The sequence below is a fragment of the Aegilops tauschii genome, chromosome 3, assembly GCF_002575655.3.
Source record: "Aegilops tauschii subsp. strangulata cultivar AL8/78 chromosome 3, Aet v6.0, whole genome shotgun sequence".
NCBI classification, from domain to species: domain Eukaryota; kingdom Viridiplantae; phylum Streptophyta; class Magnoliopsida; order Poales; family Poaceae; genus Aegilops; species Aegilops tauschii.
In genome coordinates this window covers 507,722,107-507,793,737 of record NC_053037.3, presented here as the reverse complement: position 1 = coordinate 507,793,737, position 71,631 = coordinate 507,722,107, and the positions used below count along the sequence as shown (strand labels likewise).

General features: G+C 45.1%; 3 protein-coding genes and 2 non-coding genes across 8 annotated transcripts; 3 read left to right on the top strand and 2 right to left on the bottom strand.

The window, feature by feature from the left end:
* The first annotated feature begins 41,185 nt into the window (after positions 1-41,185).
* LOC109764897 (uncharacterized) lies at positions 41,186-45,124 on the top strand. 2 transcript variants are annotated; one of them, XM_020323683.4, is made up of 4 exons: positions 41,186-41,924; positions 42,880-43,011; positions 43,115-43,318; positions 44,670-45,124. In XM_020323683.4, the coding sequence occupies exons 1-3, from the start codon at positions 41,411-41,413 to the stop codon at positions 43,315-43,317; spliced, it is 849 nt and encodes a 282-aa protein (XP_020179272.1). In that variant the 5' UTR covers positions 41,186-41,410; the 3' UTR covers position 43,318; positions 44,670-45,124. The 2 variants fall into 2 exon arrangements, with proteins under 2 accessions (XP_020179272.1, XP_020179273.1); XM_020323684.4 differs by having other exon boundaries at positions 41,211-41,924; positions 43,743-45,124.
* An 852-nt stretch (positions 45,125-45,976) lies between these two features.
* On the bottom strand, positions 45,977-48,674 carry LOC109764898 (F-box/FBD/LRR-repeat protein At4g26340). 3 transcript variants are annotated; one of them, XM_020323685.4, is made up of 5 exons: positions 48,330-48,674; positions 48,093-48,223; positions 47,043-47,939; positions 46,801-46,956; positions 45,977-46,551 (listed from the first exon to the last, which is right to left on the bottom strand). In XM_020323685.4, exons 2-5 carry the CDS (start codon positions 48,162-48,164, stop codon positions 46,234-46,236), a joined length of 1,443 nt encoding a protein of 480 aa, XP_020179274.1. In that variant the 5' UTR covers positions 48,165-48,223; positions 48,330-48,674; the 3' UTR covers positions 45,977-46,233. The 3 variants fall into 3 exon arrangements, with proteins under 3 accessions (XP_020179274.1, XP_040260438.1, XP_040260439.1); XM_040404504.3 differs by having other exon boundaries at positions 48,093-48,228; positions 48,330-48,635; XM_040404505.3 differs by having other exon boundaries at positions 48,093-48,189; positions 48,330-48,635.
* A 2,303-nt stretch (positions 48,675-50,977) lies between these two features.
* TRNAS-GCU (transfer RNA serine (anticodon GCU)) lies at positions 50,978-51,059 on the bottom strand. Its single transcript has one exon. It is a non-coding gene; the product is annotated as a tRNA-Ser (tRNA).
* A 111-nt stretch (positions 51,060-51,170) lies between these two features.
* LOC109764894 (transcription initiation factor TFIID subunit 9-like) lies at positions 51,171-67,489 on the top strand. Its single transcript, XM_020323677.2, has 2 exons — positions 51,171-51,469; positions 67,141-67,489. Exons 1-2 carry the CDS (start codon positions 51,269-51,271, stop codon positions 67,486-67,488), a joined length of 549 nt encoding a protein of 182 aa, XP_020179266.2. The 5' UTR covers positions 51,171-51,268; the 3' UTR covers position 67,489.
* Positions 67,490-67,999: 510 nt separating this feature from the next.
* Positions 68,000-68,072, top strand: TRNAK-CUU (transfer RNA lysine (anticodon CUU)). The gene has a single exon. It is a non-coding gene; the product is annotated as a tRNA-Lys (tRNA).
* Positions 68,073-71,631: the final 3,559 nt, after the last annotated feature.

Here is a 71,631-nt window from a genome sequence, read left to right as displayed (position 1 = left end):
GAAAGCTTGCTTATGATTTTTCTTCGGACGAAATACTTCATATAGCAGAAGATGGGAACCGGAGGGCCACCAGGGGGCCACGAGGTAGGGGGCGCGCCCAGGGGGGTAGGGCGCGCCCCCCACCGTCGTGCCCAGGGTGTGGGTCCCCTCTGGTATTTTCTTCGCTCAGTATTTTTTATTATTCCCAAAAGTAACTTCCGTGGAGTTTTAGGACTTTTGGAATTGTGCAGAATAGGTCTCTAATATTTGCTCCTTTTCCAGCCTAGAATTCCAGCTGCCGGCATTCTCCCTCTTCATGTAAACCTTGTAAAATAAGAGAGAATAGGCATAAGTATTGTGACATAATGTGTAATAACAGCCCATAATGCAATAAATATCGATATAAAAGCATGATGCAAAATGGACAAGCTCCCACTAAATTTCTTGTAAATACAGGCTTCTCCAAAAGTCTGTATAAAACCATATGCTTTGATCACACTATCAAAACGTTTATTCCAACTCCGAGAGGCTTGCACCAGTCCATAAATGGATCGCTGGAGCTTGCACACTTTGGTAGCTCCCTTTGGATCAACAAAACCTTCCGGTTGCATCATATACAACTCTTCTTCTAGAAATCCATTCAGGAATGCAGTTTTGACATCCATTTGCCAAATTTCATAATCATAAGATGCGGCAATTGCTAACATGATTCGGACAGACTTAAGCATCGCTACGGGTGAGAAAGTCTCATTGTAGTCAACTCCTTGAACTTGTCGAAAACCTTTCGCAACAAGTCGAGCTTTGTAGACAGTAACATTACCGTTAGTGTCAGTCTTCTTCTTGAAGATCCATTTATTCTCTATGGCTTGCCGATCATCGGGCAATTCAACCAAAGTCCACCCTTTGTTCTCATACATGGATCCCATCTCAGATTTCATGGACTCAAGCCATTTTGCGGAATCTGGGCTCACCATCGCTTCTTCATAGTTTGTAGGTTCGCCTTGGTCAAGTAACATGACCTCCAGAATAGGATTACCATACCACTCTGGTGCGGATTTTACTCTGATTGACCTACAAGGTTCGGTAGTACTTGATCTGAAGTTTCATGATCAATATCATTAGCTTCTTCACTGATTGGTGTAGGTGTCACAAAAACCGGTTTCTGTGATGAACTACTTTCCAATAAGGGAGCAGGTACAGTTACCTCATCAAGTTCTACTTTCCTCGCACTCACTTCTTTTGAGAGAAACTCCTTCTCTAGAAAGGATCCATTCTTAGCAACAAATGCCTTGCCTTCGGATCTGTGATAGAAGGTGTACCCAACAGTTTCCTTTGGGTATCCTATGAAGACACATTTCTCGATTTGGGTTCGAGCTTATCAGGTTGAAGCTTTTTCACATAAGCATCACAACCCCAAACTTTAAGAAACGACAACTTGGGTTTCTTGCCAAACCACAGTTCATAAGGCGTCGTCTCAACGGATTTTGATGGTGCCCTATTTAACGTGAATGCAACCATCTCTAAAGCATAACCCCAAAACGATAACGGTAAATCAGTAAGAGACATCATAGATCGCACCATATCTAGTAAAGTACGATTACGACGTTCGGACACACCATTTCGCTGTGGTGTTCCGGGTGGCGTGAGTTGTGACACTATTCCGCATTGTTTCAAATGTAGACCAAACTCGTAACTCAAATATTCTCCTCCACGATCAGATCATAGAAACTTTATTTTCTTGTTACGATGATTTTCCACTTCAATTTGAAATTCTTTGAACTTTTCAAATGTTTCAGACTTATGTTTCATTAAGTAGATATACCCATATCTGCTCAAATCATCTGTGAAGGTGAGAAAATAACGATACCTGACGCGAGCCTCAATATTCATTGGACCACATACATCAGTATGTATGATCTCCAACAAATTGTTGCTCGCTCCATTGTTCCGGAGAACGACGTTTTACCAAGTGATTCATAATCAAGTGATTCCAAAAGTCCATCAGTACGAGTTTCTTCATGCGCTTTACACCAATATGACCTAAATGGCAGTGCCACAAATAAGTTGCACTATCATTATCAACTCTGCATCTTTTGGCTTCAATATTATGAATATGTGTATCACTACTATCGAGATTTAATAAAAATAGACCACTCTTCAAGGGTGCATGACCATAAAAGATATTACTCATATAAATAGAACAACCATTATTCTCTGATTTAAATGAATAACCGTCTCGCATCAAACAAGATCCAGATATAATGTTCATGCTTAACGCTGGCACCAAATAACAATTATTCAGGTCTAAAACTAATCCCGAAGGTAGATGTAGAGGTAGCGTGCCGACCGCGATCACATCGACTTTGGAACTAGTTCCCACGTGCATCGTCACCTCGTCCTTAGCCAATCTTCGCTTAATCCGTAGTCCCTGTTTCGAGTTGCAAATATTAGCAACAGAACCAGTATCAAATACCCAAGTGCTAGTGCGAGCATTAGTAAGGTACACATCAATAACATGTATATCACATATACCTTTGTTCACCTTGCCATCCTTCTTACCCACCAAATACTTGAAGCAGTTCCGCTTCCAGTGACCAGTCTGTTTGCAGTAGAAGCACTCAGTCTTAGGCTTAGGTCCAGACTTGGGTTTCTTCTCCTGAGCAGCAACTTGTTTGCTGTTCTTCCTGAAGTTGCCCTTCTTCTTCCCTTTACCCTTTTTCTTGAAACTGGTGGTCTTGTTGACCATCAACACTTGATGCTCCTTCTTGATTTCTACCTCCGCAGCCTTTAGCATTGCGAATAGCTCAGGAATTGTCTTATCCATCCCTTGCATATTATAGTTCATCACAAAGCTCTTGTAGCTTGGTGGCAGTGATTGAAGAATTCTGTCAATGACACTATCATCTGGAAGATTAACTCCCATTTGAATCAAGTGATTATTATACCCAGACATTTTGAGTATATGTTCACTAACAGAATTATTCTCCTCCATCTTGCAGCTGTAGAACTTATTGGAGACTTCATATCTCTCAATCCGGGAATTTGCTTGAAATATTAACTTCAACTCCTGGAACATCTCATATGCTCCATGATGTTCAAAACGTTGTTGAATTCCCGGTTCTAAGCCGTAAAGCATGGCACACTGAACTATCGAGTAGTCATCAGCTTTGCTCTGCCAGGCGTTCTTAACATCGTCAGTTGCATCCGCAGCAGGCCTGGCACCCAGCGGTGCTTCCAGGACATAATTCTTCTGTGCAGCAATGAGGATAATCCTCAAGTTACGGACCCAGTCCGTGTAATTGCTACCATCATCTTTCAACCATGCTTTCTCAAGGAACGCATTAAAATTCAACGGAACAACAGCACGGGCCATCTATCTACAACAACATAGACAAGCAAAATACTATCATGTACTAAGTTCATGATAAATTAAAGTTCAATTAATCATATTACTTAAGAACTCCCACTTAGATAGACATCCCTTGAATCATCTACGTGGTCACGTGATCCATCTCAACTAAACCATGTCCGATCATCACGTGAGATGGAGTAGTTTTCAATGGTGAACATCACTATGTTGATCATATCTATTATATGATTCACGCTCGACCTTTCGGTCTCAGTGTTCCGAGGCCATATCTGCATATGCTAGGCTCATCAAGTTTTAACCCGAGTATTCTGCGTGTGTAAAACTGGCTTACACCCATTGTATTTGAACGTAGAGCTTATCACACCCGATCATCACGTGGTGTCTCGGCACGACGAACTTTCGCAACGGTGCATACTCAGGGAGAACACTTATACCTTGAAATTTAGTGAGAGATCATCTTATAATGCTACCGAAAATCAAAGCAGAATAAGATGCATAAAGGATAAACATCACATGCAATCAATATAAGTGATATGATATGGCCATCATCATCTTGTGCCTTTGATCTCCATCTCCAAAGCACCGTCATGATCACAATCATCACCAGCGCGACACCTTGATCTCCATCGTAGCATCGTTGTCATCTCGCCAACTATTGCTTCTATGACTATCGCTACCGCTTAGTGATAAAGTAAAGAAATTACAGCGCGATTGCATTGCATACAATAAAGCGACAACCATATGGCTCCTGCCAGCTGTCGATAACTCCGTTACAAAACATGGTCATCTCATACAATAAAATATAGCATCATGTCTTGACCATATCACATCACAACATGCCCTGCAAAAACAAGTTAGACGTCCTCTACTTTGTTGTTGCAAGTTTTACGTGGCTGCTACGGGTTGAGCAAGAACCGTTCTTACCTACGCATCAAAACCACAACGATAGTTCGTCAAGTTAGTGCTGTTTTAACCTTCTCAAGGACCGGGCATAGCCACACTCGATTCAACTAAAGTTGGAGAAACTGACACCCGCCAGCCACCTGTGTGCAAAGCACGTCGGTAGAACCAGTCTCGCGTAAGCGTAGGTGTAATGTCGGTCCGGGCCGCTTCATCCAACAATACCGCCAAACCAAAGTATGACATGTTGGTAAGCAGTATGACTTGTATCGCCCACAACTCACTTGTGTTCTACTCGTGCATATAACATCTACGCATAAACCTGGCTCGGATGCCACTGTTGGGGAATGTAGTAATTTCAAAAAAATTCCTACGCACACGCAAGATCATGGTGATGCATAGCAACGAGAGGGGAGAGTGTCATCCACGTACCCTTGTAGACCGTTAAGCGGAAGTGTTATAACAATGCAGTTGATGTAGTCGTACGTCTTCACGATCGACCGATCCTAAGTACCGAACGTACGGCACCTCTGCGTTCAGCACACGTTCAGCTCGGTGACGTCCCACGAACTCACGATCCAGTAGAGCTCAAGGGAGAGTTTCGTCAGCACGACGGCGTGGTGACGATAATGATGAAGCTACCGTCGCAGGGCTTCGCCTAAACACCGCTACGATATGACCGAGGTGGATTATGGTGGAGGGGGGACCGCACACGGCTGGGAGAGATCAATGATCAACTTGTGTGTCCTAGGGTGCCCCCCTGCCCCCGTATATAAAGGAGAAAGAGGGGAGGCCGGCCGGCCCCTGTAGGGCGCGCCAGGAGGAGGAGTCCTCCTCCTAGTAGGAGTAGGACTCCCCTCTTTCCTACTCCTACTAGGAGGGGGAAAGGAAGGGGGAGAATGAGAAGGAAAGGGGGCGCCGCCCCCCCCTCCTAGTCCAATTCGGACCAGAGGGGGAGGGAGCGCGCAGCCTTCCCTGGCCGGCCCCTCTCTCTCTCCACTAGGGCCCAACTAGGCCCATTAACCCCCGGGGGGTTCCGGTAACCCCTCCGGCACTCCGGTAAGATCCCGATTTCACCCGGAACTCTTCCAACGTCCAAATATAGGCTTCCAGTATATCAATCTTTATGTATCGACCATTTCAAGACTCCTCATCATGTCCGTAATCATATCTGGGACTCCGAACTATCTTCGGTACATCAAAACATATAAACTCATAATACCGATCGTCACAGAACTTTAAGCGTGCGTACCCTACGGGTTCGAGAACTATGTAGACATGACTGAGACACGTCTCCGGTCAATAACCAATAGCAGAACCTGGATGCTCATATTGGTTCCTACATATTCTACGAAGATCTTTATCGGTCAAACCGCATAACAACATACATTGTTCCCTTTGTCATCGATATGTTACTTGCCTGAGATTCGATCGTCAGTATCTTAATACCTAGCTCAATATCGTTACTGGCAAGTCTCTTTACTCGTTCCGTAATGCATCATCCCGCAACTAGCTCATTAGTCACATTGCTTGCAAGCCTTATAGTGATGTGCATTACCGAGAGGGCCCAGAGATACCTCTCCGACAATCGGAGTGACAAATTCTAATCCCGATCTATGCCAACTCAACAAATACCATCGGAGACACCTGTAGAGCACCTCTATAATCACCCAGTTACGTTGTGACGTTTGGTAGCACACAAAGTGTTCCTCCGGTAATCGGGAGTTGCATAATCTCATAGTCATAGGAACATGTATAAGTCATGAAGAAAGCAATAGCAGTAAACTAAATGATCAAGTGCTAAGCTAACGGAATGGGTCAAGTCAATCACATCATTCTCCTAATGATGTGATCCCGTTAATAAAATGACAACTCATGTCTATGGCTAGGAAACTCAACCATCTTTGATCAACGAGCTAGTCAAGTAGAGGCATACTAGTGACACTATGTTTGTCTATGTATTCACACATGTATTATGTTTCCGGTTAATACAATTCTAGCATGAATAATAAACATTTATCATGATATGAGGAAATAAATAATAACTTTAGTATTGCCTCTAGGGCATATTTCCTTCACTATAGAGATAGATCAAGACGCTTGATAAGTTTTTTCAATGAGTACATACCTTGACAAGTTTTTGAAGTAGTTCAAAATGGAACAGTGAAAGAAAGAGTTCTTGCCTGTGTTGCAGGGTGTGAAATTGAGTAAGACTCAAAGCCCGACCGCGGCAGAAGATAGAAAGAGAATGAAAGTCATTCCCTATGCCTCAGCCATAGCTTCTATAAAGTATGCCATGCTGTGTACCAGATCTATTGTATACCCTACACTGAGTTTGGCCAGGGAGTACAATAGTGATCTAGGAGTAGAGCACTGGACAGCGGTCAAAATTATCCTTAGTGGAACAAGGATATGTTTCTCGATTATGGAGGTGACAAAAGGTTCATCGTAAAGGGTTACATCGATGCAAGTTTTGACACTGATCCAAATGACTATAAGTCTCAATCTGGATACATATTGAAAGTGGGAGTAATTAGCTAGAGTATCTCCGTGCAGAGCATTGTTGACATAGAAATTTGCAAAATACATATGGATCTGAATATGGCAGACCCGTTGACTAAACTTCTCTCACAAGCAAAACATGATCACACCTTAGTACTCTTTGGGTGTTAATCACATGGTGATGTGAACTAAGATTACTGACTCTAGTAAACCTTTTGGGTGTTAGTCACATGGAGATGTGAACTAATCACATAAAGATGTGAACTATTGGTGTTAAATCACATGACGATGTGAACTAGATTATTGACTCTAGTGCAAGTGGGAGACTGAAGGAAATATGCCCTAGAGGCAATAATAAAGTTGTTATTTATATTTCGTTGTATCATGACAAATGTTTATTATTCATGCTAGAATTGTATTAACCGGAAACTTAGTACATGTGCGAATACATAGACAAACAGAGTGTCACTAGTATGCCTCTACTTGACTAGCTCGTTGAACCAAAGATGGTTAAGTTTCCTAGCCATAGACATGAGCTGTCATTTGATTAACGGGATCACATCATTAGAGAATGATGTGATTGACTTGACCCATTCTGTTAGCTTAGCACTTGATAGTTTAGTATGTTGCTATTGCTTTCTTCATGACTTATACGTGTTCCTATGACTATGAGATTATGCAACTCCCGAATACCGGAGGGACACTTTGTGTGCTACCAAACGTCACAACGTAACTGGGTGATTATAAAGGTGCTCTACAGGTGTCTCCGATGGTACTTGTTGAGTTGGCATAGATCGAGATTAGGATTTGTCACTCTGATTATCGGAGAGGTATCTCTGGGCCCTCTCGGTAATGCACATCACTATAAGCCTTGCAAGCAATGTGACTAATGAGTTAGTTGCGGGATGATGCATTACGGAACAAGTAAAGAGACTTGTCAGTAACGAGATTGAACTAGGTATTGAGATACCGACGATCGAATCTCGGGCAAGTAACATACCGATGACAAAGGGAACAATGTATGTTTTTATGCGGTTTGACCGATAAAGATCTTCATAGAATATGTAGGAGCCAATATGAGCATCCAGGTTCCTCTATTGGTTATTGACCAGAGACGTGTCTCGGTCATGTCTACATAGTTCTCGAACCCGTAGGGTCCGCACGCTTAACGTTCGGTGACGATCGGTATTATGAGTTTATGTGTTTTGATGTACCGAAGGTAGTTCGGAGTCCCGGATATGATCACGGACATGACGAGGAGTCTCGAAATGGTCGAGACATAAAGATCGATATATTGGAAGCCTATGTTTGGACATCGGAATGGTTCCGAGTGGTTCGGTCATTTTTCCAGAGTACCGGGAGGTTACCAGAACCCCCCGGGAGAAGTTATGGGCCTTATGGGCCATAAGAAGGAAGCACACCAACCCACAAGGGGCTGGTGCTCCCCTCTTGGGCAGGAGGCCGAATTGGAATAGGTTTGGGGGGGATTTCCTTCTCTCCTACTCCTCCTTCCCTTCCTCTCCTACTCCAACTAGGGAAAAGGGGCGAATCCTACTCCCGGTGGGAGTAGGACTCCCCTAGGGCGCGCCATAGAGAGGGCCGGCCCCTCCCCTCCTCCACTCCTTTATAGACGGGGGAGGGGGCACCCCATAGACACACAAGTTGATCATTGATCTCTTAGCCGTGTGCGGTGCCCCCCTCCACCATAATCCACCTCGGTCATATCGTTGTAGTGCTTAGGCGAAGCCCTGCGCCGGTAGCTTCATCATCACCGTCATCACGCCGTCGTGCTGACGAAGCTCTCCCTCGACACTCAGCTGGATCTCGTGGGACGTCACTGAGCTGAATGTGTGCAGATCGCGGAGGTGCCGTACTTTCGGTACTAGGATCGGTCGGATCGTGAAGACGTACGACTACATCAACCGCGTTGTCATAACGCTTCCGCTTTCGGTCTACGAGGGTACGTGGACAACACTCTCCCCTCTTGTTGCTATGCATCACCATGATCTTGCGTGTGCGTAGGAATTTTTTTGAAATTACTACGTTCCCCAACAGCAACATGGTGCAGATCGAAAGTACTACTAATCCAAACTAAAGTGATCAAGTTTGAATTAGTAGTACTTTGGATCTGCACCATGTTGCTCCACTTGGATCTAATCCATGTCTCTTTCACCCAGTGATATATATAATAACTCATCATGATCATAAAATCATATGATGAGACTACTGTTTATACCTATACAAATACGGCGCCAATACGTTGCAGAAAAAAAATACTGGAAAATTTAGCGGTAGCGTGGGTATGCACATAGAAGCGTGCTTTTAGCAGTAGTGCGCTCCTGGAAGAGGTGCTGCTGCTATTAGCAGTAGCATGCGTTCAAGCATCTCGCTACTGCTCTGTGTGTTAGCAGTAGCGCGTGTAAAACCACGCTACTGGTAAAGTTTAGCTGTAGTGCCTTATCAGTAGCGCGGGGGCCCGTGCTACTGATAAGGCAAAACCCCGCGCTACTACTAGCCTTTTCCTTAGTAGTGTGATTGCAAATGAAGTTGATTTTTTCTACATTCCTCTCTAAGGCGTGGCTAGGAAATTAGTTAGACTCTTGTCCATGAAGTTGTGAATTCTACCCAAAAAATTCGCTTCGAGAAACGTACCCTAGGACATGTCATATGCTTCTATCCTTATGGCAGATATTTTGTATTCAGGTAACATTTTGGAGGCCAAGCATTATCTGGAGATATGCTTTCCTAGGGTCTCGCAGCTTATCGATAACAATCCAGATAGGACCTTTGAAGCTTATGAGTATCTATACACAAGCCTCCAGGAAAAATTTGCTGGTAATTATTCATTAGTATCTTGAATCAGCAGGCCCTTGCAGTGAAGCAGTTTCACACTCCCTAGCAGACAATAATTACATATGACTGGCACCCAGGCCCCCAAAATATGTACAAACAAACGAAAGGTTCTGCTGGAACTCACACTTCCCTATTTGTTGCCATTCACCCCTTCAGGCATACATCACCTGATGCCAAAAACACCCAAGGTCCTTCAGAAGATCTCAGTGCACGCTGGGATAGTCTTCAGGAGAAAAAAAAGGCCAAGGCACAAGCCCTGCCTTTTCTTATATTATGCTCAAATCCCGCCCAATGTCCAAAGACACGATCATATGCCGTCACCCTCGGTTCTATGGACATCCACCTCAGAGCCACTGCGTTTTCAAGGTTAGCACCCTCTAATCCAGGACACCACTTCAAGAAACAGAACCTTTAAGTACCTGAGAGATAGAGTATGGGAGAAAGTGAATGGTTGGATGGAAAAGGCATTATCATATGCGGGGAAGGAAGTTTTCATCAAGACAGTTGCACAGGCAATCCCGGTCTATTCAATGGCTTGCTTCAGGTTTCGAGAGGAGTTTGTGAAAATATAACTACTATCATTTGGCAGTTTTGGTGGGGTAGTAAGAGAGGAAAGAAAAAGTCGTGTTGGTTTGCTTGGGATGTTTGCACAAAACCAAAGTTTTTGGGAGGTTTAGGCTTCTGCGACAATGAGCACCATCCTTGTCATAGTGCTGCATCCCTTATGAAGGGGTTTCACCGCTTCTTCGTTGAGCTTCTTAAAAATGTCCAACCCAGCAGATGCAGCTTATTTATTTCCAGCTGTCCTGCCCATTTCATCCACTAGAGCTCCCAGCATATGAAACGCAGATTGTTGGTACAGTACAACTCAAATCACCCGAATCATCAGATTCATAACCATCATCATTGGAACTATAACTGCTTCCACCGTTGTCCCATGATTTCCCATGATAGATCCACCTCGTATAGGTCCTGGGCATACCAGTGACATTTACATGACATCTGACAACATCAATAGTTTCACGGATCCCATTATGGCAGTTTTTGCAATGGCACAACATATCTTCGGCCCCGTTGTTGTGAGTGAAGGAAATATGCCCTAGAGGCAATAATAAAGTTATTATTTATTTCCTTATATCATGATAAATGTTTATTATTCATGCTAGAATTGTATTAACCGGAAACATAATACTTGTGTGAATACATAGACAAACAGAGTTTCACTAGTATGCCTCTACTTGACTAGCTCGTTGATCAAAGATGGTTATGTTTCCTAGCCATAGACATGAGTTGTCATTTGATTAACGGGATCACATCATTAGGAGAATGATGTGATTGACTTGACCCATTCTATTAGCTTAGCACTTGATCGTTTAGTATGTTGCTATTGCTTTCTTCATGACTTATACATGTTCCTATGACTATGAGATTATGCAACTCCCATTTACCAGAGGAACGCTTTGTGTGCTACCAAACGTCACAACGTAACTGGGTGATTATAAAGGTGCTCTACAGGTGTCTCCGAAGGTACTTGTTGGGTTGGCGTATTTTGAGATTAGGATTTGTCACTCTGATTGTCGGAGAGGTATCTCTGGGCCCACTCGGTAATGCACATCACTTAAGCCTTGCAAGCATTGCAACTAATGAGTTAGTTGCGGGATGATGTATTACGGAACGAGTAAAGAGACTTGTCAGTAACGAGATTGAACTAGGTATTGAGATACCGACGATCGAATCTCGGGCAAGTAACATACCGATGACAAAGGGAACAACGTATGTTGTTATGCGGTCTAACCGATAAAGATCTTCGTAGAATATGTGGGAGCCAATATGAGCATCTAGGTTCCGCTATTGGTTATTAACCGGAGACATGTCTCGGTCATGTCTACATAGTTCTCGAACCCGTAGGGTCCGCATGCTTAACGTTTCGATGACAGTTATATTATGAGTTTATATGTTTTGATGTACCGAAGGTTGTTCGGAGTCCCGGATGTGATCACGGAAATGACGAGGAGTCTCGAAATGGTCGAGAAATGAAGATTGATATATTGGAAGCCTATATTTGGATATCGGAAGTGTTCCGGGTGAAATCGGGATTTTACCGGAGTACCGGAGGGGTTACCGGAACCCCCCGGGGGTTAATGGGCCATAGTGGGCCTTAGTGGAGAAGAGGAGAGGCGGCCAGGACAGGGCCGCGCGCCCCTCCCCCCTAGTCCGAATAGGACAAGGAGAGGGGGCGGCGCCCCCCCCCCCTTTCCTTCTCCTCCTCCACCTCTTTCCCCCCTTCTCCTATTCCAACAAGCAAGAGAGGGAGTCCTACTCCCGGTGGGAGTAGGACTCCTCCTGGCGCGCCTCCTCCCTGGCCGGCCGCACCTCCCCCCTTGCTCCTTTATATACGGGGGAAGGGGGCACCCCAAAGACACAACAATTGATCGTTTGATCTTTTAGCCGTGTGCGGTGCCCCCCTCCACCATAGTCCACCTCAATAATACTTTAGCGGTGCTTAGGCGAAGCCCTGCGTCAGTAGAACATCATCATCGTCACCACGCCGTCGTGCTGACGAAACTCTCCCTCAACACTCGGCTGGATCGGAGTTCGAGGGACGTCATCGGGTTGAACGTGTGCTGAACTCGGAGGTGCCGTGCGTTCGGTACTTGATCGGTCGGATCGTGAAGACGTACGACTACATCAACCGCGTTGTGCTAACGCTTCCGCTTTCGGTCTACGAGGGTACGTAGACAACACTCTCCCCTCTCGTTGCTATGCATCAGCATGATCTTGCGTGTGCGTAGGAATTTTTTTTAAATTACTACGTTCCCCAACAGTGGCATCCGAGCCTGGTTTATGCGTAGATGTCATATGCACGAGTAGAACACAAGTGAGTTGTGGGCGATATAAGTCATACTGCTTACCAGCATGTCATACTTTGGTTCGGCGGTATTGTTGGATGTAGCGGCCCGGACCGACATTACGCGTACGCTTACGCGAGACTGGTACTACCGATGTGCTTTGCACATAGGTGGCTGGCGGGTGTCAGTTTCTCCAACTTTAGTTGAACCGAGTGTGGCTACGCCCGGTCCTTGCGAAGGTTAAAACAGCACCAACTTGACAAACTATCATTGTGGTTTTGATGCGTAGGTAAGAACGGTTCTTCCTGTAGCAGCCACGTAAAATTTGCAACAACAAAGTAGAGGACGTCTAACTTGTTTTTGTTGGGCATGTTGTGATGTGATATGGTCAAGACATGATGCTAAATTTTATTGTATGAGATGATCATGTTTTGTAACCGAGTTATCGGCAACTGGCAAGAGCCATATGGTTGTCGCTTTATTGTATGCAATGCAATCACCCTGTAATGCTTTACTTTATCACTAAGCGGTAGCGATAGTCGTAGAAGCATAAGATTGGCGAGACGACAACGATGCTACGATGAAGATCAAGGTGTCGCGCAGGTGACGATGGTGATCATGACGGTGCTTCGGAGATGGAGATCACAAGCACAAGATGATGATGGCCATATCATATCACTTATATTGATTGCATGTGATGTTTATCTTTTATGCATCTTATCTTGCTTTGATTGACGGTAGCATTATAAGATGATCCCTCACTAAATTATCAAAGTATAAGTATTCTCCCTGAGTATGCACCATTGCGAAAGTTCTTCGTGCTGAGTCACCACGTGATGATCGGGTGGGATAGGCTCTACGTTCAAATACAACGGGTGCAAAACAGTTGCACACGCGGAATACTCAGGTTAAGCTTGACGAGCCTAGCATATAACAGATATGGCCTCGGAACACGGAGACCGAAAGGTCGAGCGTGAATCATATAGTAGATATGATCAACATAGTGATGTTCACCGTTGAAACTACTCCATCTCACGTGATGATCGGACATGGTTTAGTTGATATGGATCACGTGATCACTTAGAGGATTAGAGGGATGTCTATCTAAGTGGGAGTTCTTAAGTAATATGATTAATTGAACTTAAATTTATCATGAACTTAGTACCTGATAGTATCTTGCTTGTCTATGTTGATTGTAGATAGATGGCCCGTGCTGTTGTTCATTGAATTTTAATGCGTTCCATGAGAAAGCAAAGTTGAAAGATGATGGTAGCAATTACACGAACTGGGTCCGTAACTTGAGGATTATCCTCATTGCTGCACAGAAGAATTACGTCCTGGAAGCACCGCTGGGTGCCAGGTCTGCTGCTTATGCAACTGACGACATTAAGAACGTCTGGCAGAGCAAAGCTGATGACTACTCGATAATTCAATGTGCCATGCTTTACGGCTTAGAACCGGGACTTCAACGACATTTTGAACGTCATGGAGCATATGAGATGTTCCAGGAGTTGAAGTTAATATTTCAAGCAAATGCCCGGATTGAGAGATATGAAGTCTCCAATAAGTTCTACAGCTGCAAGATGGAGGAGAATAGTTCTGTCAGTGAGCATATACTCAAGATGTCTGGGTACTGCAATCACTTGATTCAACTGGGAGTTAATCTTCCGGATGATAGCGTCATTGACAGAATTCTCCAATCACTGCCACCAAGCTACAAGAGCTTCGTGATGAACTATAACATGCAAGGGATGGATAAGACGATTCCCGAGCTCTTCGCAATGCTAAAGGCTGCGGAGGTAGAAATCAAAAAGGAGCATCAAGTGTTGATGGTTAATAAGACCACCAGTTTCAAGAAAAGGGGCAAAGGGAAGAAGAAGGGGAACTTCAAGAAGAACAGCAAGCAAGTTGCTGTTCAGGAGAAGAAACCCAAGTCTGGACCTAAGCCTGAGACTGAGTGCTTCTACTGCAAGCAGACTGGTCACTGGAAGCGGAACTGCCCCAAGTATTTGGTGGATAAGAAGGATGGCAAGATGAACAAAGGTATATGTGATATACATGTTATTGATGTGTACCTTACTAATGCTCGCAGTAGCACCTGGGTATTTGATACTGGCTCTGTTGCTAATATTTGCAACTCGAAATAGGGGCTACGGATTAAGCAAAGATTGGCTAAGGACGAGGTGACGATGCGCGTGGGAAATGGTTCCAAAGTCGATGTGATCGCGGTCGGCACGCTACCTCTACATCTACCTTCGGGATTAGTTTTAGACCTAAATAATTGTTATTTGGTGCCAGCGTTAAGCATGAACATTATATCTGGATCTTGTTTGATGCGAGACGGTTATTCATTTAAATCAGAGAATAATGGTTGTTCTATTTATTTGACTAATATCTTTTATGGTCATGCACCCTTGAAGAGTGGTCTAATTTTGTTGAATCTCGATAGTAGTGATACACATATTCATAGTATTGAAGCCAAAAGATGCAGAGTTGATAATGATAGTGCAACTTATTTGTGGCGGTCATATCGGTGTAAAGCGCATGAAGAAACTCCATACTGATGGACTTTTGGAACCACTTGATTATGAATCACTTGGTACTTGCGAACCGTGCCTCATGGGCAAGATGACTAAAACGCTGTTCTCCGGAACTATGGAGAGAGCAACAAATTTGTTGGAAATCATACATACAGATGTATGTGGTCCGATGAATGTTGAGGCTCGTGGCGGATATCGTTATTTTCTCACCTTCACAGATGATTTAAGCAGATATGGGTATATCTACTTAATGAAACATAAGTCTGAAACATTTGAAAAGTTCAAAGAATTTCAGAGTGAAGTTTAAAATCATCGTAACAAGAAAATAAAGTTTCTACGATCTGATCGTGGAGGAGAATATTTGAGTATTGAGTTTGGTCTTCATTTGAAACAATGTGGAATAGTTTCGCAACTCACGCCACCCGGAACACCACAACGTAATGGTGTGTCCGAATGTCGTAATCGTACTCTACTAGATATGGTGCGATCTATGATGTCTCTTACTGATTTACCGCTATCGTTTTGGGGTTATGCTTTAGAGACGGCCGCATTCACGTTAAATAGGGCACCATCAAAATCCGTTGAGACGACACCTTATGAACTGTGGTTTGGCAAGAAACCAAAGTTGTCATTTCTTAAAGTTTGGGGCTGCGATGCTTCAACCTGATAAGCTAGAACCCAAATCGGAGAAATGTATCTTCATAGGATACCCAAAGGAGACTGTTGGGTACACCTTCTATCACAGATCCGAAGGCAAGACTTTTGTTGCAAAATTCGGAATCTTTCTGGAGAAGGAGTTTCTCTCAAAATATATGAGTGGGAGGAAAGTAGAACTTGATGAGGTAACTGTACCTGCTCCCTTATTGGAAAGTAGTTCATCGCAGAAACCGGTTTCTGCGACACCTACACCAATTAGTGAGGAAGTTAATGATGATGATCATGGAACTTCAGATAAAGTTGTTACTGAACCTCGTAGGTCAACCAGAGTAAGATCCGCACCAGAGTGGTACGGTAATCCTGTTCTCGAGGTTATGTTACTAGACCATGACGAACCTACGAACAATGAAGAAGCGATGGTGAGCCCAGATTCCGCAAAATGGCTTGAGGCCATGAAATCTGAGATGGATCCATGTATGAGAACAAAGTGTGGACTTTGGTTGACTTGCCCGATGATCGGCAAGCAAGTGAGAATAAATGGATCTTCAAGAAGAAGACTGACGCTGACGGTAATGTTACTGTCTATAAAGCTCGACTTGTTGCAAAAGGTTTTCGACAAGTTTAAGGGATTGACTACGATGAGACATTCTCACCCGTAGCGATGCTTAAGTCTGTCCGAATCATGTTAGCAATTGCCGCATTTTATGATTATGAAATTTGGCAAATGGATGTCAAAACTGCATTCCTGAATGGATTTCTGGAAGAAGAGTTGTATATGATGAAACCAGAAGGTTTTGTCGATCCAAAGGGAGCTAACAAAGTGTGCAAGCTCCAGCGATCCAATTATGGACTGGTGCAAGCCTCTCAGAGTTGGAATAAACGCTTTGATAGTGTGATCAAAGCATTTGGTTTTGTACAGACGTTTGGAGAAGCCTGTATTTACAAGAAAGTGAGTGGGAGCTCTGTAGCATTTCTAATATTATATGTGGATGACATATTGCTGATTGGAAATGATATAGAATTTCTGAATAGCATAAAGGGATACTTGAATAAGAGTTTTTCAATGAAAGACCTCGGTGAAGCTGTGTATATATTGGGCATCAAGATCTATAGAGATAGATCAAGACGCTTAATTGGACTTTCACAAAGCACATACCTTGACAAAGTTTTGAAGAAGTTCAAAATGGATCAAGCAAAGAAAGGGTTCTTGCCTGTGTTACCAGGTGTGAAGTTGAGTAAGACTCAATGCCCGACCACTACAGAAGATAGAGAGAAGATGAAAGATGTTCCCTATGCTTCAGCCATAGGCTCTATCATGTATGCAATGTTGTGTACCAGACCTGATGTGTGCCTTGCTATAAGTGTAGCAGGGAGGTACCAAAGTAATCCGGGAGTGGATCACTGGACAGCGGTCAAGAACATCCCGAAATACCTGAAAAGGACTAAGGATATGTTTCTCATTTATGGAGGTGACAAAGAGCTCATCGTAAATGGTTACGTTGATGCAAGCTTTGACACTGATCCGGACGATTCTAAATCGCAAACCGGATACGAGTTTACATTGAACGATGGAGCTGTCAGTTGGTGCAGTTCTAAACAAAGCGTCGTGGCGGGATCTACGTGTGAAGCGGAGTACATAGCTGCTTCGGAAGCAGCAAATGAAGGAGTCTGGATGAAGGAGTTCATATCCGATCTAGGTGTCATACCTAGTGCATCGGGTCCAATGAAAATCTTTTGTGACAATACTGGTGCAATTGCCTTGGCGAAGGAATCCAGATTTCACAAGAGAACCAAGCACATCAAGAGACGCTTCAATTCCATCCGGGGTTTAGTCCAGGTGGGAGACATAGAAATTTGCAAGATACATACAGATCTGAATGTTGCAGACCCGTTGACTAAGCCTCTTCCACGAGCAAAACATGATCAGCACCAAGACTCCATGGGTGTTAGAATCATTACTGTGTAATCTAGATTATTGACTCTAGTGCAAGTGGGAGACTGAAGGAAATATGCCCTAGAGGCAATAATAAAGTTATTATTTATTTCCTTATATCATGATAAATGTTTATTATTCATGCTAGAATTGTATTAACTAGAAACATAATACTTGTGTGAATACATAGACAAACAGAGTGTCACTAGTATGCCTCTACTTGACTAGCTCGTTGATCAAAGATGGTTATGTTTCCTAGCCATAGACATGAGTTGTCATTTGATTAACGGGATCACATCAGTAGGAGAATGATGTGATTGACTTTACCCATTCCGTTAGCTTAGCACTCGATCGTTTAGTATGTTGCTATTGCTTTCTTCATGAATTATACATGTTCCTATGACTATGAGATTATGCAACTCCCGTTTATCGGAGGAACACTTTGTGTGCTACCAAACATCACAACGTAACTGGGTGACTATAAAGGTGCTCTACAGGTGTCTCCGAAGGTACTTGTTGGGTTGGCGTATTTCGAGATTAGGATTTGTCACTCCGATTGTCGGAGAGGTATCTCTGGGCTCACTCGGTAATGCACATCACTTAAGCCTTGCAAGCATTGCAACTAATGAGTTAGTTGCGGGATGATGTATTACGGAACGAGTAAAGAGGCTTGCCGGTAACGAGATTGAACTAGGTATTGAGATACCGACGATCGAATCTCGGGCAAGTAACATACCGATGACAAAAGGGAAAAACATATGTTGTTATGCGGTCTGACCGATAAAGATCTTCGTAGAATATGTGGGAGCCAATATGAGCATCCAGGTTCCGCTATTGGTTATTGACCGGAGACGTGTCCCGGTCATGTCTACATAGTTCTCGAACCCGTAGGGTCCGCACGCTTAACGTTTCGATGGCAGTTATATTATGAGTTTATATGTTTTGATGTATCGAAGGTTGTTCGGAGTCCCGGATGTGATCACGGACATGACGAGGAGTCTCGAAATGGTCGAGACATGAAGATTGATATATTGGAAGCCTATATTTGGATATTGGAAGTGTTCCGGGTGAAATCGGGATTTTACCGGAGTACCGGAGGGGTTACCGGAACCCCCCGGGGGTTAATGGGCCATAGTGGTCCTTAGTGGAGAAGAGGAGAGGCGGCCAGGGCAGGGCCGCGCGCCCCTCCCCCTAGTCCGAATAGGACAAGTAGAGGGGGGCGGCGCCCCCCCCCCCCTTCCTTCTCCTCCTCCACCTCTTTCCCCCCTTCTCCTATTCCAACAAGGAAGGGAGGGAGTCCTACTCCCGGTGGGAGTAGGACTCCTCCTGGCGCGCCTCCTCCCTGGCCGGCCGCACCTCCCCTGTGACGCCCGGATAATTAGGCTACAGTAATCCCACGTTAATGATGCCACGTCACCACGGTTACTGTTGTTAATCTCGTGTTATTTCAAAATCGATTCGAAATTCAAACTTAAAATAAAGTCAAACGGTAAAGATTTTCAAATATTAAAACTAAAATGTTGGGGTGTTGCCAAATAATGCATAGGTAATTATTGTGGAGAAACCACACTTTTATAAAATGTTTAAAGGCTCTAAAGTAATTAAAACAGCAGCTATGACAATTAATTAAATGCCTTTTAAAAATAATAATAATGCAAACTATTTTAATTAGGTGTCAAACTTTTTGGGGCAGTAGAATAAATTATAACATTAATTTAGGAGTTGTATTTATATTTTATAAAACAGAAATTAAAAGAATAAAATAGAAAAGAAAATAGATAAAGAAAATAGAAAACAGAAAACAAAGCCAAAAAAGAGAAAGCAAACCCTCCCCCCCCCACTGGGCTTAGGCCCAGCAGGCGACCGGCCCAGCTGGCCTCCCGAACCAGGCCGGCCCAACCCCCCCCCCCCAACTACTAACTCCCCTGGCACTGAAACCCTAGGCCCGATCCCAAGTCTCCCCCCCTCGCTCCTCTTTCTCCCCTGACCCGATCTGGATCGGGGAGCTCGTTCCCCCCCTGACCCGACGGCTGCGCCCAGCCCCGAACCAGCCATCCCGCCCTGCCTCTCCATCGCCGGCGCCTTCGGACCTCGTCGCGCCCCATGGTCGTCGTCCACCCCACCAGCGCAAGGCCACGGTGCCCCCCTCCATCGCCGGATCGTCGCCGCTCCTCCGTGTCGGCCAACGCCATGACGACCGCGTTGACCTGCTGCTCCGACGCCTCCCCGGCCCCCTCGAGCTCGCACACGACCTCCCCTGTGAGCCCCTTGCCCAATCCCCCTCCGCCTCCCGCCGTAGGTCGCCGTCCGCGCTCCGACCCTGCTCCGCCCTAGTAGCGTTGCCCCGTGCTCGTGCGCGGCCTCGCCGTGGTTACCCGCCACCATGTGTGGTTGCGCCCGCGCCGCGCCTGAGCCGCGACCCTGCTCGCTACCGTCGTCGTTCTGCGACAGCCCTGTTGCTTCGGCCTGACCTCACCCCTCCCCCGTTGTTGCCGTACCCCGTCGTAGCTTCCGTCGGAAGTCGCCGTAGCCGCTGCGCCGACCACCCCTAGCACGAGCCAGTGGTGCCGCCCGCAGCCCCACAGCCCCCCCTCCTCCCCAGCGCACGCCCTGGCCGGCCCTGGCCAGGCGCTGTGGCCACCGGCGCCTTGTGCCCGTGCGTGCCCTGCCAGAGAAGTCGGGCTGGCCCTATGACATGTGGGGCCAGCCGGCCAGTTAATTAACTTAGGCCTACCCCACCACTTAATTAACCCTCTATTAAAATAAACTACTAGTTAAAACTACTGTCAATGACATGTGGCCCCCCCACCTAATCTGTTAAAATTAATTAAACTGTTATATTACACTGTCTCTATGACAGTTGGGTCCTACCAGCCAGTTTGACCAGTCAACGTTGACCCAGTTGACTGTTGACTGGACTGTTGACTGAGTCAACTAGGCCCGCTCTCAGCCACATGTGCACCTCTATGGGTACACTCTCTGTGTACCCATAGCATTTTATTCTTTTATCTTGAAATAATATTAAATCCAAAGAATTTAGAAAATGATTTAAAAACTTTAAAAATTTATATAAAATAAACCGTAGCTCGGATGAAAATGTTTTCTACATGAAAGTTGCTTAGAAAATTCCAACGAATCTGAACACGTGCTCCGTTTACCTGTCAGATGCTTCTAACTATCTGAACATGGAACTTTCCCCCTCCTGTCATCTGTCTGACACAGGTCCGGAACCGGGAAAACATCCCCGGTTGACTTCCCCCCTTCACCGGTATCGTGTAGCACCGCGTTAGGACACGTCTAGCTCTGCCTGTTGTCCTATCATGCACTTGCTTGCTATGTATTTACTGTTTCTCCCCCCTCTTCTCTTCGGTAGACCCCGTAACGATGCTGATGCCCCTGTGATCGACTACGTCACCGACGACCCCTCCTTCTCGTCTGAGCAACCAGGCAAGCCCCCCCCCCTTGATCACCAGATATCGCCTATTCTTCTCTATACTGCTTGCATTAGAGTAGTGTAGCATGTTACTGCTTTCCGTTAATCCTATCCTGATGCATAGCCTATCATTGTTGCTACAGTTGTTATCCTTACCTGCTATCGTACTGCTTAGTATAGGATGCTAGTGTTCCATCAGTGGCCCTACACTCTTGTCCGTCTGCCATGCTATACTACTGGGCCGTGATCACTTCGGGAGGTGATCACGGGTATATACTATATACTTTATATACATGTCACATGTGGTGACTAAAGTCGGGTCGGCTCGTTGAGTACCCGCAAGTGATTCTGATGAGGGGGCTGAAAGGACAGGTGGCTCCACCCCGGTAGAGGTGGGCCTGGGTTCCTGACGGCCCCCGACTGTTGCCTTGAGGCGAAGCGACAGGGCAGGTTGAGACCACCTAGGAGAGAGGTGGGCCTGGCCCTGGTCGGCGTTCGCAGATACTTAACACGCTTAACGAGATCTTGGTATTTGATCTGAGTCTGGCCATTTGGTCTATACGCACTAACCATCTACGCGGGAGTAGTTATGGGTATCCCGACGTCGTGGTATCAGCCGAAGCTCTTTTGACGTCAGCGACTGAGTGGCGCGCGCCGCATTGGACCGTAAGCTCGCGCTTGTATTAAGGGGGCTAGGTCTGCTTCCGGCCGCGTACGCAACGTGCAGGTGTGCATAGGGCGATGGGCCCAGACCCCTGCGCGCATAGGGTTAGACCGGCGTGCTGACCTCTCTGTTGAGCCTAGGTGGGGCTGCGACGTGTTGATCTTACGAGGCCGGGCATGACCCAGAAAAGTGTGTCCGGCCAAATGGGATCGAGCGTGTTGGGTTATGTGGTGCACCCCTGCAGGGAAGTTTATCTATTCGAATAGCCGTGTCCCTCGGTAAAAGGACGACCCGGAGTTGTACCTTGACCCTATGACAACTAGAACTGGATACTGAATAAAATACACCCTTCCAAGTGCCAGATACAACCCGGTGATCCCTCTCTAACAGGGCGACGAGGAGGGGATCGCCGGGTAGGATTATGCTATGCGATGCTACTTGGAGGACTTCAATCTACTCTCTTCTACATGCTGCAAGATGGAGATGGCCAGAAGCGTAGTCTTCGACAGGACTAGCTACCCCCCTCTTATTCTGGCATTCTGCAGTTCAGTCCACTGATATGGCCCTTTTCACATATACCCATGCATATGTAGTGTAGCTCCTTGCTTGCGAGTACTTTGGATGAGTACTCACGGTTGCTTTTCTCCCTCTTTCCCCCTTTCTATACCTGATTGTCGCAACCAGATGCTGGAGTCCAGGAGCTAGAGATCCCGAGGATGATGCTACATGGAGTTCGGTTTCGAGGAGTAGTTAAGAGGTCCCAGGCAGGAGGCCTTGCCTTTTCGATCGTTGCTACTTTTGTGCTAGCCTTCTTAAGGCAAACTTGTTTAACTTATGTCTGTACTCAGATATTGCTGCTTCCGCTGACTCGTCTATGATCGAGCACTTGTATTCGAGCCCTCGAGGCCCCTGGCTTGTATTGTAATGCTTGTATGACTTATTTATGTTTTAGAGTTGTGTTGTGATATCTTCCCGTGAGTCCCTGATCTTGATCGTACACATTTGCGTGCATGATTAGTGTACGGTCAAATCGGGGGCGTCACAAGTTGGTATCAGAGCCGACTGCCTGTAGGAATCCCCCTTTCCACACTCCTTGGCCGAAGTCGAGTCTAGACATTACAAAACTTTTACTAACATGGCTGTGTGTCTTACGGGCCCACGTCGTCATTGGGTGGTATTAGGATCTTTTACTCCTTGTCTATACTCTGGGACTCTGATCTCTCTTCTATTCGGGTTAAGTGAATTTTACTAAATCTAATATTAGGATCTCGTTATCACTTTCACCCGGAGAGCCCCTTATTAGTGATGATCGTCTGCTGCACGTGAAGACCCTGAAGATACTCTCCGCTGATAACCCGAGAACTTGTGTTCATCGCTTTTGCAATTCCCTTTCATCGATAAACTCCTATGGGTAACCGCGTATACTCGCCATTCTTACAATGTTTCCCAGTTGATCTTGTTATTACAAGATACCCCGAAGTTATCTCTGTTGTTCCGAGAATCCTTGAGCTTACTGCCTTGCTGTTCTTTGTCACCTGAGTACCCCTACGGATAATTTCTCGCCCTTATCGAGTATCCGCTCATCCCCAGTTGATTCAAGTATTTCACAAAAGTGTTCAAAATACCATTCGATCTACCAAAAATCCTGAGCAGCCTATTGCTCTTGAAATTCTTGCTTGCTTGCATTATGGATAATCCCATAAGTCTCGTAATCTTATAGTCATTCCTTGTCATTATCATTTTGAGTCTGTTGATTCAAAATATTGCGAATGCTCACAATCCTCAATCAGATCCTAGAATTCTTCCTTCTGGCTCAAACGTCGTTTTTAACATGAGCTGGATCTCGACCTATCAAATTGCCATCGATTGTACCCCGAAGCCTACTCACTTATCCTTCCTTGATCAGAGCGTTGCTTCTGACCCCCTGATTTGGAAATCATAATTCTTTTGCATTCGAACTTTGAGTTAGTCAGTTGTTTCTATAATCAGATCTCCTTGCTTTCTTCTTCCTCTGGTTGAGTACCGATGCTCACATAAGATCCCTTGTGGACCATCGGTTCCTTTGTTGGATTTTATCCGACAGTGTCCTTCATATTGAATAACCTTGTGAGCCTTTCCATGGGTATATAATGCATTGGTAAATTGTATCATCTGTTTTTGAACAATGCTCTTCTTTCGAGCTTGTAATATTTACTCCGAAATTTGTGGTATATGCTCCTAAGATGCCTTGATGGGTTGAACCTATGCCTTTCATAATATGTGTGAACTCGAAAGTTTTCATGAGTCATACTCTTCTGGTATTTTGCCAGATAAAAATTTTCAACACTACAACTTCATCAAACGCGAGAAGGGAATGAAAGGTTATGCATTTAAGAAGTGGGAGTCGACCTTGAACTTTGCGTTCATGCCCATGGACACGATGTAGATCTTATCATTAAATCTTTTCTTAAATTAATTATTTCCTTGGTATAAGTTCATCTTATATCTGGGATCTGGCCCTTTGCAATCGTGGTTCCGACCATGTTCTCCTTTGAACACCATTTCTCGTACAAGTTAGGCACTTGTCTTCTGCAGAGCAATACCCTAGTCCAACCTCTACCTTGATCTGTCGTCGAGTATTACCCCCTGGTATCTCGAGATTATCATGGAACCGCATAACTTCTTATGAGTTCTTCATCAAGTGCTACATTCTCACTGATTCCAATTTTCCACGGGCTCTGAGTTATTAGTCACTCGAGAACACCGACAAGTGAATCGATTCCGCACTCCGATTCAATAACTCTAAGTAATTATTGTTGCTTACGAGTTTAATAATCCTTCAAGTCATTCCTAGCCTGCTCGGCCATGTCATTATCGTGCCGAATTTAACTATGCTACCTGGACCTTCCCAGCACACAAATTTCGACAGTGAGCTAATCTTGCGTCGATCTTCCTCGTCATATCACTTCTCCTTGAACTGCAAACTTGATTTCGAGTTTGTGTCCTAACCGTGGTTCCAATAACCTTTCGCTTTCATCATTCCTTTGACTTGATGTCATCGTCGATCAATTACATCTTCTTGAAAACCTCTCGACAAATTTGTCGTGATCATTGTCAACAATTTGATTTCTTCCAAGTTGTGTGTCGAAATTCAGGATGAGAAATACCATCCTTGCCCCTCGATGAATTGTGTTATCATCGACAACATTCTTGCCTCCCCTCAACACAAACTTGTTCATATTTTGTGTTGTATCTTGATTTCCCTGCTATCCAACCTATGTTATGTTCTACCGTGGAGTATTACCATCTTCGATGTCAAGAATGTCGTGAGCATTACTCCACCTCTTAAGAATTCTTGGTACAGTGATACTTCTCACCATCACCATTCTTTCTTGGTCCCCGTGTTGTTTCTAAACGAAATACCGACAAATGGTCTGTGACGTGTAAATTCTAAACTTCTAGCAACCCTATTGCTTTGAAGTTATTGGTCTATAGTTTCATTCTACGTCTATGGCTTAATGAATCACCATTCGAACATTGATTGTGCTACCTAGCCCATATTTCGGGTGCACATTTCAACCAATGTTTAACTGTGTATGTTTTCCTCGAGCATACATCATTAAGTCATTCGATCTAGCTAATGTTATCTCCTTGTTCACATAGTGGTGGAAATCCATCTTTTGGAAATCTCAATGGATTGTCGCTGAGTCAATCAGTCACCTCCTCACCTCTCCTTGATGAAATGATGAACCCTTGTTCGGGACTCGCTTTCATAGTTCATTTCCCGAGAATCTTACAATGTCATCCCATCAATTTGTGTTGCACTTTTCTTCTCAGACATCCTGAGCCTGAGGTATCCTGACACCAATCAGATCTGAATCTCGGTCAGATATGATGGTTGGAACATATTTCCAAGAGTTATAACATTGGCCTATTTATGACCCGGTAAGGTGATGATACCCAGCACACCTGGCGGGAGGACCTATTGTTATAAGTTTTCCCTTTTAGCAAGGTTAGCTGTTCTTCCATGAGGAAATTGTAAGACTTATTCTATAAGTTGTTCCTGATGGATCCTTTTTGTTTCCAAAGTCCGATCTTCACCTGTTGACCATGTCAATGCTATCTCGAAGCATGTCTATGGTACTCCGATTTTCAACAGGAACATTTGAAGCCCAATGCTAAATGTTCCTGCTCAATTATCCAAACACCGTTGTATGGGTAATGTCATGAAATTTCTCTCCCCTACCTAAAGAGTTTTCTACATTATATCCTGTCATGAATATCATGCTCAGATTGTCCTTGGGAAGGATATAACCTTGAAATGTGTGTTTAAACACATTTTCCTTTCCATTCTTCTATTTAATCTGATAATCATATTTTCCTTTCCATTGTTTGGTTTAACCTTTCTGGTGAACTATATGATCTAAGCAGTAATATTCTCCTGCTTATGTAAACACCTCGGTGTACAACTCTGTCAGTAAGACCCTATTATTATTGTTGGTGACATTTCGGTAACCACCGATGGACGAGAACTTTGCCTAATGGTCCGCCTCGTTTCAACGAGCAGGAAAATGTTTCTCTTCGTCCCTCGCCCTTGGTACCGACGATGTTGCTGACATATAACTGACAGGCTACCCTCTGACATGCCTTGCTATCATGATCGAGCAAGATGTCACCGCCCTTCCTACTTTTAACCCACATGGTGGGCCCATAACCCACAGTTCCACAGGATCGAAACCTGACTCTCCTGTGCACCCCCTGTTCCCAAATTTATTCATCGCGCGTGGCCTCGTATGTAATTCACGGACCACCGTCTTACTGATCTATACTGGCATCAGACATAATACTTATTCCCGTTGCTCAGAATCCTTCAGGCATCAAACGATTGCCTGCCCGCTCGAAACTTCCCCACGATACCTCCTTACTTTACTCTCGATATTGTCTTAAATTTCCATTCGAGAGTTACTTTCCGCCACCTTTCCCGATGTTATCAACCAGATAGTCAACCGTTCAGAGGCCTATTATTCCAAAGTTACCCCTTGTCCTTCGTAAGTACGATGGAGTTCCCGAAGGAAGGATGCCAGCTTCATCATGATGACCTGAAGCAGGAAAATGAAGACATCAACGTAATGGATCAACCGCTTCGAGAAGAGCAACCAAGACCATGAAACACTCCGTAGAATTTCGTAACCCGAACCTTCCCCCTTTACTTCTCTCTTAAATCTCGGGACGAGATTTCTTGTAGTGGAGGAGAATTGTGACGCCCGGATAATTAGGCTACAGTAATCCCACGTTAATGATGCCACATCACCACGGTTACTGTTGTTAATCTCGTGTTAGTTCAAAATCGATTCGAAATTCAAACTTAAAATAAAGTCAAACGGTAAAGATTTTCAAATATTAAAACTAAAATGTTGGGGTGTTGCCAAATAATGCATAGGTAATTATTGTGGAGAAACCACACTTTTATAAAATGTTTAAAGGCTCTAAAGTAATTAAAACAGCAGCTATGACAATTAATTAAATGCCTTTTAAAAATAATAATAATGCAAACTATTTTAATTAGGTGTCAAACTTTTTGGGGCAGTAGAATAAATTATAACATTAATTTAGGAGTTGTATTTATATTTTATAAAAAAGAAATTAAAAAGAATAAAATAGATAAAGAAAATAGAAAACAGAAAACAAAGCCAAAAAAAGAGAAAGCAAACCCTCCCCCCCCCACTGGGCTTAGGCCCAGCAGGCGACCGGCCCAGCTGGCCTCCCGAACCAGGCCGGCCCAACCCCCCCCCCCCCCAACTACTAACTCCCCTGGCACTGAAACCCTAGGCCCGATCCCCAGTCTCCCCCCCTCGCTCCTCTTTCTCCCCTGACCCGATCTGGATCGGGGAGCTCGTTCCCCCCCTGACCCGACGGCTGCGCCCAGCCCCGAACCAGCCATCCCGCCCTGCCTCTCCATCGCCGGCGCCTTCGGACCTCGTCGCGCCCCATGGTCGTCGTCCACCCCACCAGCGCAAGGCCACGGTGCCCCCCTCCATCGCCGGATCGTCGCCGCTCCTCCGTGTCGGCCAACGCCATGACGACCGCGTTGACCTGCTGCTCCGACGCCTCCCCGGCCCCCTCGAGCTCGCACACGACCTCCCCTGTGAGCCCCTTGCCCAATCCCCCTCCGCCTCCCGCCGTAGGTCGCCGTCCGCGCTCCGACCCTGCTCCGCCCTAGTAGCGTTGCCCCGTGCTCGTGCGCGGCCTCGCCGTGGTTACCCGCCACCATGTGTGGTTGCGCCCGCGCCGCGCCTGAGCCGCGACCCTGCTCGCTACCGTCGTCGTTCTGCGACAGCCCTGTTGCTTCGGCCTGACCTCACCCCTCCCCCGTTGTTGCCGTACCCCGTCGTAGCTTCCGTCGGAAGTCGCCGTAGCCGCTGCGCCGACCACCCCTAGCACGAGCCAGTGGTGCCGCCCGCAGCCCCACAGCCCCCCCTCCTCCCCAGCGCACGCCCTGGCCGGCCCTGGCCAGGCGCTGTGGCCACCGGCGCCTTGTGCCCGTGCGTGCCCTGCCAGAGAAGTCGGGCTGGCCCTATGACATGTGGGGCCAGCCGGCCAGTTAATTAACTTAGGCCTACCCCACCACTTAATTAACCCTCTATTAAAATAAACTACTAGTTAAAACTACTGTCAATGACATGTGGCCCCCCCACCTAATCTGTTAAAATTAATTAAACTGTTATATTACACTGTCTCTATGACAGTTGGGTCCTACCAGCCAGTTTGACCAGTCAACGTTGACCCAGTTGACTGTTGACTGGACTGTTGACTGAGTCAACTAGGCCCGCTCTCAGCCACATGTGCACCTCTATGGGTACACTCTCTGTGTACCCATAGCATTTTATTCTTTTATCTTGAAATAATATTAAATCCAAAGAATTTAGAAAATGATTTAAAAACTTTAAAAATTTATATAAAATAAACCGTAGCTCGGATGAAAATGTTTTCTACATGAAAGTTGCTTAGAAAATTCCAACGAATCTGAACACGTGCTCCGTTTACCTGTCAGATGCTTCTAACTATCTGAACATGGAACTTTCCCCCTCCTGTCATCTGTCTGACACAGGTCCGGAACCGGGAAAACATCCCCGGTTGACTTCCCCCCTTCACCGGTATCGTGTAGCACCGCGTTAGGACACGTCTAGCTCTGCCTGTTGTCCTATCATGCACTTGCTTGCTATGTATTTACTGTTTCTCCCCCCTCTTCTCTTCGGTAGACCCCGTAACGATGCTGATGCCCCTGTGATCGACTACGTCACCGACGACCCCTCCTTCTCGTCTGAGCAACCAGGCAAGCCCCCCCCCTTGATCACCAGATATCGCCTATTCTTCTCTATACTGCTTGCATTAGAGTAGTGTAGCATGTTACTGCTTTCCGTTAATCCTATCCTGATGCATAGCCTATCATTGTTGCTACAGTTGTTATCCTTACCTGCTATCGTACTGCTTAGTATAGGATGCTAGTGTTCCATCAGTGGCCCTACACTCTTGTCCGTCTGCCATGCTATACTACTGGGCCGTGATCACTTCGGGAGGTGATCACGGGTATATACTATATACTTTATATACATGTCACATGTGGTGACTAAAGTCGGGTCGGCTCGTTGAGTACCCGCAAGTGATTCTGATGAGGGGGCTGAAAGGACAGGTGGCTCCACCCCGGTAGAGGTGGGCCTGGGTTCCTGACGGCCCCCGACTGTTGCCTTGAGGCGAAGCGACAGGGCAGGTTGAGACCACCTAGGAGAGAGGTGGGCCTGGCCCTGGTCGGCGTTCGCAGATACTTAACACGCTTAACGAGATCTTGGTATTTGGTCTGAGTCTGGCCATTTGGTCTATACGCACTAACCATCTACGCGGGAGTAGTTATGGGTATCCCGACGTCGTGGTATCAGCCGAAGCTCTTTTGACGTCAGCGACTGAGTGGCGCGCGCCGCATTGGACCGTAAGCTCGCGCTTGTATTAAGGGGGCTAGGTCTGCTTCCGGCCGCGTACGCAACGTGCAGGTGTGCATAGGGCGATGGGCCCAGACCCCTGCGCGCATAGGGTTAGACCGGCGTGCTGACCTCTCTGTTGAGCCTAGGTGGGGCTGCGACGTGTTGATCTTACGAGGCCGGGCATGACCCAGAAAAGTGTGTCCGGCCAAATGGGATCGAGCGTGTTGGGTTATGTGGTGCACCCCTGCAGGGAAGTTTATCTATTCGAATAGCCGTGTCCCTCGGTAAAAGGACGACCCGGAGTTGTACCTTGACCCTATGACAACTAGAACTGGATACTGAATAAAATACACCCTTCCAAGTGCCAGATACAACCCGGTGATCCCTCTCTAACAGGGCGACGAGGAGGGGATCGCCGGGTAGGATTATGCTATGCGATGCTACTTGGAGGACTTCAATCTACTCTCTTCTACATGCTGCAAGATGGAGATGGCCAGAAGCGTAGTCTTCGACAGGACTAGCTACCCCCCTCTTATTCTGGCATTCTGCAGTTCAGTCCACTGATATGGCCCTTTTCACATATACCCATGCATATGTAGTGTAGCTCCTTGCTTGCGAGTACTTTGGATGAGTACTCACGGTTGCTTTTCTCCCTCTTTCCCCCTTTCTATACCTGATTGTCGCAACCAGATGCTGGAGTCCAGGAGCTAGAGATCCCGAGGATGATGCTACATGGAGTTCGGTTTCGAGGAGTAGTTAAGAGGTCCCAGGCAGGAGGCCTTGCCTTTTCGATCGTTGCTACTTTTGTGCTAGCCTTCTTAAGGCAAACTTGTTTAACTTATGTCTGTACTCAGATATTGCTGCTTCCGCTGACTCGTCTATGATCGAGCACTTGTATTCGAGCCCTCGAGGCCCCTGGCTTGTATTGTAATGCTTGTATGACTTATTTATGTTTTAGAGTTGTGTTGTGATATCTTCCCGTGAGTCCCTGATCTTGATCGTACACATTTGCGTGCATGATTAGTGTACGGTCAAATCGGGGGCGTCACAAGTTGGTATCAGAGCCGACTGCCTGTAGGAATCCCCCTTTCCACACTCCTTGGCCGAAGTCGAGTCTAGACATTACAAAACTTTTACTAACATGGCTGTGTGTCTTACGGGCCCACGTCGTCATTGGGTGGTATTAGGATCTTTTACTCCTTGTCTATACTCTGGGACTCTGATCTCTCTTCTATTCGGGTTAAGTGAATTTTACTAAATCTAATATTAGGATCTCGTTATCACTTTCACCCGGAGAGCCCCTTATTAGTGATGATCGTCTGCTGCACGTGAAGACCCTGAAGATACTCTCCGCTGATAACCCGAGAACTTGTGTTCATCGCTTTTGCAATTCCCTTTCATCGATAAACTCCTATGGGTAACCGCGTATACTCGCCATTCTTACAATGTTTCCCAGTTGATCTTGTTATTACAAGATACCCCGAAGTTATCTCTGTTGTTCCGAGAATCCTTGAGCTTACTGCCTTGCTGTTCTTTGTCACCTGAGTACCCCTACGGATAATTTCTCGCCCTTATCGAGTATCCGCTCATCCCCAGTTGATTCAAGTATTTCACAAAAGTGTTCAAAATACCATTCGATCTACCAAAAATCCTGAGCAGCCTATTGCTCTTGAAATTCTTGCTTGCTTGCATTATGGATAATCCCATAAGTCTCGTAATCTTATAGTCATTCCTTGTCATTATCATTTTGAGTCTGTTGATTCAAAATATTGCGAATGCTCACAATCCTCAATCAGATCCTAGAATTCTTCCTTCTGGCTCAAACGTCGTTTTTAACATGAGCTGGATCTCGACCTATCAAATTGCCATCGATTGTACCCCGAAGCCTACTCACTTATCCTTCCTTGATCAGAGCGTTGCTTCTGACCCCCTGATTTGGAAATCATAATTCTTTTGCATTCGAACTTTGAGTTAGTCAGTTGTTTCTATAATCAGATCTCCTTGCTTTCTTCTTCCTCTGGTTGAGTACCGATGCTCACATAAGATCCCTTGTGGACCATCGGTTCCTTTGTTGGATTTTATCCGACAGTGTCCTTCATATTGAATAACCTTGTGAGCCTTTCCATGGGTATATAATGCATTGGTAAATTGTATCATCTGTTTTTGAACAATGCTCTTCTTTCGAGCTTGTAATATTTACTCCGAAATTTGTGGTATATGCTCCTAAGATGCCTTGATGGGTTGAACCTATGCCTTTCATAATATGTGTGAACTCGAAAGTTTTCATGAGTCATACTCTTCTGGTATTTTGCCAGATAAAAATTTTCAACACTACAACTTCATCAAACGCGAGAAGGGAATGAAAGGTTATGCATTTAAGAAGTGGGAGTCGACCTTGAACTTTGCGTTCATGCCCATGGACACGATGTAGATCTTATCATTAAATCTTTTCTTAAATTAATTATTTCCTTGGTATAAGTTCATCTTATATCTGGGATCTGGCCCTTTGCAATCGTGGTTCCGACCATGTTCTCCTTTGAACACCATTTCTCGTACAAGTTAGGCACTTGTCTTCTGCAGAGCAATACCCTAGTCCAACCTCTACCTTGATCTGTCGTCGAGTATTACCCCCTGGTATCTCGAGATTATCATGGAACCGCATAACTTCTTATGAGTTCTTCATCAAGTGCTACATTCTCACTGATTCCAATTTTCCACGGGCTCTGAGTTATTAGTCACTCGAGAACACCGACAAGTGAATCGATTCCGCACTCCGATTCAATAACTCTAAGTAATTATTGTTGCTTACGAGTTTAATAATCCTTCAAGTCATTCCTAGCCTGCTCGGCCATGTCATTATCGTGCCGAATTTAACTATGCTACCTGGACCTTCCCAGCACACAAATTTCGACAGTGAGCTAATCTTGCGTCGATCTTCCTCGTCATATCACTTCTCCTTGAACTGCAAACTTGATTTCGAGTTTGTGTCCTAACCGTGGTTCCAATAACCTTTCGCTTTCATCATTCCTTTGACTTGATGTCATCGTCGATCAATTACATCTTCTTGAAAACCTCTCGACAAATTTGTCGTGATCATTGTCAACAATTTGATTTCTTCCAAGTTGTGTGTCGAAATTCAGGATGAGAAATACCATCCTTGCCCCTCGATGAATTGTGTTATCATCGACAACATTCTTGCCTCCCCTCAACACAAACTTGTTCATATTTTGTGTTGTATCTTGATTTCCCTGCTATCCAACCTATGTTATGTTCTACCGTGGAGTATTACCATCTTCGATGTCAAGAATGTCGTGAGCATTACTCCACCTCTTAAGAATTCTTGGTACAGTGATACTTCTCACCATCACCATTCTTTCTTGGTCCCCGTGTTGTTTCTAAACGAAATACCGACAAATGGTCTGTGACGTGTAAATTCTAAACTTCTAGCAACCCTATTGCTTTGAAGTTATTGGTCTATAGTTTCATTCTACGTCTATGGCTTAATGAATCACCATTCGAACATTGATTGTGCTACCTAGCCCATATTTCGGGTGCACATTTCAACCAATGTTTAACTGTGTATGTTTTCCTCGAGCATACATCATTAAGTCATTCGATCTAGCTAATGTTATCTCCTTGTTCACATAGTGGTGGAAATCCATCTTTTGGAAATCTCAATGGATTGTCGCTGAGTCAATCAGTCACCTCCTCACCTCTCCTTGATGAAATGATGAACCCTTGTTTGGGACTCGCTTTCATAGTTCATTTCCCGAGAATCTTACAATGTCATCCCATCAATTTGTGTTGCACTTTTCTTCTCAGACATCCTGAGCCTGAGGTATCCTGACACCAATCAGATCTGAATCTCGGTCAGATATGATGGTTGGAACATATTTCCAAGAGTTATAACATTGGCCTATTTATGACCCGGTAAGGTGATGATACCCAGCACACCTGGCGGGAGGACCTATTGTTATAAGTTTTCCCTTTTAGCAAGGTTAGCTGTTCTTCCATGAGGAAATTGTAAGACTTATTCTATAAGTTGTTCCTGATGGATCCTTTTTGTTTCCAAAGTCCGATCTTCACCTGTTGACCATGTCAATGCTATCTCGAAGCATGTCTATGGTACTCCGATTTTCAACAGGAACATTTGAAGCCCAATGCTAAATGTTCCTGCTCAATTATCCAAACACCGTTGTATGGGTAATGTCATGAAATTTCTCTCCCCTACCTAAAGAGTTTTCTACATTATATCCTGTCATGAATATCATGCTCAGATTGTCCTTGGGAAGGATATAACCTTGAAATGTGTGTTTAAACACATTTTCCTTTCCATTCTTCTATTTAATCTGATAATCATATTTTCCTTTCCATTGTTTGGTTTAACCTTTCTGGTGAACTATATGATCTAAGCAGTAATATTCTCCTGCTTATGTAAACACCTCGGTGTACAACTCTGTCAGTAAGACCCTATTATTATTGTTGGTGACATTTCGGTAACCACCGATGGACGAGAACTTTGCCTAATGGTCCGCCTCGTTTCAACGAGCAGGAAAATGTTTCTCTTCGTCCCTCGCCCTTGGTACCGACGATGTTGCTGACATATAACTGACAGGCTACCCTCTGACATGCCTTGCTATCATGATCGAGCAAGATGTCACCGCCCTTCCTACTTTTAACCCACATGGTGGGCCCATAACCCACAGTTCCACAGGATCGAAACCTGACTCTCCTGTGCACCCCCTGTTCCCAAATTTATTCATCGCGCGTGGCCTCGTATGTAATTCACGGACCACCGTCTTACTGATCTATACTGGCATCAGACATAATACTTATTCCCGTTGCTCAGAATCCTTCAGGCATCAAACGATTGCCTGCCCGCTCGAAACTTCCCCACGATACCTCCTTACTTTACTCTCGATATTGTCTTAAATTTCCATTCGAGAGTTACTTTCCGCCACCTTTCCCGATGTTATCAACCAGATAGTCAACCGTTCAGAGGCCTATTATCCAAAGTTACCCCTTGTCCTTCGTAAGTACGATGGAGTTCCCGAAGGAAGGATGCCAGCTTCATCATGATGACCTGAAGCAGGAAAATGAAGACATCAACGTAATGGATCAACCGCTTCGAGAAGAGCAACCAAGACCATGAAACACTCCGTAGAATTTCGTAACCCGAACCTTCCCCCTTTACTTCTCTCTTAAATCTCGGGACGAGATTTCTTGTAGTGGAGGAGAATTGTGACGCCCGGATAATTAGGCTACAGTAATCCCACGTTAATGATGCCACATCACCACGGTTACTGTTGTTAATCTCGTGTTAGTTCAAAATCGATTCGAAATTCAAACTTAAAATAAAGTCAAACGGTAAAGATTTTCAAATATTAAAACTAAAATGTTGGGGTGTTGCCAAATAATGCATAGGTAATTATTGTGGAGAAACCACACTTTTATAAAATGTTTAAAGGCTCTAAAGTAATTAAAACAGCAGCTATGACAATTAATTAAATGCCTTTTAAAAATAATAATAATGCAAACTATTTTAATTAGGTGTCAAACTTTTTGCGGCAGTAGAATAAATTATAACATTAATTTAGGAGTTGTATTTATATTTTATAAAAAAGAAATTAAAAGAATAAAATAGATAAAGAAAATAGAAAACAAAAAACAAAGCCAAAAAAAGAGAAAGCAAACCCTCCCCCCCCCCACTGGGCTTAGGCCCAGCAGGCGACCGGCCCAGCTGGCCTCCCGAACCAGGCCGGCCCAACCCCCCCCCCCCCCAACTACTAACTCCCCTGGCACCGAAACCCTAGGCCCGATCCCCAGTCTCCCCCCCTCGCTCCTCTTTCTCCCCTGACCCGATCTGGATCGGGGAGCTCGTTCCCCCCCTGACCCGACGGCTGCGCCCAGCCCCGAACCAGCCATCCCGCCCTGCCTCTCCATCGCCGGCGCCTTCGGACCTCGTCGCGCCCCATGGTCGTCGTCCACCCCACCAGCGCAAGGCCACGGTGCCCCCCTCCATCGCCGGATCGTCGCCGCTCCTCCGTGTCGGCCAACGCCATGACGACCGCGTTGACCTGCTGCTCCGACGCCTCCCCGGCCCCCTCGAGCTCGCACACGACCTCCCTTGTGAGCCCCTTGCCCAATCCCCCTCCGCCTCCCGCCGTAGGTCGCCGTCCGCGCTCCGACCCTGCTCCGCCCTAGTAGCGTTGCCCCGTGCTCGTGCGCGGCCTCGCCGTGGTTACCCGCCACCATGTGTGGTTGCGCCCGCGCCGCGCCTGAGCCGCGACCCTGCTCGCTATCGTCGTCGTTCTGCGACAGCCCTGTTGCTTCGGCCTGACCTCGCCCCTCCCCCGTTGTTGCCGTACCCCGTCGTAGCTTCCGTCGGAAGTCGCCGTAGCCGCTGCGCCGACCACCCCTAGCACGAGCCAGTGGTGCCGCCCGCAGCCCCACAGCCCCCCTCCTCCCCAGCGCACGCCCTAGCCGGCCCTGGCCAGGCGCTGTGGCCACCGGCGCCTTGTGCCCGTGCGTGCCCTGCCAGAGAAGTCGGGCTGGCCCTATGACATGTGGGGCCAGCCGGCCAGTTAATTAACTTAGGCCTACCCCACCACTTAATTAACCCTCTGTTAAAATAAACTACTAGTTAAAACTACTGTCAATGACATGTGGCCCCCCACCTAATCTGTTAAAATTAATTAAACTGTTATATTACACTGTCTCTATGACAGTTGGGTCCTACCAGCCAGTTTGACCAGTCAACGTTGACCCAGTTGACTGTTGACTGGACTGTTGACTGAGTCAACTGGGCCCGCTGTCAGCCACATGTGCACCTCTATGGGTACACTCTCTGTGTACCCATAGCATTTTATTCTTTTATCTTGAAATAATATTAAATCCAAAGAATTTAGAAAATGATTTAAAAACTTTAAAAATTTATATAAAATAAACCGTAGCTCGGATGAAAATGTTTTCTACATGAAAGTTGCTTAGAAAAATCCAACGAATCTGAACACGTGCTCCGTTTACCTGTCAGATGCTTCTAACTATCTGAACATGGAACTTTCCCCCTCCTGTCATCTGTCTGACACAGGTCCGGAACCGGGAAAACATCCCCGGTTGACTTCCCCCCTTCACCGGTATCGTGTAGCACCGCGTTAGGACACGTCTAGCTCTGCCTGTTGTCCTATCATGCACTTGATTGCTATGTATTTACTATTTCTCCCCCCTCTTCTCTTCGGTAGACCCCGTAACGATGCTGATGCCCCTGTGATCGACTACGTCACCGACGACCCCTCCTTCTCGTCTGAGCAACCAGGCAAGCCCCCCCCTTGATCACCAGATATCGCCTATTCTTCTCTATACTGCTTGCATTAGAGTAGTGTAGCATGTTACTGCTTTCCGTTAATCCTATCCTGATGCATAGCCTATCATTGTTGCTACAGTTGTTATCCTTACCTGCTATCGTACTGCTTAGTATAGGATGCTAGTGTTCCATCAGTGGCCCTACACTCTTGTCCGTCTGCCATGCTATACTACTGGGCCGTGATCACTTCGGGAGGTGATCACGGGGATATACTATATACTTTATATACATGTCACATGTGGTGACTAAAGTCGGGTCGGCTCGTTGAGTACCCGCAAGTGATTCTGATGAGGGGGCTGAAAGGACAGGTGGCTCCACCCCGGTAGAGGTGGGCCTGGGTTCCTGACGGCCCCCGACTGTTGCCTTGAGGCGAAGCGACAGGGCAGGTTGAGACCACCTAGGAGAGAGGTGGGCCTGGCCCTGGTCGGCGTTCGCAGATACTTAACACGCTTAACGAGATCTTGGTATTTGGTCTGAGTCTGGCCATTTGGTCTATACGCACTAACCATCTACGCGGGAGTAGTTATGGGTATCCCAACGTCGTGGTATCAGCCGAAGCTGTTTTGACGTCAGCGACTGAGTGGCGCGCGCCGCATTGGACCGTAAGCTCGCGCTTGTATTAAGGGGGCTAGGTCTGCTTCCGGCCGCGTACGCAACGTGCAGGTGTGCATAGGGCGATGGGCCCAGACCCCTGCGCGCATAGGGTTAGACCGGCGTGCTGACCTCTCTGTTGAGCCTAGGTGGGGCTGCGACGTGTTGATCTTACGAGGCCGGGCATGACCCAGAAAAGTGTGTCCGGCCAAATGGGATCGAGCGTGTTGGGTTATGTGGTGCACCCCTGCAGGGAAGTTTATCTATTCGAATAGCCGTGTCCCTCGGTAAAAGGACGACCCGGAGTTGTACCTTGACCCTATGACAACTAGAACTGGATACTGAATAAAATACACCCTTCCAAGTGCCAGATACAACCCGGTGATCCCTCTCTAACAGGGCGACGAGGAGGGGATCGCCGGGTAGGATTATGCTATGCGATGCTACTTGGAGGACTTCAATCTACTCTCTTCTACATGCTGCAAGATGGAGATGGCCAGAAGCGTAGTCTTCGACAGGACTAGCTACCCCCCTCTTATTCTGGCATTCTGCAGTTCAGTCCACTGATATGGCCCTTTTCACATATACCCATGCATATGTAGTGTAGCTCCTTGCTTGCAAGTACTTTGGATGAGTACTCACGGTTGCTTTTCTCCCTCTTTCCCCCTTTCTATACCTGATTGTCGCAACCAGATGCTGGAGTCCAGGAGCTAGAGATCCCGAGGATGATGCTACATGGAGTTCGGCTTCGAGGAGTAGTTAAGAGGTCCCAGGCAGGAGGCCTTGCCTTTTCGATCGTTGCTACTTTTGTGCTAGCCTTCTTAAGGCAAACTTGTTTAACTTATGTCTGTACTCAGATATTTGCTGCTTCCGTTGACTCGTCTATGATCGAGCACTTGTATTCGAGCCCTCGAGGCCCCTGGCTTGTATTGTAATGCTTGTATGACTTATTTATGTTTTAGAGTTGTGTTGTGATATCTTCCCGTGAGTCCCTGATCTTGATCGTACACATTTGCGTGCATGATTAGTGTACGGTCAAATCGGGGGCGTCACATCCCCCTTGCTCCTTTATATACGGGGGCAGGGGGCACCCCAAAGACACAACAATTGATCGTTTGATCTTTTAGCCGTGTGTGGTGCCCCCCTCCACCATAGTCCACCTCGATAATACTGTAGCGGTGCTTAGGCGAAGCCCTGCGTCGGTAGAACATCATCATCGTCACCACGCCGTCGTGCTGACGAAACTCTCCCTCAACACTCGGCTGGATCGGAGTTCGAGGGACGTCATCGGGCTGAACGTGTGCTGAACTCGGAGGTGTCGTGCGTTCGGTACTTGATCGGTCGGATCGTGAAGACGTACGACTACATCAACCGCGTTGTGCTAACGCTTCCGCTTTCGGTCTACGAGGGTACGTAGACAACACTCTCCCCTCTCATTGCTATGCATCACCATGATCTTGCGTGTGCGTAGGAATTTTTTTGAAATTACTACGTTCCCCAACAGTGAGCAAGCGCGAATTCCATAAACTTATTCACGCCAGCCATGTATGGTGGCATCAACACCGTTACAGCAATCCAACTATGATCCATTATGTGTAAAACATGAGAGGTAAATAGAACACACCTGATATTTGCTATGATGTTTTTTAGTAAACATATCTCACCTAAAATCGCCCCTGTTTCATGCTGCCGCAGTCGCGCATGACTTCGCCCTTCAACTGTGACGCATGGCCTCGACGTACCCTCGCAGCCGCGTTCACCTTGTTGTAGCGTCGTAGTCGTGTTCACCTCACCATGTCGGCCTCTCGAATCGCCGGGGGCGTGGTATGAGCAGAGGGCCCTAAACCGACGATCCCAATTCTAAGTTCCCGCTATTATGTGATGTGTTCCCACTAAATGAGTCAGCTAAAAAACAATTACTTGTTATTTTTATATTTACATTTACAAAAAAATGACCCACCAACATGAACTGTGACACTAAGACTCGTCGCACAAAATAGACATGCCTAATGAGGGCCCAATACATCGCAAAAAATCAGCCCGGAACGTCACCAAAGTTGCCGAGGGGGCTGCCCCCGGGGGGAGGGGGGACACCTCGTGACGGTGGACTGTCATGAAAAATGATTTTTGCGACGTTTCATGTTTTGTCACTAGGATTTTTGTCACCGGATAGAGCAAATTTTGTAGTGGTCTCTTGCTAGCAAGTATTTATTCAGAGCACAAAGAGATTTCTCTCATCTCACATAGGATTTGGGACTAGCATCAGAGAACCGTAAGCTTTGAACACTATACCCTCTTAATAGTACTATGACTCAAGAAAGAGAAAGATGGGCTACAAAACAAATACTACGTCTTCGCTTCGTCTTCAAGTTCCTCGGCTGCGGTCAATTTCTTTGGACAAGCACCGAACCAATTGCTTCACGCCAACAATTTTGGGGGGTCACTTTCGACTAGCATAATTTTCGGTGATAATCTTCACTACCTCGCGAGATATTATCTTTAGAGTTTTTATCAAACTCCATATGACTTCAAGGACTTGTCACTCTGTGTGCACTAGCAAACACATTAGTCCCTCACTGTTTCTGACATCAATCTCCAAAATACAAGGAGGCAAATTATAGCACCAACAGACCGTTATCCTTATCTCTTCCTGTTGTTGCTTTTTTCCTTTTTCTTCATGGGGACATCAGCCTAGGGAGTCGGCCGGCGACGCCGCATGATGCATGTTTGATTCCCTCCTCCCTCTCTTTCCTTCTTCCTCTCTTCCCTCTCCTGCCCCTCATCCCCTCTCCACCTCTGTCCCTCCTCCCGCGGCTGGTGAACGCATCGACTGCGCGAGTTTAGTCTGTAACCCCAGCGGAGACGTGCTTGCTGGAACTAGCAACATTTTTTGCTGCGACCATGGTGACCGCAGGCTGGAACCAGCAATGTTTTTTGCTGCGATGGTGATGATCACGTTCTAGAAGGCGGGCCAGCGTGATGTTGCAAATACGGTGACCACGAGCTGGAACCGGCTGACTAGAATGCAAGGAATCGTGGCAGGAAAATGTTGAAACCAGTTGGAACCAGCATCCGCTAACTCCAACAACCATTTTTTTGCTGGAAGCACCGATTTTCGAGAAGTGCGAATATGGAAGTGTTTTCTTTTGATGCGACCGACGAGAAATTTTGCTTCAACCAGCCACCATTTTTGCTGGAACCAGTGATTCCAGAGCTACGACAACCAAAGCTTTTTTTCCAACGTGCTGCAACCTTGATTTGTTTTTGCTGGAACCTCGTCGTGGTGTGCTGCAACGAGCACCGACGAACTGCCCAACTTGTTGGGAGCGAGGGCGGCGATCTGGCGAACGGTGGCGAGCAGCTGCGATCCGACGAGCGCCAGTTGTCTCGTTCTCGTCCCGCCTCACGTCCGTGTGATTTGAGGGCAAAGACAGAAAAGAGGGCGTTTGAGAGCGAAGCAGTGCCTGATCTGACGGCTACGACGCAACGCATCCAACGTGCACGGTGCGACCGGTCCAAATTTGGGCCGGCCGACCGGCGCGTAGTAGTTGCCAATCTGAATGCCATCCCGATCCCTGAAAAAAATTTGCCATCCCGAACCGAACTGCTTTTCTCGCCGTACTCGCCGCCGCGTGCCTGCCCCTTTCTGGCCAAAATCCCCAGGAGCCTTCGTCGCCGCGATTCCCAAATCGTGGAGTTCTCCCGCCGCCCCCATCCTCCCCCTTCACCGCCCTCACCACTCTCCCCTCTCGCCGCCCCAATCCCCCCTTCACCGCCCTCACCCTCCCCTTTCGCCGCCCCCAAGCTCCCGCGCGATCACCATGGAGGGCATCGCGGAGGAGCTGGGGGTGCCCGTTGAGGTTTTGCTGCGGGGTCTCCCGCCGCGTCTCCGGCACGCCGCCGACGGCGTCATCCTGCGCCGTTTCGCGCGCCTCGGCTGCCACGCGGATTTCCTTCGCGTCCGAGACCCGCTGACCCCGGATGTGATGCGGCCAGAGGAGGCATTTGCCCGTGTTCGAGGTCACCTCATGCCGTACATGACCCTAGAGGACGCGGCGGCCATCTACCGGGCCCTGCGGGAGGAGGAGGGGCCCGCGACCTCGCATCACCGCGAGGTGGTCATCACCAACCGCGAAGTCCTGCTGGCCAAGTACGACTCCTACCGCAGCATCGTGGAGCAGGCTGACTTGCTGGACAGGGTGAGCGTTCATGTGGAGGAGGCGTTGACGCTTCGTCTCCAGGCGCAGTTTCAGACTTCTGTTGCAGATCTTGGGACGGCCCTGACAAGTCTTAGGGAGCACGCATGGCGGATGGTGTTCCTCTACCTGCGGGAAGGTATGCACTCACGATCTTGATGTCACTTGGATCTAAATGATTTTGTGGATTAGTGTGTTTCCTGGATACTTACCTCCTAATGTTGAGATGATGCGATGCCATGTCAGTTTACGTTTTGGTCTCTTGTGGTTTACATATTTCCTATAATAATTAATCTGAGGGTGATGCCATCACAAGACTTGTATTTGGTTTAATGCCTACTTTATTACTTTGAAAGGGGTGCTTAGTGTCTCGGTGTTAGCCGGCCCTTTTGTTCCAGGTGTCAGCCAACAAGTGGATATCTACATGCTCATCGCGATTCTGTCAATTTTTTGGTTATCCATTGATCGTTTTGATGTTATATCAGTGTTAATACTTAATGCAGTTTCTTGCTTATAATAAGTGCTCAGTCCATTAAGTCAAGACATTAGCATGCTTACAATAAACTTGCAGTTCATTAGATTGCTTACAATAAACTTATAATTAATTCAAGTGTGCTGGTGGATTAATAATATGATTCAGATGTGTGCATCAAAGTTTATCTACATTGCAGATTTCAATCTATATTTATTGTTGGCATAGCTATGGTAGTTCCTGATAGTGGCAGTACAATGATTGCTAGCGTAGAGCATAATGCTGCCCGTTTGTTTGTCCTGCAGATCCCTCTAGTGCATTAGTAAATCCTTCTAGTGGAGATCATTGCTCAGGTTTAGAAAGATCTTTCAAATTGTCCTTCTACTTGTAGCCAGCAAGTTTGATTGGTACTGTTTAGTCTTTACAGGTGCTGTTTGATTGAAAATGAAGTTGGTTTGGTTTATTTTTTCTACATTTCTCTCTAATTCCGACTGCTAATTGTACTTCAAATATTTGGTTGCAAAGAGCTCCTGGCATGGCTAGCAAATTGTTTAGACTCCGAGAAACGTGCCCTAGGATGTGTCATATGCTTATATCCTAATGGAAGATGTTCTGTATTCAGGCAACATTTTGGAGGCGAAGCATTATCTTGATATATGCTTTCCAAGGGTATCCCAGATTATTGACAACAACCCATCTATAGCCTTCCAAGCTTATGAACATCTGTTGACAACCCTCGAGGCCGATTTTGATGGTAATTATTTATTTGTACTACTTTCTGACATTTGTACTAGTTTCTGATCAAACTAATCGAGTGTACCAAATTTAATGATTATTACCCTGTTTATGTGCTATAGGCGAGGAACTGGATCCGATGTTTCACATGCACAATTTCTTGGCTTGCTTAGCATGTTATAGATTGATGTACATCAAGGGAACAAACCTAGCATTCATCATCTCTTTGGTTGAGTGCTTTGTGGCGGATATGGTAAAGAAGAGGGATTATCTGATGGGTCGACTCACAGTACGGACATTGATCGGCGCTGCACCCACAAATTAAGGTGAATTTTACTAATTTCATGGCCTTCACAGCTTTCTGCTCTGAGTTGTTCAAGTTATTCCACTGATACCTTTGTGCAAAAATCAACAAACAAAATCAGTTTGTTGAACACATCATTACATATCAAAGAAGGAAAAATTAGTGCAAGACATGCACTAGTACTCTGTCCGGTTGCTTAACACATCTGTCGTTGCAAGAGATGTGCATCTGCTCTGTAGTATTCTCATATGATTTCGTTGCCTGCATTCAAATTTCGCAGTCACACTACTGTATTTATCCAAGCAAATGCATTACTCCCTCCATTCCAAACCAGTGTGTGTTAGTTTTTTTCATCCAAAATTCCATATTAGAATGTGTACTTCCTATTCCTTAAGTACTTCTACCCTTTTGCCGTAGTAATTACTAATTACTGTTCATCATACCAGTGCATGCAGCCTAACCATATCATGTTGGCAAGAGAGGGATTTTGCGGGCGCATGTGCATGGATTGGGTCTTGTCTAGCGTGCGGCGCATGCATGTTGGAGAGAAAACGAGATTTACTGGTCTCGGTTGTTTCAAGGAGTCCGGGTGTCGCGCGAAAGTGCATTAACAAAGTAAATTGTGCGAGTAATTAGGGGCTAAACTGGAAGCAATCCCCCCGTGCTACCCCTCCTTAGCATGTTCTCTAAAATGCACTCTACTATATTATGAAATGGAAGGTTTAAGTTCCAAACAGGTCTAGTAGGACCGTGCGTTTGCAAGCTGCTTTGTTCGACACACACTAGTGCCCCTCCTCGGTATAAGGAAGGACTAACCTTGGGACACACACTAGTACCATGTCCGTTTGTTCAACACAGCATCAATCCAAGTGCCGCAGCAAGAGATGTGCAACTGCTTTGGTAGGAATCATGATGGCTTTAAGGCGATTGGATCGAGCATAGCTTCACCATTTCACTAGATGCTATATCTACTTCAGAACAATACGCCAAAATCAGAACATAGATGCTATATCTACTTCAGAACAATACGCCAAAATCAGAACATACTCGAGAAGTAGGAAGTGAGAGCTACCTGCCTTGCTGGAGCTTTGGCGCCTCACCAGAATGTTGCCGCCTCGCCTGGCTTGCGTGAGAGGGAAATGGGGTGGCTGTATGGGGGAGGGAGGCGACCATTTGAAATTTGATTCACATCTGTAAGATGGCCATTGATGTGTGTTATATATCTTTTGCAGTTTCTTTTGATGGAAGTCCAAGTTCAGTTGATGTTAACATATTTGAAAATTGAACTCAGATAGCCTTTCTCAGTTGTAGTTGTCACATGTTACTGTTGTATTCTGATACTGTGTTTTGTTTTGTATATTCATGTCACACAGGAATGAAGACTTCTATCAGCAGGACATTAGGAGAATATTGATTAACAAGATGAGACGCGATTACAGAGAGAAGATGGAGGAGATGCCAAGTAAACCTTTGCAAGTTACTGTTACAGGACAAGTGATAAAGGCACATTTGGTCAACAGATTTGTACATGAGCTCGGAGTCTGCTTGTTCTGCTACTGTTGTTGCTTCGTTTAGTTCGTAGGGACGAGAAGTGAAAATTTTGCACGATCTGCCCTTATTCCTAGAGTGAGGGATGGGCATACATGGTCAAACTGCGGTGCGGCATGTTAAAACACGAGTGCCATGGTTGGAGTAGTCGCAATAGCACTTTGTTGAAACGAAGGGGGTATTGCTTGCACGTCTTGCAGGATAAATCTCCGGGGTTTTCTCTGAAATTTTGAACCGACTGGTTGCATGTTTCGTATGACCCAATGGTGCCCTATTTTTGTCTTTGCTGTTTTTTATTTCCTGCTGTATTTAGTAGCTTCCACAGGGTGTTCTTTCAATGCCACTCTTGCTTTCGAAAAGATAAACGCCAGTTCTTGATATTCCCTTCGTCCGAAAATACTTGTTAGATAAAAAGAGATGTATCTAGAACTAAAATACATCTAGATACATCCTCTTTTATTCATTTTGATGTCAAGTATTTTCGGAATAGAAATAAGTTGGTACAGTGTCCCGTCACATTTAAGGGTCATAGGGTCATGTTTTTGTCGCTGTGCAGCGCAAGGTACACACCCAAAAATGCAAGCACCTGCTGGCCATTCAGGTAGACCCATGGTTCGCCCTCGACTTAAGATGGTGATGAACGTACTCCCTTTGTTCCAAAATAGTGAAGTTCTAGGATTTTCATAAGTCCAACTTTTTGAACTTTGACCAATTCATGATATTCAGATATACTCTCTCCATTCGGAATTACTTGTCTCGGAAATGGATGTATCTAGAACTAAAATACGTCTACATACATCCATTTCTGCGACAAGTAATTCCGAACGGAGGGAGTATATGATTAGAAAATATTTTTCATAATGAATCTAATGAAATAATTTTGGTTTTGTAGATGTTGGCATGTTATATAGAATTGGTTGCACTTTATGAAGTTTGACTTAGGAAAATCCTAGAACTTCAATTATTTTGAAACAAAGGGAGCAGTACTTACGATGGTTTGGACGAATGTAGTTTGCTTGCCTCATGCTCTTTTACAAAAATCAAGAAAGTACATATTAATAAAGTAATTGCTGGTCAAATGCCAGTCCTAACGATACCTGATATGCAAAGTAAAAGAAATGAACAGAGTATCTTGAATCAGCAGGGCCTTGCAGTGAAGCAGTTTCACACTCCTTAGTAGATAAGATTACATATGGCTGGCACAAATTCGACCAAGCTTTTCTCAGACATAAGTAAATGAATATGTTTTTTCTTACACATTATTAGATCAGCAAGCCCCCAGAATATGTACACACAAACGAAAGGCTGTGCTGGGGCTCACACTTGCCTATTTGTTGCCCTTCACTCTTCAGGCATACAACAGCTGAAGCCAAAAACACCCAAGGTCCTTCAGAAGATCTCAATCTGCACGCCAGGATAGTCTTCAGGAGAAAAAAAGGCCAAGGCACATGCCCTGCCTTTTCCTATATTATGCTCAAACCCCGCCCAGTGTCCAAAGACACGATCATATGCCGTCACCCTTGGTTCTATGGACATCCGCCTCAGAGCCACTGCGTTGTCAAGGATGCACAATACCACCTCAAGTTGACCTCTTAGACCGATAAACCCTGAAACCTCAAACTGCTCAAGATGACGGTGGGCGCACGGCTGAAAATGCCAGTAAGCTTCAGGCTCGTTGGAAACCCCAACCGACACATGTGGAAGCATCTGAAAATATAAGGGTTATCGAAAGTTAGATAACAGCACAAGCAGCATTGGAGACTGAAACTTAAGAGTTGTCCTCCCTTTAAATCAAATTTAACAATCCGAATTACAGTTCCATGTAGTCTAATCTAGTATAAGCAGTTGTAGTTGCAGTGCAAACTAGGGCGAATCAAATGCATCAAGCACTAAGCAGACATGGTTTGTCTCAAAAGATAAACAGGAGACATGCATCACAGGAAGAGGGACACTTACATTTAACTCGAGCCTTTGCAGAAGAGGGGCCACCTCTAGAAGACTCACTAAACGAAGAATCCCATTTCTGATTCTCGAGTCCCCGAGAATACTTACAGTCACCTCCAGTTTTATCAGATGAGTAAACTTCATCAGGCAATTTGAAAATCCAACCACCTACGGTCAACAAAACGATATTTACATGGCATACCCTTTTTACATAGATGGAAATGAAACATGCATCATGCTGGTCGGCACAGTACCTCGGTGTTTATGCAAGTGTTCACAGATAGTATCTCCACGCGAGACAGGGTCTTTGGAAGTTCGGTGAAGACATGTTCAAGAGTGTCATCATATCCCAAGAGCGTCACAGTAGCTTCTGTTGGCTTCATGGATTCACCGAGTGTAATGGGTACGGCCTGACCTGAATACTCAAATTTTGCTAGATTCGGAGCACTGAATTCCATAACCTGCAGCTGACATCCCCGGACAGATAAATTACGCAGCCGACATAGTGGATTCTGCACTTTCAGATTAAGCAGTGGGTAACAACGACCGAGGCGCAAACACTCCAATGCACTGCACTTGGACAACAGCAGCTCGAGATCTCCTTCCGACACATGAACAGTCTGGAGATCCAGCACTCTAAGGTTCAAAGGGCCATCGAAATCGCCGGGCAGCTTCAACGATGCAAAGGTGAGCTGGAGTGACTCAATGTAAGATGCCCCTTGACTGCTAAACATATGAAACGGCAAGGTGTATGTATCCTCCCATTCATATGACCTCACAGAATCCTTGTAGAACACAGGGTGCAAATTAATAGCAATCTCAGACGCCCTGGAATCGAGTGCGAACTTGAGCCATCGATCCAGATGTTCCGTGTGCCTTGTGTCAAGAGCAAACGTGATATCAAATCTTCTTAGCCGTGTGCCACTGTGGGATTCCAGGATAGCATTGATACGCCTGATGAACCTGCGTCTTCTTCTACCCCTCCTGCTACCCCTCCTGCTAATGGTGCCATACTCGCGGTTCAGGATCGTAGGACTGTCAAAGCATAAATTGGAATGGCATGTCCACAGCCGTCTCCAGTTTGTCGACACCAAACTGGCCCTCACGGCATCCTTCAGTGTCAGCCTTGATACTATGTCGTGCATGATACCCTGGATCAGGACAGACAGAAAATTCAGTACTCCTACGAGTTAGAAGAATCATGATACTACCCTGAATGCCCTGGATGTTTGAAAAAAAAACTAGATGAGGACACTAAAGGATATTCAGATTAATTCAGAACTTAATAATGTCCTTGGACCTACCTCCGGGAGACTATGGATCACAGGCTCGGATTTGCTTCTTTTAGCGGTAAATTTGTCCGAGGACAACATCATAGTTGATCTTCTTTTTGCAGGGTGTCTGCTAGACAATTTTTCGCATGAGCTGCTGCAGACTAAACTGATAAATCATGTTCAGTAATAACCCAGTCATGCTGAAATTGATATTCACTACTGTAGTTGCATCCCAAATCCCCAGTCACCTGTCACCTGTAATCTTACCTGCTGCTGAGTGGTGCCGGCGGAGCCCGGCGCGGGGCTGCGGAAGAAGTCGTGGCTCGGCGATTTGGGTGAGCAAAATCCACGCCTTCCCTGTCTTCGGAGAGGTGGAGATTATATGCTCCCCCACCCCACGACCAGTTTGGATACGGACACGGCTCCGCTTCGTCTCCAGGGAGTCTAGGAAGCTAACGAGGCCGTCTGGCCGGCCGACTCAATTTAGAAATTTCGCAGCGCCGCCGCGCTCGGCAGAGGCTCCCCTCGCCGATTTTGCGCCGGGTGGGGATGGACCGGAAGCCAGGCCCCAGCAGAAGCCCTAGACCTATTGGAGGGTTCATAATAACCCCTGAAAAAAATATTCTCTTAACCGCCAAAAAATAGCTACTCAAGTATATCTTTTTCTTGAATGGAAAAAATAGCTACTATTAAATTCTTAATTCTTATAAAATTATAAGTACCTATCAGGGCTGTATGGGCTTTGATTTACATACACGTGATAGGTTGACTATCACCATGTGGCAATATTTTGGACAAAACTACCTTGAAAACATGGTCTCTCTTCTAGTTTTATGAGCGTTTTTTTCATTTTCATGCCGATCGGTAAGGCATCGATGTCGTTGGAGGTGAGCTGATGCATTGCAAGCTTCTCGAGCGAGCACAAAGCAAAGGTCACCAAGCTAGGCGTGCAACCGTAATGGCTACGACGTGCTGCGATGCATCGTCGGCTGTGTTCATACCATGAGGCGTTGTTTGGCTTAGAGAAACTCTAGCACATACCGTAAAAGAAACGTATTATAAAAATAATTGTTGTTGTAGTGTTTTGGGCAAAAAAATAAACATCCAAGTCAGACACGGTAAAACCGGTTGTATTGTAATTTTATTTTGCGGTAAACTGCAAACCAGCGTCCCAAACCGTATATATAGAATATCAACCTCCGTTTTTGCGTATAGCAAAAACCAACCCGAGCTTGGTGGGAGGGAACTTTCCCTCGACGCTCTTCCACTCCTACAAGTTGCCCCGTCCAAACCAACCCCTGCCGCCCGCTCATCGGCACGAGTCAATTGGAGTTAAAAAAAACTTGAGTATAGAGATATAGGCCAGGGAATTAAATTCAAAAATATATTGCCTTGGAGTATGGGCTTGTAATATTATACTCCCTCCGTTTTTATTTACTCCGCGTATTAGCTTTGGTCAAAGTCAGACTTTGTAAACTTTGACAAAGTTTATAGACAAAAATATTAAAATATACAATAACAAATCAACACCATTAGATTAATTATTGAATGTACTTCCACATCATATAGATTTGTTATGGTAAATATTTATATTCTTTTCTATAAATTTGGTCAAACTTTTAGAAGTTTGACTTCAGCCAACTCTAAAATGCAGAGTAAATAAAACAGAGGAAATAATATTTTTCTTACGGAGGAAACCTATTTTATGATGTTTCAGCCCACCACTAAAATGATTGCTAAATTCTAACAAGAAAGACATGTTAGTACCAGCAAGTAGCTATAACAAAACATATGAACACATCATCATGAGTCAATCTTGGAGTAAAAAAACTTGAGTATAGAGAAATAAGCCAGAGAATAAAAAATGTTGATGCCTTGGGGTAAAATATCCGTTCATGAAAAAAAATAAGACAGAGGGAAAATGGAGTAGATAGAACAGAGAGAAAAATGGAGTAGAATGAAATAAGACAGAGAAAAAGAGTAAAAACACTTGAGTATAGAGAAATATGCCAGAGAAATGAATTCAAAACAAAGGGACATTTGCATTTATGCCCCTAAGTTGCGTCTACTCCTAGAGTTACCCATAATTTTTTGATGTGCTCAAATTTGTCCCAAAAAGCATTTTAGGTCCCCAGAAATCCTGAATGCCCTTCCAGCTTGTCAAACTTGTTTGACCAAAACTTTGAAAATTCATATGAACTTAGAAAAACACAAATACGATATGAAAATGTTCATAAGAATATCACCTACACGCACATGTCATTTACGTTCATCACCTACACGTGCATTTATTTGCATTCATCCTAAATAATTTTTTAATGCTATAAGCACTAGAAAATATTAGGTGCAAATTTGCGCATATAAAAAATTTAGGGGTAATTTCGAGTAGTGGGTTCGAGTTAGAGGCATAAATGTGAATGTCCCTTTAAAAAATCCACGCCTGGGAGTTAAGGAAAAAACTTTCACGGAAAATAGATAAATAAGACACAGAGAAAATAGAGTAGATAGAAATAAGACAGAGAAAAAAATGAAGTAGATGAAATAAGACAGAGAAAAAAAATGAAAAAAATGACGACGCCTGAGAGATTCTTATTTTGCATTCTTTTGGGTTCATGTGAATTTGTTATGAAAGGGAAAAACAACTTTGACCAGATGGAAGGGCATTCTGGCGACCTAAAATATTTTTAGGTGCAAATTTGAGCACATCAAAAAGTTAGGGGTAATTTCGAGTAGTGGGTTCGAGTTAGAGGCATAAATGTGAATGTCCCTTTAAAAAATCCACGCCTGGGAATTAAGGAAAAAACTTTCACGGAAAATAGATAAATAATACACAGAGAAAATAGAGTAGATAGAAATAAGACAGAGAGAAAAATGAAGTAGATGAAATGAGACAGAAAAAAATGAAAAAAAAAACACGACGCCTGAGAGATTCGAACTCTCGCGGGGAAACCCCATGTACTTAGCAGGCACACGCCTTAACCACTCGGCCAAAGCGTCATTCTTGTATCTAGTGCTACTTCTCACTTATATAAAACAAGACGACATCTGACCCCGATTCGTTCCCGAAACCTCCACCAGCCAAGACACAACAATCAGACAGCGGCGGCGTGCGGCCATCGCTTCCGTCCACGGCGGCGGCGGCGGGAGGAGCCTCCTGCCCGGACGAGCCTCGCGACGCGCGCGTGGTGCGGGAGCTCCTCCGGTCGATGGGGCTCGGCGAGGGCGAGTACGAGCCGCGGGTCCTGCACCAGTTCCTGGACCTAGCCTACCGCTACGTCGGGGACGTGCTCGGCGACGCCCAGGTCTACGCTGACCACGCAGCCAAGCCCCAGCTCGACGCCGACGACGTCCGCCTCGCCATCCAGGCCAAGGTCAACTTCTCCTTCTCCCAGCCGCCGCCCCGCGAGGTATGAGTACTACAAATCTCACCAAAAACCCTAGCATATTATCTTCCTGAATTCTTAGTCGCGCAGCTGCGCTGGTTCATCGTCTCGAGCGCACGCGCTACACGACAAGAGTTAGCGACCACCGCTTCGCTATCTTCCTCTTCAGGGGAAAAACATATGCCGATCCCCCTTTTTCTTGTCTCCGTCTAGTCCGATCAGTGATGAGGCGGCGAAGAAGGAAAGGCGTCGGCGTCGATGCTCGGAGGTCGAGCGGGAGGTGTTGGACCGGAGGAGCCCGGCGTGCCCGTCGGCCGCGGAGACAGAGGAGCAGCGCCACGGTCTCCTAGCCTTCCGTGGAGACAATAACTGCCATCTTCCCCACCGTCTCTCTTCCTCATCTCGTCTCCCACCCTCTCTTCCTTCCCTCACCAGGAGAGGGAGATCGACCACGACGACCAGGTCCAGATCTGCCATGGTTGCCGTCACTTGTACCCCAAGCTTTGCCACCCGCCTATGGAGGTTCCTCTGCTCCGACCCCTAGTTCCATGAAGCAATTTAAGGTACCCCGCCTCTCCCCCCACCCTCTGTTCGCTTGGATTTGGCGGCCCTCACCTTGACTTCTCTCCTATCCAGCACACATGACAGCGGATCCCTCCGACCATCCTTCTCGCCTAGGAAGGGGCAGATCCATCAGCGGCACCCAAGGTTCGTCTCTCTCTTTCCTCATCCCTGCTCACTTCCTCAACTCACTGGTTAGGTTTGTGTGTTGCTGCTACATCCTCAAGTATGAGTCCAGCTTGATAGATGTGTCTACTAGTTTCAGTTTCTCAAGTAGAAGAACAGAGTGGTGAGGAGAGCAGATTCGTTCATGTGTTGCTCAATTATTATGTACTAATTTCTCAACTAGATCAGGTCTTGTGTTGCTCAAGTGCCCCTGACATGGGTTAGATGGATGGCTCGATGGATTGACACATTTTCTCTAGCAAAATGAACATGAGTAATTATTTTCTACTGATTAAGTCGATTGATAGAAGGTGTTCATACTTTTCGCACATAGTTGCCTGCAAAAATACCACAAGTTGGATAAACCTATGTGTGTGCTTTTTACTACTTCTAGGAAATGGAATCAGTGTTTTTACGGAGATTGTATTGATTTTTACCACCAAGATTTTTTTGTGCATTATAGTTGCTTCACTTTTTAGCATGAGTTGTCTATAGTTGAAGTAAAGTTGCTTCAAATTTGCAACATGGAGTTGTTTTTTGGGAAAAGTCTATCGGGGAACTGTGGTACCTGACCGTTCTTGTGCAAAAAAGAGCATCATCTGAATGCAGCTAGTTTTTTTGACTACTTTTAGGAAGTGAAATCAGTGTTTTTACTGGGAGATTATATTGATTTTACCACCAAGATTTTTTTGTGCATTCTAGTTGTTTCACTTTTTAGCATGAGTTGCCTACAATTGAAGTAAAGTTGCTTCAAATTTGCAACCTGGAGTTGTTTTTCGGGAAGTCTATCAGGGACTGTGGTACCCGACTGTTCTTGTGCACACAAAAAAGAAAATCATCTGAATGCAGTTAGTTTTCTCTACTACTTTTAGGAAATGAAATCAGTGTTTTTGCATGGAGATTGTATTGATTTTTATCATGATGATTTTTTTGGCATTCTAGTTGCTTCAGTTTTTAGACAAGTGCTCTTCTTCCCCATTTCTCTCCGACAACGATGAAGCGAGGGTTTCAGCGAGTTTGGTTGTGATTTTCACCAGGATTCTTCATCGCGAGAGCCGACCATGGGCGCAAATCGGCGGCGACACAGAGTTAAACCCTACGCCCACTTTTCCCCGTGTTCAATTCGATATTTTTGCTGGACGTTTTGGGGGATGACTTGGTTGTGCGGCCGCGCAACCGAACGGGGGCACGACGGCAACTTGTATTGACCCATGCGGCAGCCAAATCGAGACCAGCGGCTCGATGATTTTTGTGGTCGGTGGGTGGGGTCCATGGTTGTTTGAACGACATGCGGGTAGGGGTGGCTGTTATTCCTTTCTTAGCTGATGCGGCATTGTCACGGGGGTAGTGCATGAGGGGCGCGGCGGTGGCGGGGTTTGCTTATTGATTTTTGCATGGGGAGAGATTTTTGTGCTGTGAGGAGGCTTGGGTAGGGGCAGGTCATGGTGGCGTCGCCAGAGCTAAGCACGAGCATGGCAGTGGTGGTGGCGACATACTTGTTGAGCAGACTGGAGTGAGAGACAAGGCGAGATAGTTGAAATACAAGAGTTATTGGCAATGCGGTATGAGTTGCTCTCAACTTAAGTAGCAGTTGCTCAGATTTTTTAAGTAAGGAGGGAGTAGATAGGGAGGTTGAGGTGGGATGGTTTTGAGCCAGATGAACAAGGATGAATATTGAACTTTTTAGTGCCAGAGACCTGCTCCTAGTTGGATTAGAATAACTTCTCACTAGTCACCGGAGATTGATCGATTTGCCAAATAGCTCTGGTTAAGGCAACATGGGAGAAGTGTAACTACTCTGATGAAGATATTTTCATGTATAGGCGTAGTGCCGAGCTGTAAAGGAGCGTCTCAACAAATGAGTTGTGTTTATGTAGCGCGCGCGGGGGGTGGGGGGGGGGTGGAACCTATGGCTTCTGTTTATGAACTTCTAACAATTTTGAGAATTTGCATAGGGTGGGTTAGGGGGTGTACAGTAGTTGCCCAAGTAGTCTATGCTAGTTGCTTAACTTTTTTGTGTTCTTTCATTAATTATGTGTTTGTTTAGGGGGGTATAGTTGTTGCCCAAGAAGCGTATGCTAGTTGCTTACTTTTTTGTTTTGACGCTCATCATGTGTGTTTTTTTCTTTGTTTCCAGAATGGCACGCAAAAGAAAAAAGGGTCGATGATGCCAATGATGCGCGAGGTGAAATGGCAAAACAACAGGGGTTACATGTGGGTTTTGAGATACCTTTTTTTACACATATCACCCATGCTCTTTTTGTTTGACATAATCTTATTTTCCAAAGAACCAGTTGGCGCCATGGATTAGCACTGTCGGACGCAAGCATGGCCGCACAAAGCAAAACTCAACCCGGGAGGTTGATGAAGTTGAAGGAGGAAGTGAGGTTAAACGGGCAAAGAAAGGTGCACATGAGGTAATTCTAAAAGTTCAAGCAGTAGGGAGTTGCATCATTTTTTGATAGAGGGATTTGCTCAGTCGACTTAACTTTTTCGGAGGGAATAGGGGTGGTGATTGAATAATAGATGATTTTTAGGTGCCTAAACCCTAACTCACCTCATCACACATATCACATGTATTTTTTTAGTTAAATGCCCCAATCAATCCCAAAACAGAGCACATCGGCTTTTTGCTGTCATTAAAAAAACGCAGTAGCAGATTAAGTTGGATCAAAACATATATGGTAATATGGAGTTGCTCAGTTCACATCAAAACTTGTCTAAGAATGTGTGGGACAGTAATATATATGGACGAGGGGAACACCAGTTGTTCTTCCGTGGGGCAAAAGTCTGGGAAATGTAATCTCATCAAGGCAGTTTCAAGAAGGATGGGATAAGGAAAATTTATGTGTAAGTTTTGCCCATAGAACAATGGCCTAGTTGGATATCACATTTTGTGTTTTAATAGTTGCCCATGAATCAGACTATGGTTGCCTGTGTTAGAGAATATAATTGCTTATTTTTGTTGTTGTTTTATTTTACAGCTTTTATTTCCCCTCTATCATTTCATATTTTGTGTATCCCCAAGTTATACATGATTGTAAGGTGAGTTGCATCGAACGAGACACAATCATGATAAGCCGTTGCGTAAGCTTTCTGTGTGCTGGACCATCCACACAAAATAAATTCTTACATATATATGAGAGCAAGATAGTTTGCTATGGGGGAGTTGCTTTTTTTTTTGCAAGAACAAGTTTTTGCATTACATGAACATGCATTGGAAATTGGTAACTATCGGTAGGCAACCAGGCTTACATAAAAGAGGCAACTATTGGAAGGATTAGGGGCAACTTTTGCAGAGTTTACAGGCAAGTTTATGGTATTTTTGGGCAACCTATAAGAGAAACAGATTGCACAACACATAGTCAGCAATAGGGGAAATTTTGTGTTCCATATTTTCTAGATTATTTACTGATTGTCAGATTTTGTTGCATTTTCTATATAGATGTTCTTTTTTTTCTTCTTCAACACATTTTTACACCAAACATCAATACATTTTTATTTGCTTTCTCTTTTGCCACAGAGGTTATAGCGCGATGACTTCTTGAAGGCGTGGTGGAGAACCTAGTGGTGTGTGAAGTCTTTTCTTCAGTTCACTTTGTGTGTTAGGTTCCGTGTCATGAAAGAAAATAACAACCATGTGAACCTACGGCTAGTCCACTTCGATATTATGCGACCGTGTCCTTTTTTGTTTTCACTTGTGTATATAATGCACATATATACGGTACTGCCACCTATGTGTGTGTGTGTGTGTTACTGCCACCTATATATTATGCCCTCTACTTGCTGTTTTTGTGGTTCTTTGTTTTTTTGTAGAAGGGTTGCCTGATATTATTGTAAGGAGCTTATAGAAGCAGCATCCCCCCTTCTTTATGCCCAACACTAGTTGCTTCAAATTTTAGCATGAGTTGTCTGAAATCACCGGAAAAGTTGGTGCATGTTTTTACTTCTGCACAGGGGATGCATTATATTTTTATTGCAAGGAACTTTCTTTGATATGGGCAGCAGTCCTTTTGATAATAGTTGCTTCAAGTTAAATACAAGTTGCCTGAAATCATAGGTAAAGTTGCCTCATGTGGTATAACTGTTTTGAAAACAATCCATGCATGCAAGAACTGTTTTTCTAGGTTTTCTACTTGGAGTACGTAGTTGCCTAGCTTTTTGCTAGCTTTCTTTTCAAGTTCTTACATGGAAATGTGTTTTGTTCCAACCACTTATCTATGTGTGGAAGGAGCCAAACCATGTTTTTACTAATCATCAACCTAATTTTTTGCTGTTCAAGTATTCCCAGTAATTAGAACAAGTGAAAGGGGGTGGAAGGGGTGTGCAGGTTTTGACCTATTTTTTGTTGCAACTAGACTGACGAGTTTGAGGCGGGGAGAAGGCGCCATGATTGCAGATCTTTCTAGATCTGAAGGAGAGAGGATTGTGGAGAGGGTTTAGTGAGAACGGGAGGAAAAAGGACGATAGGATGGAGGATTTGGGGCTTAGTGGTGGTAACCGGAGAAAGGGAGGGGAGAGCGGGACCAGGTGGTTCGGGTGGGTGCGCTCTGTTCTTTCCTTTTTCTGTCGTATCCTCTGATTCCTTTCCTTTCTTTCCCAAAACAGCAGGTATGCTCAATCTTGCAAACGAGCGCGCAAGCGCTCCATAGCCACGTCTTTTTGTTTTCTTCGCACAAAAGCTTACCCAACACTTGATAGGTAGTTGCTAGAGATGTTGTCACGAGTTGCCCAGAGATCCACTCCCGAGAGCCGAACGAAGCAGAGCAAGAGCCGGGGGTGAAGCACCGCCCATGCGTGAAGTCGTGGGTTCGGCCGGTGTTTCGCCCGCCAATCGTGTGTGAGATAAAGGGGGTTGGGACAAATCAAGTGTTTTGTGGATCGGGGGTTGGGCCTTCGTGGCTTTTGGGGGAGTCGACAAACCGCGAGATGCACGGGGACGAGGTGGACTGATGTTGCATACGGAGGTCGAACAGGAGTTGGACGAGGGAAGAGCCCAACACACGATAGTTAGTTGCAAGAGAGAGTGGCGTGAGTTGCCTGGAGATCCGCTCCGCAAGTGTTGTGGTTTCGCCCAAAATTTGCCCAACGTATGATAGGTAGTTGCCGAGATGCTGGCATGAGTTGCCCAAAGATCCACTCAAGATAGCATATTGTGGATGACTCTCGGTTGCCTAAAGATGCACAAGTTGCCCAAAATCCACGCCTAATATAGTACGAAGTTGCCTATTGTCGATGCTCAGTTGCCTACTATGACTAATAAGTTGCCTGCCATTGCTAAACAGTTGGATATCATTGACTCTCATTTGCATGCTATCGATAATTAGTTGCCTACAATACCTTCAAAAGTTGATGTTGTTGCTAAGGATTATCTACTTCTAAAGCTAAGATGCTTATAGCGTACTAGAAATTAGTTGTATGGAAGTTAGGAATGCAACTTACAGGTGATGCTTTGGTAGTCATCGTAGCCAACTCAAAAAACATCAGGATGATAGGTGGCCAGGATACATAGCCTAACCAAAAGTTGCGTATTGTAGTACACAAGTTGCCTCTCCGTGGGACCAAAGTTGCCTGACAAAAAAAAATAGTTCGTTGAAACTTACTTCATAGGTGACGCTGGGCAACTTGACGATCATGATAGCCAACTTTATAAGAGCATTGAGTTGATAGGTAGTCATGATAGACGACCTAGCAACAAAGTGCTTCATGTAGCACCAAAGTTGATGGGTCGTCATGGTAGGCAACTTACAGGGGATGCTACGCAATTTGGTACCCATTGTAGCCAACTCAAAAAAACATTGGGATGATAGGTCACCATGACACACATCGTAACTGAAAGTTGCTTACTGTAGTACAAAAGTTGCCTCTCTGTGGCACCCAAGTTGCCTGAGAAAAAAATAGTCGGATGTAACTTCATAGGTGACGCTAGGCAACTTGACGTTATGATAGCCAACTTTATAAAAGCATTGAGTTGACAGGTAATCATGCTAGGTAACATGGCAACAAGGTGGTTCATGTAGCACCAAAGTTAATAGGTAGTCACAGTAGCCAAATATCAACTATATAGTTGCCTAGAACTATGTATCCAGTTGCCCAATTCTATGAACAGCAACATTACCAAGACCACAATTTGGCTTATATGTATAGGTTTAGATACCCTTTTTCAATCAAGATTGTGTCATAGAGATGCATCAAGAATTTCATCTCCTCAGGGTTGGATCCCTTGGTATGATCGTAAATATTAGGTGAATGATCATAGAGGAGGAGCAGTGTGGAGCTGGTCATCGGGACATAACTAAAACCACGAAGTGTTTTTAGGGGATTAAGTTTATTTGTGACCCCCTAAAAATGAACATGTGCATATTCTTTATACCTTTTTAGATGTCATAGTTGCCTATAATTAACAAAAATGTTGCCTAAAACCATGTATCTAGTTGCCCACAATCAACCATGCAGTTGTCTAAAACCATGTATCTAGTTGCCCACAATCAACCATACAATTGTCTAAAACCATGTATCCAGTTTGCCCAATCCTCATGAACAGAAACAGTACCAAGACCATAATTTGGCTAATATGTAAAGGCTTTAGATACTTTTCAAGTTGTTGTCATAGATATGAATCAAGAATTTATCTCCTCGAGTATGATCGTAAATACTTGGCGAATAATCATAGAAGGGGAGCAGAGTGGAGTTGGTCATGGGGACGTAACTAAAACTGTTAAGTGTTTTTAGGGGATTAAATTTATTTATGAACCCACTAAAAATGAACATGTGTATGTTCTTTATCCCTTTTCAGGTGTCATTGCTGCCCACAATCAATCATACTGTTGCCTAAAACCAAGTATCCAGTTGGCCACAGTCAATAAATATTTGTCCTAAAACCATGTATCCAGTTGCCCAATCCTCATCAACATAAACATTTACCAAGACCATTATTTGGTAAATATCTAAAGGTTTTAGATACCTGTAATTAAGTTTGAGTCATAGAGGCGGAGTCAAGATTTTCCTCTCCCCGGGAATCCCTTGGTGTGACATTAGAGGGGAGCGAGTGTAACTGGTCAGGTTTCCTAGCTAGAAATCTGAGGCATATGACTATGTGTATGTGTGTGCGCATGTGTGTTTTCTCCTCTGCTACTGCCTAGGTGTCCAAGAAGAACTGTGGAGTTCTTCATGCTTGGACTACACACGAGTTGCCTGGTGAGCTTTAGTCTTTTCTACATATTGCCGCTTTATCTATATACCAAGTCAGACTGGGACTACACACGAGTTGTCTGATGAATGCATTGCAGTTGCACAAAAACACCCCAAAGGTTCTTGGTTTTTTTAAGTACAACTCAAGTGCATATAAGTCACATAGTTGTTTTTTTTTTCTACCCCCAACAGGCTCTGTTGGATGAACGTAGTCTTTTCCACATGTGTCTGCGTTTATCAATATTCGAAGTTGTTGTTGCCACCTCCTTGTTACAACAAAAATGGTTGGCTCAGTGGGGACAACGTCTCCTCCTTTACGCGTCATCTAGTTTTGGACGTCGTGTTTGCTCGGGAGCGGCGGAGAGGGCATCATCAGACAACGGTCGGAGTTTGACCGTTGGGTTAGCATCTCCATTTGTAGTGCAGACTCTTTGTCCATCACGGGGACCTTGACTAGGAGGGGCGGATTTTGCTCCTCTTTGTCGTCTGAGGAGACGTGATCTGACACGATGTCGGAGGGAGCAATGGACGTTGAGGGGCTCTGAGAACGCCCCCTCGTCGTTCGGTTTGGACGATTTCAGACATACAGACTTGTTCAAACAAATTAGGTGGCCGTCATTGGATGGTTAAAAGTGTCTAGAGAGGCCGATCCCGACATTTGGTGCGATTTGGTGATCCGCGTTGGAGTTGTCCTTATGATAAACGACTTAGAGGTGTAGCTACTCAATTAGTAGTCATGGTAACCAACTTAGAAGGATCATCCGTTGATAAATAGTCATACTACGAGAAAAAAGGAGTTGCTTTCCTGTAACACTAAAGTTGCCTCTGTAGCACACAAAGTTGCTCGGAAAGGTCGAAACCTACTCATATGGGATCTAGTTTTGAAGAACTCGTCGCGAGAAACCTAACGGTTTTCAAAACGGATATGAATTTTGACACTCGAATCAAAAGTTACAGCTTTTTAAAGTTTTTGATCCCCTAATAAATGCAGGTGGGATATATAACGTAAGCACATGGGACTTGGCGTTTTCCTTCTCTAGGTGTCCCCGCAGGACGCGTGGGTGTTCTTTCCTTTTACGGGAGAGCGCTCGCTCCCGCGACTTGGCGCTCGGGCACCGCCTAGTCGCGTCCTATTATCTTCGCTAGATTCCGAAATTTACTAGGTTCCGTAGCTTCATCATACGACCTGGTGCACGACGCGCAACAGCTCTGCTGCTACCTTCTTCACTTGGTGAATGACGAAACAATCTCCTATGAACCTATCAGATTTAGACGGAGTAATGTTGTGGACTCCAGTTGGGGAAATAGTAAGGGCCAGTTCTTTTGAGCTGTGCTGTGGAAATAAGCTCCTATGGAAATAAGCTCAAGATAAGCTGCTGTGGAAATAAGCTCCAGATAATAAGCTAGCCAGTTCTTTTCAGTGCCAGTTTTTTCAGCTTCTGTGATATGATCAGTGAAAAGTCTGTAATACCCTTGGACTACACTATTGTTCAGATCAAACGATATTGCGCTATATTTTTTATCATTGTTGCCCATATGAACATAAATTTGACTGTAAAACACCACAACATGTTATAATCAAACGTAAGGAAGATCATTTTGTCGCATACGAATGCCATACATGCATCACTGTCTCATGTAGTACGAGTTCTTGAGAATAAGTACTGAATAAAAAAGATCTGTAAATTATTACATGGTTATCCCAACAAAAGCGTACACCCTAGAGCTAACCATCAAGGGAAAACACTTGTAGCAATCGCATCACGGATGGAACCCATAGTACCATCATCAATGGGTGCATGGTGATGAGAAAGGCTCTCTTCATGAGCATAAGATCCACTCTCAACCATGTCAAAATGTTGATCACTTAGTTTGCTCTCACGAATGAAGTTATGAAGACACGCGCATGCAGTAATGATCTTTGTTTGCGTAGCAGGTTTGTACCGTGTGATGCCGAGGAGGATTCTCCATTTCATCTTTAGAACACCGAACGATCGTTCGATGACGTTCCGTAGTGATGAATGTATATGATTGAAGGTCTCATATCTTCCTCGCGGCGGTACTTGTTGGAAATCTGGTACATGGTAGCGTTGTCCTTTGTATGGTGCTAGATATCCAACTCTGTTTGGATATCCAGAGTCAACAAGATAATATTTTCCTGCATTGATAATAAAGATGACCAAAACTAATTAGTTCACGCAAAACATTAGAGGAGAAGAATGCATGTACATACCGTCCGGAGGGTGTGGAAAATAGGAATATTCAGCTTGTGCATCATTGAGTACACGTGTGTCATGAACAGATCCAGGCCATCCAGCAACAACAAATGTAAATCTCATATCAAAATCGCAAATTGCCATGACATTCTGAGTTGTCGAACCTTTCCTGTTGCGATACTTGGGTTGCTCACTTGCAGGCACAACACATTCAATGTGTGTTCCATCTATTGCCCCAATGGCATCCTTGAAGTGAGGCCAAAATCTTGTTTTTTTAAGCGAGTCATGAACTTGGGTGAAAGATCGATCTTTCGGTTGAATGTAATCTCCGGCCATACGGTAGACACAGAACAAGACCTCCTTAAATTTTTTGTTGATGGTAGACCGACTGTGTTCAAATCGATCGGCGACATTGTCGGTGGTCTGGCGTGACCCCAAAGTCCACAAGAACTGTGCTAATGCCTCCTTGCTTGTCATGTTGCAAGTTGACTTTAAACCATACTTTTCAACTAAAATGTCATGTAGTGAGTAGAACACAGACCTTCGCATCCTGAACATAGAGTAGAATATTTGTGGTTGCTTCTCCTTCTCTTCCACCCACTGCAATCCTGTCATCATTGGTGCTCTCCTAGGTCCATATGGCAGCCTTTCTTTGTTTAGAAGATAATATGCCATTGCAACAACGCAAAAATCAAGTTCCTCCTCCTCATCCTCCTGAACAGAGATGTCCATCTATGATATAGAAATAGAAATATCATAAACATTTGTCCACAAGACAACAAATCACAGCTCCATCAGTACAAATTGGTTCACAGCAATACAATTAAGTTCACAACAAAGATTGGTTCACAGCAATACAATTAAGTTCACATCAGTACAAATTGGTTCACAGCAAATAAGTTCACAACACTACAAATGAGTTCCCAACAAAGCAAATAAGTTCTAATTTTTTTTCATAAATGTTTCCCATGCCCTGTTGATCCATTCAAGCCTCACAGTTGAATCTTCCTCCTTTAGTGCACTGAAGACATCACGATGTTCCTTCTTCGTAAAGAGTTCTAGAGCATGAAAATACACTTCACTTCCAAGTTTACCTCCATCATTCACCACCATGTCCTTCATCTCCTTAATCTCATCTCTCACAGGATCCTCCTTCATTTCAGATGTCGCCGAATTGCGGCTAGTCTCCCTCTTTTCCCAAAGGTCAGCAATACGCTTAAATTGCATTCTATCATCACTATCTTTTGCAATCTTTTGCACCATCGCAGGACTAGGTGAATAAGGACATGATCTCTTCTTTCGACCTTTAGCTTTGTTAGGTGTCACAAAAGTAGCATCTATTTCACATCCTGAACCAGCCACATCATCATCATCAATGTGAATTTGAGATGCATCAACTTGAGACGAGGGAGGTGCCGCCCTCGTGTACTCATTTGTCACACTAATATCATCAAATATAGCACTCAGTTTGATCTCATCCTCTAGTGGAGCAAATCGAAACTTGGCGGCAAGTTCATTTCTCTGAAGAAAAAAACATATCACAAATTAGTGCAAGAATTGGTAGAAAAAGAAAAGTAAAAACAAATGGAATTGATATGACGATATGTATACCTGTATCTCATTTGCCCACCATTCATCACTAGCCGCAATGGTCTTGGTAACAGGATCAAACCCAATGCCTGATGCCTTTTGGGTTAATGTCTTCCAAACAACATACTCTTTTTTCAGCACATCCCACTTATTCTTGAATTGCTTTTTGGTATATTCTCTCCTCGTGCGCTCAAAAAACTTTCTTACCACATTGTCATATCCAAGTGGTGTCAATGTTCCTTCTTTGCCACGGTTATTGGCATTCACTTCTTCCACACAAATATCAATGAAAGTTCCAAGACCCACATTATCCCATTGTGCTTTCATCTATTTCTCATCATGTCAATGCAAAATAATTGGAGAATTAATATGTAGTACAAAGAATATCTAGATATTGCTTTTATAGTAGCATATATAAGCAATGCATCATGTCAATATTTCTTCTATGCAACCAGAGGGCAACAATTGTACTACTAATCTAGATGAAAACATCATACTTCAGCAGTTTCAAGGAACAAATCTAGATGAACTTTTGGCAAAATAAATCACAGGCTCAGCTGCTCACCTTGGTGGCTCACAGCCAGGAGGAGGGGAGGGGCAAAGGGGTCTCCGTCCGCCGGAGTGGGGCGCTGTCCGCCGGAGTGGAGCCCTGGCCGGACCGGGCCACGAGCTGCTGCTGCTGCTGGACACCAGGGACAGAGGGGATGCAACCGAGGGAGGGGTTGCGACCGTGGGAGCTGGGGTAGGCCTACCCGCTGGCCATGTCGCCGGAGATGGCCTCGTCGAGGAGCGGAGGACCTGAGGACCGGCGGCAGCGGCGGCGATTGACGGGAGGAACCCTAGGCGGAGCGACAGAACGAGGGATGGAGCGCTGGGGGAGGGGATCGAGCGCTGGGGAGGGGATCGAGCACTTTTTTTCGTGTGCGGGACGGTTCTGTGCGGGATTGGGCGATGGCATTTTCGATGTAATAAGATCAAACAACAGGGGCACATCCCTATACCCTTTCATTTTTAAGTGAGAAGCTGTGGGAAGCTGCGGGAAGCTGCTCGACCCCAGCTTTTTTCCATCGTGAAGAAGAAGGAGGTGGAAATAAGCTAAGCTGGCTTTTTAAAAACGAGTTCTTTTCAGCTTCTAGCTTATTTTGACAATAAGCTGCTAGAAGCTGCAAAAGAACTGGCCCTAAGAATAGTAGAGGATGTGCAGATGTGTCGCGGAAGAAACAATCTCCATACAAGAAATGATGTGCGCCGTTGAGATTTCAGTTAATTGCTGGTCCTTGGCTGAGAGATATTTCTTGGGAAATTTGAAGTTTCAAATAAGGGTGGATTTATTAATAGAATGCATTATTTAGTAAGAACACATCAATCAAAGCTCCAGACATGGTGGTTAGAAACCACCAGTCGCAATGAAGGGATTCGGTTTTTAATCCTTCAGTTAACGGAATGTCGTTTTGTCTACACTTGTAGCCGTCCGAGGGACCAACATATCAGTCAGTGTTATACTCATATTATAAGGAATGCATAGGAGGGAATGTGGGATTTAAACCCAGATTCAATTCCAAATTCTCATCTTCTCAAGTAGTAGTACTCTAGCACCCTACCATGAGGACCAAGATGATTCCTTTATCCTTTAGGTGGTTGGAACCGACCGAACTTTTGCCAGTTTGGTGGGTAATCAGGGAGTGCCGACAGGTAAATCCCTTGGTGCTGCTAGTAGCAGAGGACGGAAGGAGAGTCCAGTGGCAGAAGATTGATGTTCAATTTCGTCCATGTGTTGTTAGGAATGTTCAGCCTTATTTGGAAAGTTGAATGCTTATCTGCTGAAGGGTCCAAAATCTTAGGAATCATGTGCCACCAGTAGTTCCATATACATAATGTTACCTCTGAGAAGAGAAGCAAGCAAGAAATAAATACCCTCTTCTGTTAGTGCAGATATGCTGCTGCTAATACTGCAGCAGCCGTCTTACTGATGGAACTGGAAACAACAAGAATACTCGGTTTCCTTATTAGCATCTATAGATATATTATGTCTATTATCGAGGACGAGATATACTATGTGGCCAGAAGGGTAAACACCGGATGGTATTCCTGTGGCCAGAAGGTGCTAGAGGGTTAACAAGGCACCGTAGCCAGCGCAGATCAGAAAGGTAACGGGCTAGTGGGGGAATAGTGATTAGGGAAGACTTATTTCTTGATAACTTGCATCAGTCGCTGCAGCTAGGGGACCTTTATATAGGCGACTCAAGACTGGTGTCCTGGACGGGTACAAACTCAAACTGCTGCAGAACATGACTGCTGCAGGTTCTATTAGCGAAAAAGGGTTTCCCCTGCTTTGTATTCCAAAGCAATCAACATCGAATACAGATAACGCTATGGCGAGCAGCACAATACATCAAGAGAAAAAGAAGAAGAAACAAATGCCAACCACGGCAGCTTGGCAAAGCGCGGATGACCCGCCACCGCGGTGCCCACCGGAAACAAAACACCACAGACCGAGGCTCCGATCCGCCGCGTACCAAGCAGCACCTCCAAGAAGGGATGCAACGCCGACGACGCTGCTGCCCGGACGAGTCCTCAGGTTTCCCGGGCACGCGGAGGGAGGTGGGGAGTGGATACCATCGACACCCTCCAGGGAGGAATGGTGGCACCCGCAGGTGTCACCGCGTCGGGGCCGAAGCCGGCAGGGATTTCTCCCGCATTCCAACCCCAACCGCCCAACCGAACGGAACCGACCGCCAAACCGTCGCCCATCACCATGCGCCAACGTAGTAGCGCCGCCACCCACGCTGCCTCACTACGAACACCACCACGAGGCCAAGAGGACCGGAGAGAAGCTCACCACGACGGGAGCAGCAACATCGACGCCGAGTGGGAGGGAACCACCTCCACCGCCGACGTGCGGGAGGCCCGTGCCTCCGGCACCGTCGCGGTAGCCGTCCGGACGCGGCAGCGGGGCATGCCGGGCCACCCCTGGCCCAGCCAGGTCTGAAGCGGGTCCGTTAAGCCCCGCCGGCCGCGATGCAGCAGGCCGGCATCGTCGCCGCCGGCACCCAGCCACGCGTCGCATCTCCCCCGCCTCCCAGAAGCCACACCGGAGCCATCCCCGCCGCCGGCCCGCCCAGGCCCAGATGGGGCCCGAAGGGCCCAGATCTGGGCTGAGCGGACGACGCCAGATCCCGCCGCCAACGGCGGCGCCGCCGCCCAGTTGCTCGCCTGCATGCACCACGGAGCCCCGCCGCCACGCCAGACCGCCGCCGCCTAGATGCACCCCCGGAGCCGCTCCGCCCGCGCCGGAGAGCGACCGGGAGGGGAAGGGCCGGGAGGCCGCCGCCACCAGCAGCCCCAGGGCCAAGCCGGCCGCGGGCGCCGGCGCCGGCGGCGAGAAGGAAGAAGGGAGGGGGGAGCCTGTAGGGAGGAGGCCCGACGCGCGGCCGGTCGCCCGGGGGGGGGGGGGGGGGGGGGGGGGCGACGCGGTCGCGAGAGAGAAGGGGGGGGAGGGAGACTGCAGGTTCTACTGAAATGACTCTTAACTTAGGGAACAAATATATTTTCCTTAATAGACTCTTAGCGTATTCCAACTCCGGTGTGGCTGCTGTGGCCTGTGGGCTTCCTCGGAATTTTCGTAGTAGAAAACATTTTTTGGGAATGCATGGCTAGACTTTTATAACAAGAAGAAACGAAAAGGGTATGATTCTTAATGTGTACGTGGTTGGCATCTGAAGATATACCTAAAATGTTGATGAATCATATTAGGTAGTACAAAGATATTAGAGATTGAGGATCATGCACAAGTGTACTCACTTGCGTGTTAGCTGCTAGGTGCAGCTAAATAAGATCTTGCGTGGATAAAGGCTATGAGCAACTCATGCGGTTATGCTTGTTTTATGTTTTATCAGATCCCTGGAAATTCAAGCTGACACAAAGTACTCTGTATGCATAGGTGGATGACAAGTCATTTTGTTGATGTCACAGGTTCTCCTTGAATTGGCACGCAGCCGGAACAAGATCCCGCTGCCCAAGTCTATTGCGCCACCTGGCTCGATTCCTCTGCCACCTGAGCAGGACACTTTGTTGAGCGAAAACTACCAGCTTCTACCCACACTGAAGCCACCAACTCAGACTGAAGAAGCGAAAGATGACAACGAGGGAGCCGACGCAGTCCCTGCCAATCCTAGTCCAAACTATTCGCAGGATCAGAGGGGCAGCGAGCAACATCAGAGCCAGAGCCAGAGCCAGAGGGTTTCTTTCCAACTGAACGCGGTGGCTGCTGCGGCTGCAAAGCGTCCTCTAGTGACAATTGATCAGTTGAACATGGGCTAACTAACTGATGCTTGTGTAGCTTGCTGGGAAGCCCTTTCTGGCTAGCGCCCTCCTATTTCACCATGAAAAAATGCTGATTGTTGAGGAAAGGGAGCAGCCTTGCAAGTAGTGTAAGTTGTAGCCGTGCACCTCTAGTTAATTAATTTATGTCCATTATTGTCAACTTATTGATTTTGTATATCTTGTCGAACTTGAGTTGTCCCGTCGTTTGTTTCTGAATGCTAAATCGGCGTTTCTATTGCGACTGTGTTCGTATTATGCTTTTGGTGGCATGTGGCACACATTTGGTTGGTTAAAATGAGGACCTAAAAATACACACACATCCTATAAACCTAGATAGAGGGAGGACCAAGTGTACAGCATAGAGATAAAGATAAATCTGTAGTGCCAGATGCACTACTTTTGTTTCTTTACCAGTGTTTGCTTTTTTGCTTTTGGAGCAGGATGGACTGATACCTTCTGTGCGTGCATCATGGATCATTTTCTTGGAAACGAAAACAAAAACAAAACAGCCCGTCTAGCTCAGTTGGTAGAGCGCAAGGCTCTTAACCTTGTGGTCGTGGGTTCGAGCCCCACGGTGGGCGACTGCCTATTTTTTTGTTTACTCACCAGGAATCAATTTGCGAATATGATGGATGGCCGCTGGCTACGCTCCAGTTTATTTACGGCATCAGCTTGTAATCTGTACACACGAACTGTAGAAGATACTGCGGTGTGGTTGATGTTTGTGTTGTTGTGTTCTACTCCCTTCGTCCGGATGACAAGTATTTCCCGACGGAGGGAGTAACTTGTAAGAGATGCGGGCCTAGCTCCAAGAAGACCTTGCCATTTAAACAAGTTCGTATATGCTTGTAACGCCTGAGATGCGGGCCTAGCTCTAAGAAGACCTTGCCATTTAAACAAGTTCGTATATATTCAAATAAATGCTCATATAAGTTAAAGAAATTACAATTTTAATAAAATATATTAAAATAGTCATCCTTTAGAAAAAAAATGTTGCTTCAAGAAGTTGTTTTTAATAAAGATTGTGTGTTTTCTTAAACAAAACATGTATTATAGCACACGAATGGAAAAATATATACGGGTGTGTTATATCGGTGTGTTATAAATATTATACATACCAATGAAATAACTTACTTAAAAATGCTCAATTATTATTTTGAAATATTCATGTACTTAGTTTATGAATTATAAAAAATGTTTGTGCAATTAAAGAATACAAATATTTCTTAAATTATAATTCATAAATATTATTTTAATTATAGAAACGTTTAAACAAATTATACACATAGTTTTATAACTCATAAGTATGTCGTTCAAAATAACTTTCGTATAATAAAAAATATTCATAATTTAGAAAATAAAATGTTGACATGAATATTCAATGGTGGTAATACTTAAGTTATGTAAAAATATGAATATAGGTCACACGTGAAAATTATACACAAGTTGTTGGTCATAAATATTTAGTAAATGTTTCTATTCAATATTTTGTATAATTTAAATATGAGCCACGAGTGTACAAAAATTTCGTATTCATTAAACATTTTGAATGCTTTTATTTACTAATCATAAGTTTTTGTGTATAATACTTATAGCATACTAATATTTGAAATTATTTTATTACTTACTACATGCATTTTGCAAATATCTTTAAAAAATTAGCACATACAAAATGGTCCGCACTAACTACAGTCCATGCCCAGTGAGCGTCCTTGATATGAGATATTTAGGCTAGCTATCCATTACGTGGTGCGCATGCTGCAGTTCTTGTGTTCGAGACAGAGGCGCACTGATTTTTGTGATTATTTACACTTTGTACTGACAGGAGGGACCCACCTTGCAGTGGCTTTCTCGTGACAAGAAAATTTCTGAGGGTATTTTCGCAAATTAACAGGGCACACGCCATGCATCTTCCTTCCTGACAGCGGGCCCTATGTCACGCTGGCATGCCTAGTCAGCCCTGCAGCATATTAAACTATGATTAGCACCATATTTGCAAAAAAAAAACCAAGTTGTTGCACCGATTCAATGTACACCGGTGGTTTGTACTAAAGTGATTTTTCATGCCAAGTTCAAGCATCAGTGGTGTAATTGACTCATAAAAAATATAAAGTAAACAAATCAAACCGGTGCACAGCGCGCACACACTGCCTGGCGTGCATTTCTGGGTGAATGTCTGTAGTGAATGCTACAGTAAACATAGCAAAAGGTAGGGTACGCACTACCTGAAACAACTATGTACTCCTATATGAACCCATTTAAAAAAATGTATTTTAAACATGTTTTAAAATGTCAAGAGTTACAAAATAAGATTTCACGCGCACATCTTCACATAATATGTGTGGGGAACAAAATAAGATTTCACGCGCACATCTTCACATAATATGTGTGGGGAACAAAAACGAAAAAATATCTTTTTATTTTGCCTCCGCATAAAAGACAAAATTTGGTACTTCTAAATAGCGTTTCACGACATGTTTTATTTTTATTTTTTGCACCTGTAAAAAAAGTTGTTTTTCGCAAAACTTTCTATGATCACATAGAACATGGAGGGAATGAAGAAGTGCAACTTTTTTCAGATTATTTTGTCATTTGGAAATTTGTTTTTCGAAGTGTGCTCATATCTACTTTTTCAGATTCTTTTTGTCATTTAAAAATGTGTTTTTCGAAGTGGGTTTATATGTATCTGGGTTCATCTATGTATTATTTGCAATAGGTACCCCAAATTTTGTGCAAATTACATACTCCGTAGATGCACGACAGTCATATGTCTTGAATCATTTCTTCGGCATTTTCATGACTTATTTTGGCAAAAATCACTCTGTAGTGTAAAGACGCGCAATGCGCGTGCATGCATACTAGTAGGCCTAACATGCCGACAAATAAATAAGCAACACCCACCCTGCTATTCTCGGGCTGCCAACCGGGAACCGTTCCTAGTGGTCGATGTGGTCGTAACCAAATGTCATGTAAAACTTGTTGCAATAAGCATCATAGTGAGTCTCCCAATTTAGCACATCATCCAGATTTGTAGTTGTTTCATCAAAACGTGCATCAACAGCTGTTGTGGTATATGTGAGCCTTTCGGGACTCAGCAAGTACATTACCAAAGGTATCAAGACTAACAGTACTCATGAGTTGGAATATAGTTAAGTGGTAGCAAACAACTAAGGAATTGTAAACCATCTAGTCCTACGAATACTAGAACAAGATAAGATAAAACCTAAGCATAGAGGGGGTCACGACTAGTTGATCAAGAAGTGATCCTGAATACCTACTTACGAGTCATTTATAACCCCCCCCCCCATGTGTCCTCTTCTTGCTCCCATTCCCACAAAAAGAGACAATCGCAGTTACACACACATTGGTCAAGTTTTAGTTATTAGTTGAAGTTGTCTACCACCGGCATTATAGATTTCCAAGTTGTCCTTAACCATGGACATGACTTTCTGAAAGATTTAACCCTACAAGGATGCTTCCAACTTCCCATTACAAGTTCTGTATGCATACTCGTTCCTCCAAGTTCTGTGGATAGCCACGTGAGTCCGAGAAGTTTGGAGTAACAAAGTTTCTCTAGTCTAGCTAATGTAAAACTAATCCAGAAAGGCCTCTCGGTGGGTTGAATCTGGCTCAAAGCTGCGCGCATCCCTAGACCCGGACCCATCCGGATGAGCTAAGCTTATGGTCACCAAGCCAGGATTCCCGTGGGGGCTCTGCAAGGTGCTCTATTGCAGACCAACGCTTTTCTCAGTCGTTGGCCCAAGTTATTTTTAAGATACCTCGGGTAGTGCTAGCTCCCGATGCAAGTTTTATGTTGACAAATTTTAGTACCAATGTTGGGCCTCTCAGGAAGAGTTTGACTATGGATAAAGGGATTCAAGGGGAGCCCTATAACACCCACACATGGTAGGATGTGCTCATCAAGTTGCATAGCAGCCAAATATACAGGAACTAAGGTTGACCATAGTGGAATGAAACACCGGGGCATAGTGTATTAATAGATGTACATTTTAAAATTGAGTGACCCAATTTAGAATTGGAGATCTTGATTAATTGTGAGGCATTAAAAATTAGGAAGCATAGTGTATTAATAGATTTACATTTTTTAAATATCATACTTTAGTCATAATTTGTTATTTA

Excerpts from the sequence above, each read along its gene's own strand:
- LOC109764897 (XM_020323683.4), top strand. The coding sequence starts at position 41,411 with ATGGAGGGCATCGCGGAGGAGCTGGGGGTGCCCGTTGAGGTTTTGCTG. Across the intron at positions 41,925-42,879 it reads GTTCCTCTACCTGCGGGAAG|GCAACATTTTGGAGGCGAAG; the intron begins GTATGCACTCAC and ends TTCTGTATTCAG. Across the intron at positions 43,012-43,114 it reads CCTCGAGGCCGATTTTGATG|GCGAGGAACTGGATCCGATG; the intron begins GTAATTATTTAT and ends TATGTGCTATAG.
- LOC109764898 (XM_020323685.4), bottom strand. The coding sequence starts at position 48,164 with ATGATGTTGTCCTCGGACAAATTTACCGCTAAAAGAAGCAAATCCGAG. Across the intron at positions 47,940-48,092 it reads TGATCCATAGTCTCCCGGAG|GGTATCATGCACGACATAGT; the intron begins GTAGGTCCAAGG and ends GTCCTGATCCAG. Across the intron at positions 46,957-47,042 it reads ACACTTGCATAAACACCGAG|GTGGTTGGATTTTCAAATTG; the intron begins GTACTGTGCCGA and ends TGTTGACCGTAG.
- LOC109764894 (XM_020323677.2), top strand. The coding sequence starts at position 51,269 with ATGGGGCTCGGCGAGGGCGAGTACGAGCCGCGGGTCCTGCACCAGTTC. Across the intron at positions 51,470-67,140 it reads CCCAGCCGCCGCCCCGCGAG|GTTCTCCTTGAATTGGCACG; the intron begins GTATGAGTACTA and ends TTGATGTCACAG.